The following is a 72,089-nucleotide window of genomic DNA, read 5'->3' on the forward strand; positions in this document are numbered from 1 at the left end:
GCGGATTTACCGAAAATCCGCAAAATCCGCGAGCGGAATGGATTTTGTGCTCACACCTACAACTCACAACACAGGAAATGCACATGTCACAAGCTCACAAACAACATGCACACCCACCAAACACAACAGAAAAACTTACTGTGGGAACCTGGGCTAGCCATGTACACAAGCCACCAAGGGCATTGCACCTCAGCCACACAATAGCAGGATGTGGGAAGATATGGGGACCTGGAATGTACGAAGGAGGCAAGTGACCCATGAATGAGAATGTACACTATGACAAGTGTGGCGTGGATGTGCTGGCCAGACTCCAATATGCAGACCACACACATATCCATGTCGACACACACCGCTGGTGTCTGGAGTGTAGCGGCCAGTGGACACAACCATGCCACCCCAGCCAGTCGGGAGGAATGTGGAAATGTAGCTTGTTATGTCCCCCCCTTCAGCATGAACGGAGTGGGGGTGTGAATAAAAGGCACGTAACTCTGGGCGTGGTTCTCTTCCAGGATGTCCAACGTCTCTGCCAGGGCGGCGCCTCTCACCCCGCTATGAGGCAGACGCCGTTGCCGTGAGCGAGGTAGCCAGCAACCTGCTGCACCCCCGGGACACTGGTCCCCGGACCAGTCTTACCCACCCCGTACACCCAGGCCTCAATGCCCACCTGCTGACACCAGCGTGTGTCAAAGAGGTCCCACCAAGTGCCAGTGCAAGCACCAGGCCCGAGGCCCACGGCCTTGGCAACCTGCTACGACCGTCATGTCCTACACTAGCAAGGCCAGCCGTACTCCTTTCTCGTTTACGTCCTCTACCAGCATACATAGTGTACTAGTAGGTCACAGATTTGGAACTGAGTCTTGATAATGCAATGGCCAGGTACACATGGCAATGCAGACTTTAAATCACTATACTCCCTTCAATGTGGTGACTCCAAGTCTATGTATAGCATCACAACCACATGTTTCTGTGGCCCTTTGCTGGAAACGCCTATCACCTACAATGCGGTCGAGTTGGTCGCACAATGGAACTGAGTCTTGATTTTTCAATGGCAGAGTACATATTGCACGCAAGGAGAGGTGTAAGAGGATGATGTATTGCAGTCAGGAGCAAAAAAGGATCCTCGTTACGGAGGTGATCGAACACAACCGACAACTGCCTTGGTGTCACTAACTCTGTGCATTGCGAGCCAATGACACATGGATGTGGGCCACTGCTGACCACTGCCTCCGGCCTACACTGCGGTCCAGTAGGTCACAGAGTCTTGATTTAGCAATGGTGGAGCTCATATCAGTGTACCAGCATCATCGCAGACTGCATCCCCTCTCAACCCCGGTGCCACTAAGTCTGTTCCCCGACATTCATGGACACTCACTGTTCGTATATTGGTGGTGTCTGAGTCTATGAACTAGGGGGTGATTTTCATCTTCATGTTTCTGATACCGAATTGGTTCTGGCAACTAGGGAAGACAAGGCTTGGCAGTTCGGGCTGGACTGTTCCCATGTGGCACAGGGTCACACTGATTTGCATATGGCCATGTCTGAACTGGGGTGGCTGAGTGAGCTAAAGAATGGTGATGGATTAAACCCAGATCGGTTGACTGGGGGTGAGTGTTTGATTTGCTCAAGCGCTCCGTCTATCATCCCCTTTTGTATCGCTTTGTTTGCCCTAAGTTGGCAGGGTATGCTCAGACGTGAGTCCCTTGCTCACTTGGACTCTGGATTCAAGATAGCCTGGCTGATGAGGATTATGAATCCGAAACCGGTCCTAGGATGCTTGTTTCCGGTCCAGGGAAGACATGGCTTGGCAGTTCGGGCTGGACTGTTCCCATGTGGCACAGGGTCAGACTGATTTGCATATGGCCATGTCTGAACTGGGGTCGCTGAGTGAGCTAAAGAATGGTGATGGATTAAACCCAGATAAGTTGACTGGGGGTGAGTGTTTGATTTGCTCAAGCGCTCCGTCCATCATCCCCTTTTGTATCACTAACTCTGTGCTGGTCAGGTCCGGGACCCCTTCTTCTGAGATATTGGATGGCCTCTGAGGCAATGGCTTTGGGGTCATCAACACCATGTGTCTGTGGCCCTGCGCTGTCAGCTGCCTCCGGTTTTAACTGCTGCCACCAGGGCTCACACATCAAATTGAGTCCTGAGCGGCCCGGATGTGGAATCACCGCAGGAGGCACACACCACCACGGCCCGGACCAACTCCATCCGCCAACTGCCAGTGTCCAAACGGTTGTACTGGCAGACTGACAGAGTTGCTCACTCCTTTTGTGGATGCCTTCTTCGTCCTGAACCCCTGCTCAGCCCTTCAGGTGCCACTGACTCAGTGCACTGCAAGCCATGGACCTTTACTGATTGAGTTTTGTGCTGTGGAGAGGTTGCACAGCAATGTCACCTCAAGCAGTGTAGGAGAACTGAGACATTGATGAGGAAGATGATGCAGATCTAACACACCCCACTGCATCTGCATCAGGAATATCTCAAAGGGACACAATCCTAGATTTTTTCTTCACATGAGCGCACTCGTCTCTAGTGCCCCAACCTCAGTGCACTACAACTCACGGACACTTCTGTTTGCAAGTTGGGTGACCTCTGGACTTGCTCCAGCTCCCTCCATGTTGCTCAGCAGTTGACTTTGTTATACAGGTGTTTTCAGTTTCCGTTGCACTGGTGCCCACTGTTCAAGTTAATGCCCGCACCAAGCACTCTGTGCGGGCTGGCTTTCACTCACCCCACACACATCCAGCACAGGCGTCACTGTACATGTGGCCCTGCAAATAAAGGGGGGGCGCATGTGCCCTTTGCCAGTTCAACATAATATCTGCATGTGTCCTCTGTGGGTCTTGTTGTATGCCTGAGGGCCCTACAACATTACATTGTGCTGTGTACAGCGGGCGCAGACATGTCACAGCAGGCAGCGGGTTGGAGCTTGGACATGTAGCTTTGTCGTCACCCACTCAATTCGTAAGGGGAGTGGCCTGGGCTGTCATACGCAGAGCCAACGTGGGTGGGTGACTGTTATTTCTGTGCCCCTGGTCGTGGTTCTGTCCCGTGAATGTGCATCTACATGTGTCTCTATGGCAGTGTGGGTCTCCTTTTTGGGGTGTAGGTGGTCCCTGAATGTTACTAGATACCAACATATGTGATCTAGTTTGCCTTCCATGGGTCAGGACCCCACCCACACCTGTTCCGCCACCTCCTTTTGGCATGCTGACACCTGGCATTGGGGTGCCATGCGTGGGTGGGTGAAGTGTTGTGAGCCAGCTGTGCTTGCGGGGGCTTCCTGCTGTTTGGTCTGTTGCATGGTCTGTGATCTCCTCTAAGTAGCTTGACTGTCCAGGTCCTGGTGGTGGGTTGCGTGGGATGTCCCTGGGCTGTTGTATGGCATCGGTGTCGAAGGTGTGGTGGCCCTCTCCGGCATCACTGATGTGTTGTCTTCTGTACTCTGCTGGAGGTGTTGTGTGCCCCTGTGCAATATGAAGGGGAGCTGCATGTTGACATTGTGTTGACACGTATGTTGGCGCATTGTCATACAGTCTGCATGTAAACAAGAACAATGTACATTGTTACTGTTTAGGAGGTGCTGAATATTGCTGCGGGACAGTGTACATTTGGACTACATGACAGATGTGAGGTTGTACGCATGCATTTCCATTTCACAGTTTCCAGCTCTGTCAGATGTAGTAGGCATGTTTCTGCGAGTGTGTGGAGCCAGTTATGTCCTCTGTTCTGCAGCTTCGGCTTTGCACATTGTACCACGTTGTTGTCAATGTGGGTGCGCTGTTCTTGCTATGTGAGTGTTCTGCAGTGTGCCACAGGGATCAGGGACATGATCCAGGGTAATTGTGGGTGTGCAGTGTGCTACACCTCGTTGTGCATGTGTGCCATTGTGCCCATCTACCCCCGTCCCCACAGTCCCTGGTAGTTACTCACCCTGTTGATGTTGTGTCAGGTCCTCTCGAGCTGTATCCGTACTCCCTACTCCTTGCACCGTCTCCACACTGATGACTGTGGCCTCAGTTTCCTCCAGCTCCTCCTGTGGCACAGGACGCCCACCTCCTGTTGCCGTTGCAGCCTTCCTGTTGGCAGCAGTTTTGTGCCTGGTTTAGATTGAAACATCATGCCAGCGCCTCTTGGCTTCCTATATTGTCCTCCTCGATACTCCAGATGCATTCCAGGTGGTCTACCTGTGGGTCAGTTGATGGTAGTGTTCTGTCACCTCCGTGACGCTGATCTGGTTTTGCTGCGGATTGCACCCCGTCTTCCTCTCCCTCTTCTCCTTGGCTGTCCCCATCCCCGTTGTTCCTTGCTGGTGGTCTGTGGGGGTTGTGGGGTTTGCGTTGCCCTCTTCGCTCGGTCAGAGTGCATCCATGTTGCTACGCGCTTTGGATTGTTTGTGGTGTGAGGTTTCTGTAGTTTTTATGGTGCATTTTCCCGCCAGACGCATGGGATTTGCAGGCCTGTCGCTGGTTGTCGCTGCTTTTTGTACAGTGATTGGCCTCATCGCAAGATTTTTTGCGGTCGTGTTTTGCATTTTTGCAGCATGGCATTGATTTTAACACTGACATTTGGCGCGTTATCTGGAGATTATCACAAGGTACCGCCGATGCACAGTCAAAATATCCATTCCCTAATATCGACCTACAGTAATATCGAGTTGTAAATATCGAAGGTGAAGAATATCGAGGTAAGAATATCGTTGGACAGAATATCGGCCCTTAGGTAAGTAATATCGATTTTTTTTATATCGATGTAAGTAATATCGAAGTTAGTAATATCGATATCAATTATATCGATGTCACTAATTTCGATGTTACTAATATCGATATTTGTTTGTTGTTATGTATTTTATTATGTATTGTATATGTATGTGTTATATGTGTACTATTTATTATATATTAAAAATGTTATTTGTAATTTAATTTTATGTTTTAGTACTGGAATGGGTTGTGGGTTTATAGGGGAATAGGGTGGGAAGTAATTTAATTATATTAAATTAATTATACATTTTTAGTAATTGTAAATTAATTTCAATTACTTTTTGCGTTTAAGTTCTGTAGCGGGTTGTGGGTTTATAGGGGAATTGGGTGGGAAGTAATTTAATTGTAATTACGTAATTCTTTATGGTTGATTGGTATTGATAATTATTTTTATTTGTAATTAATTATTAATTGGTAATTAATTATTTTAATTGGTAATTCATTTTATGAATTGGTAATTAAGGTTTGTAACTGGCAGTTACATTTTTTAATTGGCAATTCATTTTTTAATTGGTAATTAAGGTTTGTAATTGGTAATTACAATTTTTAATTGGCAATTAATGTTTTTAATTGGTAATTAATTTTTAGAAATTGGTAAATAATATTCTAATTGTTAATTAATGTTTATTATTGGAAATGTATTTTATTAATTGGTAAATAATTTTATATAAAAAATACTTTTTATTCAAAAATACATTTACTGTTTACCATTTTTTAATTGTTAATAATTTTTAATTATTTATATGTTTTGTGTTTAGAAAAATATTTTAGTGTTCAATATTATTTGGTTATTTATATTTATTAATTATTATTTATTGGTATTTATTGTTAATTTATTGTTAATTAATTATTTAATTGTAATTATGTGTTTAGTAATTATCAATGGGGATTTGCAAATTATGTAGTTTAAAAATAAAACGTTTAATTATTTTATTTAGAATAATTATTTATAAGTATGTTATATTTACTTCTACACTATCCAATGCTTTCCCTACGGTTTCACTCTCAGGAGTGGGAATATTGATTTTTACCCCTACGCTATCCAATGCTTTCCCTACTGTTGCACTCTCTGGAGTGGGAATAGTAATTTTTACCCCTTCGCTATCCAACACTTTCCCTACTGTTGCACTCTCTGGAGTGGGAATAGTAATTTTTACCCCTACACTATCCAACGCTTTCCTTACTGTTGCACTCTCTGGAGTGGGAATAGTAATTTTTACCCCTACGCTATCCAATGATTTCCCTACTGTTGCACTCTCTGGAGTGGGAATAGTAATTTTTACCCCTACACTATCCAACGCTTTCCCTACTGTTGCACTCTCTGGAGTGGGAATAGTAATTTTTACCCCTACGCTATCCAACGCTTTCCCTACTGTTGCACTCCCTGGAGTGGGAATAGTAATTTTTACCCCTACGCTATCCAACGTTTTCCCTACTGTTGCACTCTCTGGAGTGGGAATAATAATTTTTACCCCTACGCTATCCAACGCTTTCCCTACTGTTGTACTCCCTGGAGTGGGAATAGTAATTTTTACCCCTACGCTATCCAACGTTTTCCCTACTGTTGCACTCTCTGGAGTGGGAATAGTAATTTTTACCCCTGCGCTATCCAACACTTTCCCTACTGTTGCACTCTCTGGAGTGAGAATAGTAATTTTTACCCCTACACTATCCAAGGCTTTCCTTTCTGTTTCACTCTCTGGAGTGGGAATAGTAATTTTTACCCCTACGCTATCCAGCACTTTCCTTACTGTTGCATTCTCTGGAGTGGGAAAAGTAATTTTTACCCCTATGCTATCCAACGCTTTCCCTACTGTTGCACTCTCTGGAGTTGGAATAGTCATTTTTACCCCTACGCTATCCAACGCTTTCCCTACTGTTGCACTGTTTGGAGTTGGAATAGTAATTTTTACTCCTACGCTATCCAACGTTTTCCCTACTGTTGCACTCTCTGGAGTTGGAATAGTAATTTTGTACCCCTACGCTATCCAACGTTTTATATAATTAATGTTAAAAATATTAAAAGTATATTTCATATTTTAAATTTATTAAACATAATTCTTTACTTTTTATTTATGTTTTTGTTTTATGTTTGTAAATGTATTTGTAATTTATAATATTTTTTATTAATTTATAAATTATTTAAATAATTATTACAACTTAGGGGTCGATTCCGATTCGGGAAAAAATGCTCCGAATAGCAGTTCGGAGCGTTTTTCCCATACGAATCGTACCCTGCAACGTCCCCCGTACGTACGACGAAGTACGATTCGTACCAGGAGCTGTACTCCGTACGAGTCGTACAAGACACCGTACGACTCTAATCTCCGTACGATTCTCCCTCGGAACCTGCTGTACGCGACATCTGTACGGTTCGCGGCTGGTTTTTACGACCCAGCAAGTACGATACGTGTCGGGTATGCACCGTACGACCCTTTTTCTACGGGAGCTGAAAACAGCCGTAAAAGCAGAGTTTGTGCCGAAACAGGTACGGAACGGCCCCCCCCGGGTACGGTGCGTACCCCCAATGATCGCAGGGGTACGCACCATACCCCTGCGATCATGGGGTATACGAGCCGTACCCTCATTGTACGATCGGTGTACAAGCCGTACCCCATGTACGATCGTACACCGATCGTACCCCATGTACGTTCGGTGTACGAGCCGTACCCCCATTGTACGATCGGTGTACGAGCCGTACCCCCATTGTACGATCGGTGTACGAGCCGTACCCCATGTACGATGGGGGTACGGCTTGTACACCGATCGTACAATGGGGGTACGGCTCGTACACCGATCGTACAATGGGGGTATGGCTCGTACACCCCATGATCGCAGGGGTACGTGCCGTACCCCTGCAATCATGGGGGGGTACGCGCTGTACGGGGTGTATGTAATCGTGCGTTTTTCCGTACGAATCGCCCTTACCTGACGTGGACCGTACGAATCGCGTCCTGATTCCCCGGTCCGGATCGTACTCGTCGGGTCATACGGCGTGTGTACGAGTCGTACGGTTCACAGTCTCAGCCTTGCAATACGTACGGATCGCGACGATTTGGACGGATTCACGGAATGCGGATCGTACTACACGACTCGGATGGACGGGTACGATTCGTACGGAAAGGGCTACGAATACGAATCGTACGGTGGATTTTTTTACCGGATCGGAATCGAGCCCTTGTTGTTAAGTACATATATATTATGTATTTTCTGTATATGTTTAATTAATGTATTATTATTATATGTATTATTTAATAATTGTAAACATTATTAGCTATTTTTAACTATGTTGATTTTATTTATTAGTGTTATTTACTTTATTTATCATTTATATTTTTTACAGAAAAAAACGATATTTTTAACATCGATATTTTTAACATCTATATTTTTTTCCCGATATTTTTGCACTTACCATGTTGTAGATAGGATGTCGATATTCTTGCCTTCGATATTTTTGCATTGATATTCCTGTAGGTCGATATTTTGTAGGTCGATATTTTGTCAGTGATCCGGTACCGCCGTGTTGAGAATGCTTGTTTAACACTGTGTCATTTTCCCGCGATAGACTGAGATGTTGGAAGTGGCGTTAAGTTACTTTTGCGATGGTTATCACACAATTACACTGCGGGGGGAGAACAGATCCCTTCAGGCCACTTCAGAATGCTTTAAGAACCTCTCCAGACCCATACTGCCTTCCAATGGACTTTGAGCGGTTCAGACCTCTATGCTTCCCTTTGATTATTTCCTAAGAGTGGCTCAGGCTAACACTTACTTCCCTGACCCAAGAAGCCTCTTTACCGAGCTTATACAATGCTGACACCTCCCCTTACTTCCTTTACTTCCTATACTCCATTTTCACACTTCCCATATTTCCCTAGAGCTTTCCAATTTTTCTGCAGTCCCCTGATTCTGAGATCCTCAAGGTTACAGAACCATCCTCTTAGCTTGGACTCTAATTTAGGTGATTCTAGATTTACCTATGTATAGATGAGAAAATCTGAGACTTTGTCCTGAGCATCAAATACTATTGTTAATCTTTGGTATTGCTGTGACTGAACTTCTTGTTTGTTTCATACTGGCATGCCTTTAAACTTCTTTAAAAGGTTGGGTTCCCCAACTGTTATTCTGCATCTTTATAGCCTGGTGCTCAGAGTCATGTACCTTAACTTGATTGCTAACTTGTAATACACCTTTTTATCGCTAGGTACTGATTCTTGGTCTTTTTTTGTGTAGCCAAATGGGTTACACTGTTAAATTAAATTTGATTGGTGTAATTTTACCTCCCATCGACTCTCAGTCGAGAAGAGAGTTGGCCAAAACGCTGCATCAACTGTCATTTGAGCTGTTCTGCATGAAGTATTTTCTGAACAATGACACATTTCCAACTATTGCACTCATTTACCATTAAGTACATTTGATAATACCTTTTCCAATCCCTTGACATATGCCACAGCACAAACTGACCATTTTTTTATTTTAAATTTTAGCGACATGTTAATATCCAGTTGTCTCAACCAAATGCAACAGTAACCCGCCTTAAAATACATTTTAATCTTTTGCGTAGGATTTCACTGTGAATCAACTTTTACTGTGCATGGTCATCCATCTAAAAATCTTCCTATCCACCCTAAATCTAATTGCCAAAGACAGTTGCCTTTGGGCACTGTTGAAAACAGTAAGCATGGGCGTAAAATCCGTTCCGCTCGCGGAATTTGTGGATTTTCGGCAAATCCGCAATCAGCGAATACATTTTTTGCTTGGTGATACAATATTGCGGCGCGCGGCGTTCAATTACCGTCATTCAGCGTTTGCAGAGTTGTTTTTCTCCATGTTTTGCGTGTGCTGCGCCATTTTGGATCTTGCTGCGTGATCCCGCGGGAGTTTGTCGATCGCGATTACGTCATACCGGCTTGCCACCTTGCACAGCAAGAGTTTGTCAACGCGAGTACGTCATAAAGGCCCGTGATCACGCCTCGCGGGAGTACACAATTGCGAACACGTAGATGCGGCGGGCTGCAACAATCTTGCACTCGCGAAATTGCAAAATTTGCAATTCTGCACAAGAAATCCACCAGCAAGCAGCATAAACCTTCTGAAAATGATGATTTTTATCAGAATAACTCCTCAGGTTGACATTTGCCTGAACTTTTTTTTGCAAGGAGTCCATTTGGGGGGGTGGGAGGAAGGAAGTGCCCCACAGTCTCCAACTTCCTCTTCCAGTCCAGCAGGCTCCTCCCAGTGCTTTGTTCATGTCCTGGTCACTTTGATTTGGATCTTGACCTGGAAGGATTACTTTTTGTGGATGCTGCTGGATATTTGGATTTGAGGAGTTTTGTCTTTCTTTGGATCACTTTTGGATTAGAAATTTCACAAGTAAGTTTGTTTGGGGCATTACAGTTGCTGCAACTACAATTTTGGAACTTTTTCAGAACATTAAATAAAATATATTGTGGGTAGCCACAGTATCCAGTAGGACCAGGGTTAGTTATGGGTGCATGATACAACTGTTCTGTTGAATTTCAACATGATTGAGGGCATGGATGGCATTGGATTGTGGTGATTTTTGTGTGTTTTTCGATTTTTGGGGGTGGAATTGGGGCCTTTTGCCCAGGGGTACTCAGTGGTGCATGGACTGAGTCTTTCTGTGGGGTCTCTTTAATGTAAACATCATGGAGGGCATGGATGGCATTGGATTGTAGTGATTTTTGTGTGTTTTTCAATTTTTGGGCTGTTGCTGGGGCCTTTTGCCCAGGGGTACTCAGTGGTGCATGGACTGAGTCTTTCTGTGGGGTCTCTTTAATGTAAACATCATGGAGGGCATGGATGGCATTGGATTGTGGTGATTTTTGTGTGTTTTTCGATTTTTTGTGGTGGTGATGGGGCCTGTCCATGTGGGTGGGGGCCATTTTGAGCACTGGTACAGGCAGGGCCTGGCCATGTGGTAGGGGTCTAGGGGCAATTTTGAAGCCAGACAGTGTGCTTTGTTGTGCCATAGGTCTGCACCCAGTTTGCCATGCTTTCATCCATTATGCCCAGGGGTACTCAGTGGTGCATGGGCCTAGTCTTTCTGTGGGGTGTCTTGAATTTGAACATGATTGACGGTATGAAGGCATTGGGCTGTGGTGATTTTTGTGTGTTTTTCGATTTTTTGGGGTGGTGATGGGGCCTGTCCATGTGGGTGGGGGCCATTTTGAGGACTGGTACAGGCAGGGCCAGGCCATGTGGTGGGGATCTAGGGGCCATTTTGAAGCCAGGCAGTGTGCTTTGTTGTGCCATAGGCCTGCACCCGGTCTGCCATGCTTTCATCCATTATGCCCAGGGGTACTCTGTCAGTGGTGCATTTTATTGGTCTTTCCATTTTGGGGGGTGGGTATAATAAAAATGCTTACTTGCAAACTATTAATTGAAGCGCTACATATGCAACATTTATTTAACTGATGTTCCTCTGGCTTAGTTTGCTTTTAGGTGTAGAAAGACGAATCATCAGCCTCATCGTTCCTCATCATCAGTGCCAGGAACAAGTCCTGCTGCGGTGTGTGCAGCACAACGTCACATGTGGCCACAGACAACTCTGCAACTTGTGCAACTGCGGCCTGCTGTTCTGACATCTGAAGAAGATGGCCCCAAAAAAAGTTGCCCGTAGCTCCTCTAGCAAGAAAGTTGCCAGTAAGGAGCAGAAGAAGCAAGTGGCGCCACGTACCAAGGAGACTGGTGTGCCGACCGCCACATTTTTTGGGGAAAAAAAAGTACGCCTGCAGCAGCAGCGGGGTCTGCTGGGGACCAAGCTGGGAGCAGCACCCGGCTCCATTGCGCTCAGTGCCACCACCACCACACCAACTTAAGTCCAAGCCCTTGAGTGCTGCAGAGGCAGCCAGTATAGTTGTTCAATCACCATCGACCAGTGATGTTGGCTCATCGCAAGAAAGTAGTAGCATCCCTCAATCAACACAGGTTGTTGTAACTCATCTGACAAGTGTTCAACAACCACAGCCGCAACAACAACCACATGTGCAAGTACAAGCCCAAGTACATGTGGAAGGAGAGGCAGCGCAAGGAGATGTGCAAACAGAGGTGCATGGAGCGGCATAAGTGCCCACAATAGTTGTTCCTCCCGAAGTAGGGGCACATCAGGAAATCAACATTCAAGCCGAGGTATCATTTGAGGATGCCACTCCTCCTGATAATTCATTGTCTTCCAGATCCCTAGCAAGGAACAAAAGATCAAGGATGGTGTCTACATCTTCTTCAAGCCCCCTTCCTTCTGATGATATGGATGAAAATTGGGAACCAGCACGGCCGTCTGAGAGTGAGGCACACCATGATTTGACAGAGGTAGCTAAGCGTAAAAGGAAGGTCCCCGAAAGTCTCGTACTTATGGAGTGTGATGATGACGCTGAACAAGAAGTGGCGTATACTCCTGCTGATGAAGACTCTCACAACGACGACGCAGTCATCATAGGCGTCACTGCAGCCCCAGCAGGCATGCAGCAAACAGACATTTTTACCCTAGCCCGAAATGCTGCTGAGTGTGATGTTGGCGACGTGGCAATGGGATCACCACCAATGCAATTAACTAGTACACCACCACCTACCGCTTCCATATTTTCTCGCCAGAAGGGACCTCCATCCACCTCGACCTCCATTTCCTCAATTAGTGGTGCTGCAAGTGCACAACGTAGTAAAGTTCGGCAACACACATCCTCCACTTCATCTGGCATTAGCATTCCCAGTATCGCCTCCTCCAACCCCCACAGACATTTGAAGTCCGCAGTTTGGGACTTCTTTAGTGTTAGCCCAACAAGGGAAAACATAGCCATTTGTACCATTTGTAAGCTTCGAGTTAGTCGTGGTAAGCTTGGTACCAACTATGGTACCGGAGGCCAGAGAGGTCATCTTGAGAGACAGCACACAGTCAAATGGCATGCACACCTAAAGGAGATCAAGGAAGCCCGAATTGCAAGTCAACAAACTGTATCCGTTGATGTTTCATCTGATGATGACCTGGAGGAAGAAGCGTCAAACATTTCTTCACTTACACCCAGTACCCCTATCAGCAGCACACCCCCTGCAAGATATATGAGCCACACTAAGAGTGTCGAAGAAGTCATCATCATCCCGTAATATGGTCCAGCCCACCATTAGAAGCATGCTGTTTTCAGATGCGCCATTTGAACGCAACCACCCAATGATGCGTCTGTATAACACTAAGCTGGCTAAAATGCTAGCGTTGGACTTTCTCCCTTTTTCTTTTGTGGAAGGGGTTGGTTTTCTTGAATTAGTGGCAACGCTCTGCCCTAAATGGAAGGTTTCTAGCCGGTTCTATTTTACCAGAGTTGTGGTTCCAGCACTACATGAAGATGTGCTGGAGGTGATTTGGGCAGCTTTGCAGAAGAGTGCTGTTCACACTATACATCTGACAACAGACATGTGGACCAGTTGCCAAGCCGTTGATTACATGTGCATCACTGCACACTGGGTCTCTTTTTCAGGGGTTAAAGCAAAGCTAACCGCAGGTATGGACCCCGGCCATCGTTTTCAAAGCTGCTCGGAAACATGCAACACTAGCCATGTTTGGCATGGAGAAAAATCATACAGGCGAAAACATTTTGCATGAGTTTAACACAAATGTGTTACAATGGCTGTCCCCAAGAAAACGCATGATTGGTTATGTTTCCACGGATAATGGCGCCAATGTAGTTAAGGCCATGGTTAAGGGTAACTATTTCAGAGTGCCGTGTTTGGCGCACTTTATAAACCTGGTTGTTAAAAAATTCTTGAGTGAAGGAAGTCCAGTGTGCCAGTTACTGACCACCTGCCGAAGAATGTGCACACATTTCAACCATTCTTTTAAGGCCCGGAAGCAGCTGAGGTGCCTGCAACATGAACGTAAACTGCCAGTGAAAGCACTCATCCAGGAGGTGGTAACACGTTGGAACTCAACCTTCTACATGCTTGAGCGTCTGTTTGAGAGGTGTGCGGTAGTCGATCAGTATTTCTTTACACAGGGTGCAGCTATGAAGGACATGAGGATACAGGTGGAGCAATGGCCAGACAGACATGCTTCGTCCTTTTATGGTCTTCACGCGTGCAGTCAGCAGGGAGGACTGTAATTTGGGAAAAGCTAGCCCATTGTTGTGCATGCTAGAGCACCAACTGAAGGCGGCGTCTTCTACGTTTCAAAATGATGAAGAAAAGGAACAAGCATTTGAGTTGGCGGAGAAGTTATTACAGCGCCTACTTTGAGATGAACGTCTTCAAAAGATCCACACAGAACAGCATTACATTTGTGCTACTATTCTGGATCCACGGTACAAAAAGGCACTGGCAGGCAGAGTATTCTATCCTTTTGATGACGCAGATGTTACAAAGTACAAACATTGGCTAGCTGTGGTAGCCAGTCGGTTTGGAAGAGAACAGCAGGAAATTGAAGGAAAAGGCAGTACATCAGCATCAGCAGGCCATCCGGATTCAAAAAAATCCACTTCTGCATCTGTGGCTGTGGCAGAAGTGAGTGATTTTCCCTCTCAGCCGTTAAAGACACCAGCAACCGTATCATCTGCACCAGACACAACAGTAACATTGTGTGAAGAAGAGTATTGGCTAACTCAGCTTGGGTTTGCTTCTCAAAAGGTCCCAGCAAAAAGTAAGCAAAGTGGAGGAACCCTGGAGAACCTTGAGTCGATGGTACAGGACTATCTGAATGACTCAACAGACGTCTATGTTCATGATGACCCATTGGTGTATTGGCATGGGAAAAGAGAATTGTAGCCAGAGATCACCAACCTGGCTATAAATTACTTGTCATGCCCACTCGCAAGCGTGTCTTCTGAACGTGTTTTCAGTGCTGCTGGTGGCATTGTAACTTGCAAAAGGACCCGCCTCTCGCCCAAAAATGTGGAGAGGTTAACAATGATCAAGATGAATCAGCACCTCATACCACCAGATTACAAAATATGAGAATACACGCAGGAAGAAGACGAGGAGGACACCAACTTAGATGAGGGAAGTTCTTCTCTGTTAGGTGACCTACTCTCGCCTGAATTCGCAGAGTATGAGGACGAGCTTTTCTTCCCTGACACCGAGCCCTGAAAATGAGACAATGAATCACTAACTTTCTTTTCCGTCCTTATTCACTTTTATTCCTGTGTGTCTGTCTTTCTTTGTTTTGCAAAATCTATATAAAAAAACTTTAATCACCTAATCACAAAAACAAGCCCATCAGCAGAACTGTCTTCACTTATTTGCTTATTGATTTGAAGGTGCCGCAGTCTGCATTCCTCAGGTTCACAAGTTCACAAGAACATGCTCCTCTATCCTCCTCCTCTAGACTCCTATTTCCGTCAAAGTAGATGGCTGGATTACGCCCAATGAAGAAAGACTCTGCACTTGTGGGGGTGTTCTACTTCTTTGCGGGTGAGTTGACGGGTCTGGGGCATTGCTGTGAAGGTCTAATACTGGATAAAAGTTGTTTGGAGAAAATCGGAGCTGTGGAACTGAAAATTCTGGACCCTGCTATTGTAAGGTACCGAAGCTCAACACTCGTGTCAGAAAATATCATCATACCATGACAAATTTGGTATCGGCAGACCAGCAATGATTGGGACATTATACCTGTGCATTTGCGTCACGATTGAGTGACGCAATCACCCTTAAATCATAGTCTCTGTCTTGAACCCTCGGGTTCCATTTTGTGAGCGGCATCCATCTTGTGGTTGCCCTTACATAGTCAATTGACCAAGGCCGAATTTAAGCTGAAAGGACACGTACACCTTTCATGACTCCTCTGTGACCTGGGCGAGCTGACTCCACTGCCTCCAGCCAAACCTGTTCGGGCAGTTCTCATCCCAATGGCCGAACGAGATTAGCATCAAGGCACAACATGTCACAAACCATTCACCGCATACAAACCACGCTTTATCATACACACACCTGTCCCTGTTTCTTCTTTATGGCTAGTTTTACAAGGAGGAGGTGCCCGATTTTATTGGGGTTTCATCAATATCTGATGGAAGTTCTGGGCCTTGCTGGGTAATCCATCACAAACTGGACAAACGAAAATATGGGCTTGCCATCATGACTTTGCTTTTCCTTTGTTGTGAAAATATGTATATGACCAAACTGTAAACCTAGGAATTCTTGCCTGAAGTGTAATATTGTGTATAAAAAGAGAAGGCTGGCTCTGTAAAAACGAAGTCTCCTGAGAATATACACACCGTGCTGTTGTACTTCTAGGACGCTTGTTACTTGGTTGCAGCCAATAAAACTCGATCTTTGACATCACCTAGAAGACTCTGTGTTTCTGTGGTCCGGAACAGGAAGAACCCAAGAGGTCTCTGGGTGTTCCCCCTGGCACCGCCGGGTTCCTAAAAACCCAGTACCTCAGAGCAGAAAAAGATTTTGCATTTTTGCTGACTTCCTTGTCTTTGAGGTGCTGTTTGGGGGGGTTCCAGGTGTTTGTGGGTGGGTTTTGGGGTCTGGGAGCACTGCTGGCACAGTATAATGTTGATTGCATTTGTTTTTCAGGAAATCCATGGTGGAAAAGGGGAGTTAGGGTCTAGCTGCACAGCTTATTTGGACTGAATTCCAGGTAGGCCCAAAGTTTTTTAAGTGTGGCTTTTCGCCTCTTGGCTTGTTGGGGGGGGTTAAACTTGTTTTCTCCCGGGTTGACAGTTCTGGGGCCATTGCTGGGAAGGTCTAATACCCGAAAGAAAGTGTTTTGGAGACAATCCCTGGAGATTTTGCTCACTCTACCGTTTTCGGGGGGCTGTTTGTGGGGGTTCCTGGTGTTTGTGGGGGGGGTTTGCGAGTCTTGGAGCAATGCTGGGTATGGATACTTTTGCTTGCTTGCAAGTGGTTTGAATACAATCCATGGTGGGTAAGGGGGGATTTGGGCTTACTTTACTTTCAAAGTACGTTTTGTCACCATTTTCTACTAGGCCTCGTTTTTGGAGATCTGATTGGAGGTCTTCTAAATTTTTGCGACTGGGTTTAGTAAGGGTCTGGGAGCAGTGCTGGGAAGGTCTAATTTTGTTCTAAAACACAGTTTACAGTACACCTAGCTTGAGGGTAAAGATTTGCTAAATTAATTCGCCCATACTTATTTATCCTTCAAAAGGAGACTTAGACAGAGTACGCACTTTCAAAAATATTGTACTGTCTATTAGGAAACTCAAAGTGTGACTTTTTGCACTACACAGCGTACATACCTTATATTTATTTGTCAGTTGTGTTCTAATATCACTTCCTGTTTTTCCATCAATAATTACAGGCCGGGTTTCAGCCTGTGCAATGGGAAAAAAAGGATGAAGTCAGGCTTCACATCAGTGAGCGGCAATTCAGCATCCGCCAGGCAGGCAGTGGACAGGGTGTCTTCTGGTCACCAACATTGATGGACGGAGCATCAGATGGAATGGAGGAGTCCCGCTAATAAGAGGAATGGTTGGATACATGCAACTTACCAAATTCAACAGGACAACTACAACAACATACATATACAGTATCCATTCTTTTCTAATTATCTTTTAAGTAATGTTATTGCTGTGAACTTCTATGAGTGTGACTGCATTTCTTTGATCTCTGCTTTTCAATTCATCCCTACCGCCATTGTATAGGTTTTACTTCTGCTACTTTTCAAACCTAATTTAATGTACAAAGTGTTTCTCTGAGTGCAGAGATAGGCAAGTGAAAATGCATAATTATTACTGCAGCCCTGTACTGTCGCATTCTTTCATTCACGGTTGTCGAAAGTACTACTTACTTTTCAGTAACCATGCATGCAGTAATGCATGCACTTCCTTTATGTCACTTAAAAGAGTTATGGATAGCTTTGTACCCAAAGACTTTATTATCTTCAATTATTGTTTGTCCATGCTGTGCTTTTTTTTTCTTCTCTCAACAAAACTTTCCCAAAAAACCCCATTCCCATCCATTTTCCAAACCCTAACCCTCTTCCCTCGGGCTGTGTGGTTTTGATTGATGTGTGACTAAATGACAGCAATAATTCCACACACTTGCTGGGGAGGATAAGGTCATAGCAACAGGCTGGTGAAGGAATCCAAGGATAAATTCTTACTCAGCTTGACACAGACCCATGACTATTGGCAAATGAAAGCCGATTTTCATGTGCGCCATCAACTTGATTGATCATCAAGAACATCCTCCTCCTAGACGTGGCAAATGATTACGCTGCTGTGTCATTCACCTTCAGTACTATTTCTTGTAGTAGTAGCCAATGTCAAAGAAATTCAACGCAAGTAGTACTTATACTTTCAATACTTTACCATTTGTTAGGCTACATTGTGGCACTGCTCTAGTGTACTGTCACCTGCTATATTCTCTATCGTACCGTTCTAATGCTACAGTAAGGACAAACAAGGTTTCCTTTTCGTTTTTTACAGATGCTGCAACTGCAACTGCCACTGGTAACAGCACTAGTACCACCGCAATGATGACATTTCATCCGCCCAGGATTGCCAACCTTGCCAACCTTAATTGCCATTTGCCGTGCAGCCAGCCCTGTGCCTAGCCCTATTTCCAAACACAAATTACAGGTAAGATAAGCGTTTGGGGGAGGTAGTATAATGGAGTATTAGGAGAGACGAGAGACTGACGCTAGTACTAGTAAAGTCCTAGGACTATTGAATTCACTTACTCTGTGAGAGGCACTTAGGTTTGAAAACATTTGGGCAATTATTTACACAACTTGAATCAAGATGCCACTTAAGTTTCAGGAAAACAAACTTACTGTTAAACCCCCACCCACCAGCCTCAAAAGCAGTAAAAAAAACACGTATGCTAAGATAAAGTTTAAAATATATTTATATCCCTAACAAAAATAATCTCCCGCAAGACCCAACTCACCCCCACTCCCTAACCTCAACGAATGTCCGTGAAAAGTACAAAAAACCCAACTCCCAATTCTAACCCCTTAGAAGTCTTTAAAAAAGGGGCAAGGGACAGTCTCCTCCTACTTCTGGCTGCTGTGGAGTTTTTGGGCCAGGTCGGCATGCTCCTTGCGGAGGGTCTCGAGCAGGGTTTTCGTGTTGAGCAGCTCCTGCTCGAGGTAGGACACCCTGAGGGAAAGGCGGTGCATCCTTTTTTTGCAACTGCTGTGGGGGGCAGCTGATTTCTTTGCTGCTCGGCGGTGGCAGGTGGCTGCGGTACCCCGGCTCCGTACCGCTGGAGAGCTGCTGCGCTGACTGGCTGACCCAGGGAGCGCGGAGGAGGATGCACGTGTCGCTGTGGATGTTGTCGACGTACTCTGCGTGTCCTCCTCCTCCTGGGCCACCAGCCGCCGATATTCCGCGACAGTCGCCTCCAGCCTCCGTTTCCAGGCCCTTTTAGCCAGCTCCTTCCGTGTTGGTTTGGAAGGAGCATCTATATGAAGAAAGAAAAACATATAAAAATCAAATGAGGGAGGTAGAGCTGGTCGTTGGATTCATGCTCCACAGGAATAGTTACATAAACAAAGTGAATCCAACAGGGGAGAGGGACAAGAGTGATCAAAAGTGATTGAAGCACTCAGAGTTTTGAAAAATACCCCTCACACACCAAAAGGCCCCTTGGTGTCATGCTTCATCATCGGGGTCTTCGCACCCCTCTACCGGGATGCGGCGTGCCCCCGTCCTGAGGAAGGAGCTTGTCTCCGAAACATGTCGACTACAACGCACACCAGAGGTCTTGTTCATTATACAACTTAGACCTCAATCTGCACTTCTTTTAACAGTACCAGCCAGAGTCCAGAATAAATTTTTCTTTCACACTCTAGTGCCAGGTACTTTTTAATATTTTTTCTCACTACACACCCCCCACTCACTCTTTATATACCCCACACACTGGACACCACACATAGTCAAACACTGCAAGTGCTCCCGCGTAGTCGTAGGTCGCAGCACGCCGCATCCCGGTAGAGGGGTGCGAAGACCCCGATGATGAAGCATGACATTTGTTTATGAAAGAAAAACATAGTCTGTAACCAATGGTCTTTAAGATTAACACAAAATGCTTCAGCAGAAAGTTGTGTCACAGTAGAACTAGCAACTTGCAAGCGCAGTACAAAACTATTGTGGCCAGTATCTATCTAACCTCCCACTTCTTCATCCTTGCTCTAACATTAGTGGGAGTTTAAGGAATCAATTCTACGAGCACTATGGACTCACTCCATTAGAGTTGACTATGACAGTACACCAGTCTTATTCTTCTTCTTCTCTCTTTTTTAGCAAAATTGGTACATTAACTTCTGCAAGCCGGCATAATGCCAGCGCAGTCAACTTGCACCCGAGAAAAACATGATGAGTGACACAGACTTGCGTTACTGTACCAGTCCAGTACATGCAGGTGGTGATGCTCTTACTTTTCTATTACGGGTGGCACTGAGAATACTCTGTTACAAGGGCTACTGCTTAATTAATTTAACTTTCACCCTACAGTGCCAATGAATACTAGAAAAGCAAAATGAAGAAGATAAATAATCTGATTATCTATCATTGCACATGGTATGTAGTTGCTTACATATGGGATGACTTTAGGTGCTTTGCTTTTTATTGAGCGAACAGTGATACATCCACACATGAATGACCGAGTTCTACTAAACTTATTAACAGAGGTAGTGAGTGGCCATCGTAATAGCCAGATATATGCTGTGCTTGCAATACAAACTACTGCTACTATTCATGGTAGTATTCAGACAAAATTAATTTAAAACTTCTTTTCCTTGCCTTTCCTACACTGGGACAGACGTGCAGGTGCGGTGTTACATGCTCTTCAAAGTAACACTTAGTTCATCCAGTGACCGTCTACTCTCTCTAGATACACTTATGCTATCTAAGAGTCAGATAGTACCATGATCCAGGCATCCATCCATTCAAGCTATATGTCAATCATTCTTCTTCATGTCTCTCATCTGGACAAACCTTACGCTTTCTCACAGGAAAACAACCTTTTCATTTTATTTGGGAAACCGCAAGCCATACATCCGTGCTTGACTTGCATTTGAATTTCAACCAAAGGATATATTGCGCACACATACAGTTTCTGTTTCACCCACCCAGGCTGTTCTCCTTCCACCCATCCTTGCTTCATCCTACACCCAGCCATGCATCATATTCCTTCCCAGCCACCTCGGGCACCAATCAAATCATTCTTCTTTGTCAGTCATCATTACTTTTAACTTGCTCGCCCTTCCACACTTACTTACACCCTTCTTTCGCTTTTCGTTCATCCCATCCATCAAGTTCATCTCAGATCTGATTTGGATTCTCGGAAAAAAATTCACTGCTGAGTTGAAGTGAATTTAGAGGAGGCTACTACCTGGTTGATAAAAACTTTGTTCTAAATTTGAAAGTCTGCTCAACAGTATAGTAACTTAAGTGTTGAACATATATACTACACCCGTGCAGAGAGCACACTCTGCAGTCTGCAATCTCAATAAGTAAGGAATATAAGAGCTTACCACTGCCCGCCACTACCGTGGCAACCCGCACAGCAGTTTCCTCCGGAACTTGCACCGCCTCCTCCCCAGAAGTGTCCCGCTGGGCCCGGCACCAGATGTTCCACCTACAAAGTACATTTAAGAATGTTAGATGTCATAGACATACACCACTCACTAGTATTTTGTCTAGGAATGAAGAAATGCGAATAAAGAAACCAATCTAATAATTTCTGACTGTCTACTCTAAAGAAAAAATGTCCCTTTTTCCAGGGAAGGGTGTTGTCTTGCTGCACTTTTTGGAACAACTGATGAATGCTTGCTTTTTAACACGCACCATTTTTCTCATAACAGACAGAAGCTTCACTTCTAAGAACAAGAGCAAGATCAGATCATCATCACTAGGACGGAGTGACCAACGATTCAGCACCAAAAAGAAAAATTAAAGTTCAAACCAGGTGAGGGCTCGGCTCGCCCACAATAAATGTATGAAATAAATCACTAAGCACTTTTCCATTTCTAATCAACCGTTTATGTTTTATGACAAGCTTGATTTTAATAAATGTTTTAACTTTTAATAAAGCTTTAAAACTTAAATAGACTCTGTGGTTTTTGGTCAAGAGTGACTGAGCAAAAGGTTTTGCAATTTGCAAGCATGAGTCCGTGCCTCTGACACTTCTGGACTCTGACTCCGTACTCTTGTCCTGCGTTGGATAATCATCATTGGGGATCAATCATCGATGAATTCGAGAGTTAAATGACTCTGCCACACTATCTAGTCAGTAAGGAGATTGGGGGTTCTTCAAAGTCTGATATCACTGAGGTATGTGGAAAGTCTACCTGCGCCTATTATAATTGATAAACAATGCACTATTTAGTGTCCATCGTTCTGTTTGTGCAGATTTGTCCCTGCAACAGTAGTAGTATGGATTGTCCTCCCATCCAAACCAAAAGTAAAGTAGTATCTTATTCTTTCTAGGTGGTCATTCACATTTTATTATTGGGAATTATCAAAGCATAAACATTTAAAAGACTTGAAAAGACATTATGGACAATCCCAGAGGACTGCACTCAGTGCATAGAGCTATTGCTGACTAGAATGGGAGAGTCAGAAGTCTCCAGAACCTTTGCAGGAGCAGTATGGATGCTGGTCCCAATTGCCCACCTCCCAGTGCCTCCGCTTTTGAAGCAGATTCACTAGCAAGGGGGAAAAGGGGAAGTGGACAGAGAAGAGAAAGCCTTGAAAATCGCTGGTATCCTCTGGGTCGTCACAGGAAGGTATAGGTTCTATGCAACCAATATTTTGGGATACCTAATGCACAGAGCAAGGGAACATAAGAACACAATCTTCTCTACTACTTGATTTCTATGAAACAACTGAAGCTGATCCTACCAGAAATTCTCAGGGCAATGCTTCTCTTCTATTGATAGTACTTGCTACAGAGAGCGTAGAGCTGGAATAGAAAGGAATTGGGTATAGGCTTTATCTAATTTACATTTATGTATTCTACCTTTTACTAATACTATGTATTACTATCTATACCTGGATGCTCTCCTGTAGATACCTTGATACAGGGGTTCCTTGGATTTGGCAGTTCAAAGCAACAATATCTGGTCCAAACTCCAGAGGTCCATAAGAAGTGCGCAAAAAGGTTCAAGGGAGGGTAAGAGGAAGGAAAAGCCAGGGTAAGCGCAATAAGGAGTCAACAAGGGAAATATTGTACATCTCTTAAGCGCAGGTGCGCATGTCTTACTGTCTCTGCTGGCGGTTTGGTTTTTACTCACAGCTTCTAGCACTAAGTGCCCTAAATAAGCATGTGATTTTCACCATACGAAAGAAATGTGATAACACCAATTACCGGTTACAGTTAAGAGCACTAAAGAACAGTATAGCACAATCACCTCACGCTGGTAAGGCATGAGAATGGATGAGTTGACGCCTGAAATGAGAGTGATTCTGCGCTAAGTATTGCCATTTTACAGTTTCTTCATTCAAAATCAAGTGATTTTGAACGTGTACATATTTGTACTTCACCAAGTTCTTTTCTCCCCCTACCCCCTATCTCCCTTTCTGGTTTGTTTTTGTGTGTTTTTTATTTACAGGTACAATAAGACCTCTCATCACTCGAAGAATCAGGTTACAAATTTACCTATTCTTTCACTTATTTTCATCACTTTCACCCCCTGGTCCTGAAGAAAGCTGTCTGACAAATTGTCACCTATAGCTGAAACATGTCGACCATTTTAGCAGACCTTTAAGTGCTCTAGAATTCATAACAGATTCCACAGCAGCACGATCACCCCCTTTTTTAACAATAGTCCAATTCCAAATTTAATAAACTTCCAAGTACTGGATATCTGGACTATACTTTTAACATCACTCATCACTATCCTGATCACCCTATTTCCACGATCACTACTGCCTTAAAACTTAAGGTACAACCTCCTGGTGGAGGGTGCACACAAATGACTTGACCCAGTGATTACGCACACACGTGTGATACAAGCGGGGACACCTCATATACCGCTAACGAAAACAAGCAAGAGAGAAACACACGTGTATGAGGGTCATTTTATTGGGAGACACCCAGTTACCAACCTGCAGACCTGAGTTTTTCGCAGGACAAGTGATCCTTTCCCCATTTGATGAAATGCAATTTAACAGGAGTTTGAAAGGATCTCATCTCTTACTCCCCCCCAATTGATTACCTGGGGAATAAGGAAACCAAACCACTACATTATTGGATTTGACCAAGGGACGTCTCCGAGCATAGAATTTAGGAGTGCTAATGATGGCTATCCTGTGGTTCCTGACAGGGAGTTTCGTTTAACACCTTTTGCCAAATGTGCAATCTTAGTTAGCTACACAGACAGATTAATAGGAATAATCTAGTAATACCACAGGGAGTCATAGTAGAGGCAGGATAAGAATTTAGATACAGTCTACAAGAAGATCAAAGACGATTTAGAAAAAATCGAATGAGGAACGCTAGGAAAAAATAGGTACTCTATATCAAAATTAAAACTTACCGGGGCCAGCAAAGAGGCCCTCGCCTGACCGATCCTGGCCTTGTAGAGCAGCAGCAGCCGATACCCCCTCCTCCTCTGTCCTTTTGCCCCTGGGGGGAACTGATGTACAACATGAAAGAAAGAAAGACCCGAAAACATGGATGATTGTTGTCAACCAAATCAAACATGTCAAAAGAACAATAACAAAATATTTTGGCGAAATAGCAAATAGACAACTATTCCACGGGATATATTGACCTATCTCATGTGGTCTACTACGATATTAGTATTGCTTGATTTGCGGACCGTCGACTTGGAAAGTTATGTAACTCACTAAACAAACTACTAAAAAGGTTCGCCTAGGACTGGCAGGCAGCAGTCCGCAGCATGCGAAGTGACAGACAAAGTCCATCGTGATTGCAGATCAGTGACAACACTAAAAAGTTTCATACTACATTAACCAGTCATTAAAATACTCAAACTATCAATCCACCACCACTATTTCTTCCTATTGCCAGGTGAACAAAGGAAGGACTGGAGTTGAGTCTGTAGGGGCAGATTTATAAGCCCCTTGCGGCTCATTTGCTCCGTTGTTGCGTGACTTTTGTGACGCAGCGGCAGAACAAAAGAGGCGCCATGGTGCGGCTTATATTAACAACGTGACACATATGGGAGATGCATCACGTTGTAAAGCCCTGCGCCATCAGGGGGCGTTCCGGTGCAAGTGAGGGCGTTCCTGCGCAGGAACGCATCCTAAAAGTTACTGAGGGAAATCTACAAGATTTCAATCAGTCACTTTTAGGACAATGATGCGTCACTCAAACCCTGCGCCTGCGTGAAGCAGACGTACGGCTTGACGCAGCATTGGGGAGATAGGGCACCCCACAGCATTGCTGGAGCTGCGCCATCGTTGCGACGCAACTCCAGCAATGCGCCGCCTTTACGGCACAGATGCGTAACACTTCGGTGACGTTTTGGGCCCATGCTTCGCCGCATTGTAAATACGGCGCACCATGGGTGGTGGTGGCGTGGCACACAATTACTGGCACATCCCTGCTACTTTGCAGGGATGCACCGGTAATTGCAAATCTGCCGCTTAGTGTCTACCATTACGCAGTTCTGTAAACTACACTCATACATAATTTTTCAGGCCAATGAAATAAACACAAAATCGAAAACAAATAAGCATAGTAGCAACGCTACTGAGAAGGAGAGCAGTGCACCTGAAATGCACAGAAGACTTTGAAATATGATTTACCTACAATGTAATCGGCAGCATTATTGCTCTTGGTAAAAAACAAAAAATTACAATATAATAACACACAGAGCAGGAGAAAACAGAGTAGTACTAGTGATGAAATAGCTACTACTACTCACCAAGCCCGGGGATCTCGATGCCGAGCAGGTCGAGCAAGTCGTGTTCCCGGTCCAGGAGATCCGTCCAACGGTGGGTGGCCTGGTTGTAGGAGCGCCGGACCTGAGAGTGAGAATACATGGCCCGGCACACCTTCTCCCACCGCTTCCGGCGCTCCCGGAGCCCGTAGCCGCTTGCGATCTTGCCGCCTGCCTTGATGGTCCTGGGGAGGCGGCGCTGTACATAGAAGACTAGTGCGGCCACCTCCTCCGCGCTGAAGATCTCCTGTGGCATCACTAGCTCCCCCCTCAAACGCCCACACGGGAGCCGGGCACGGGGTGTGGGACCCTTCCCCTTCTCGAGCTGCTTCCCGGCTCCCTTTACCATGGTCTGGGCAGAAAGGAAGGTAAATAAGAAATAGAATAGGGCAGAATAAAAGAAAAGAGTTTAAAAAAGTATTTTAAAATTAACTAAAAGTAGCAGAAAACTCAAAAATATAGAGTTAGAATAATAGAGGGATAGATAGTAAGTAAAATAGATTAAAAAAAAACTTCAAACAAGCAAAGGAGGATGGCAGAGGTGCAGAGAGGATACAGAAAGCATGCACAGAACCATAGCAATGAATGAAAAACAAGATGGCCGCGCCCGTTCATGACCGCGTGGGTAAGTTTGCGTGAGATTTCCCCCGCGATCACACGCGAACTTGTACTAGCGAGCCGCACCCTTTGCGAGATTACACATGGTGCCCGGAAACGGAAATACTTCACGCAAACAAGATGGCCGCGCCCATGTACGACCGCTAGGGTAACTTCGCCTCATTGCGCTACCAGCGGCTTGCGAAAACACAAAAAACCACGCGAACTAACACGCCGCAAAAAAACAAATCGCATATTCGCACGAATTCGCGACTTCCGAATTCGATCTCGTGCAAATTCGCACCCCGCGAATCCCGCGAAATTGCAGAAAAACAATTTTTGCAAAACTGAAAGCACTCAGCAGGTGCAAAAGTTCAAGCTCATCATTAGTAACCATTCCCTGTAGTGCTTCCTGAGGGGCCCCTCCAGAGTTCAGTTGCCTACTTGCAACTATTCTATGACCCTTCTCTGACCCTCACAGCAGGCTCAGAGAATAGCTACAAGTATGCCACAACGGTCCTGTTAGAAAAAATTACACTGCAACAGAAAGCAATTACAGATAAGGAAGCAGGTGCCAGACTGGAAGTTCATATTCAGTGACACATTAATCAACCCCTAATTCATTCATGTCAGTTGAGGCAGGGCAGGAGTGCTTTTCCCCCCATATTCTACAGTGATTGAACCAGAGGGTGGCAGTGATGTACCAGAGGGTGGCATGGGTGAGACAGAGGGTGGCAGTGGTGAAACAGAGGGTGCTGTGATGAACCAGACGTAGAAACAACTTGGTCGCGACCGTTGCGACCCGATAAGTAAGTTCGCGTTTGCGAACTTGTAAAAAACCCTTGCGAACTGGCAGAAACCCTTGCGAACAAAAAAAAAGAAAAAATCCGCAAATTCGCAAAAGTTTGCAGATTTTGCGGATTGCGAATTCGTGAATACGCAAATTCGCGAAGCGCGAATTCGCAAAATTCGCCCATGCTTAGAAAACAGTTTCACAATCCTAGCTCTTTTGCAAGTCATCCCTGACACCATTTTGAACACTAATGAAACCTGCAAAGTAGTTCCCTTTCAAGGTGTTATGTTATTCTTCCTGTCAAACTCTTCTTCTTGATAACCATTTATACCGGAGTCAAATATAATCATTAGATAGTTCAGGGACTTTTTGAATAACATGAAGAAAGGGGGTTGTGATTTGGGAATACGCTGGTGGTGGTCATGTCAGGCATTACACTCTAATAAAACCACACACGCCTTGCTTACATAAGCTTGCATAACCAGTAAAGGTGCACACCACATGTCAATCGTAAGAAGTCAGAAAGAACAGAGCAGACATTTGCCAACTGTTGGAACAGTTTAGGCAAACGGCTGCAAGACCTGAACACTCATTTCGAATCACCATGCAGAGGCAATCCCTCACACACTGAACAGTTCACAACACCCAAACCCTTTCATATAAAACCTCTAAATAGGTAACCTACACCCTACAAACCACCCACTCACAACCACTATGATTTGCGTAGGAATACCACAGTGGCACTCATATGTAGGACTTATCACGGCATACGAAAGTCTGTGCAAATCACCAAGGGGCTAAGTAATTGGTGAACTCTGCACTATATACAACACTGTACCATATGATCAGATAAAGTAAACAGTCTTTGCTGGAATGCTATGAACCCACAAAGAAATTTATCAAGCCACGCAAGGCCATCCTGCTTGGCAAATCTAGTGTATCGCAAGGCAGCGCAAGTCGCCGCCTTGTGTTACAGTATGTGATGAGGAAGTTACATGGGTGGAGCGGGGGTGCTCCCACACATCCACCTATGTATTCTGATGAATTCCGAGATTTACAAAGAGTGGTGGACCTGGGAATGCATCAGAATTGTGCGCCTCCCGCCAGAGTTACAACAAGGAGAAATATCTTTATTTTTCCTTGTTGTTTTCTCTTTCTACGTATGTTGCATTAAGCAGCACACATAGAAAGAGGAAAATGCCTCTTAGGATTGCTTTTGTGCAGAAAGGTGTCCCTTCCCGCACAAAAACAATATTGCTTTACAACCCAGGGACCCTTGCACCATTTTGCAACAGTGTCTGCATTGGCACTAGACAGCACTTTGTGCACCAGCTCAGGGAAAAGACAGGAATGCGCTGTATAGTGTTTAAGTACAGTACATTCCCTGTCGCGGAGCGCCAGACAGCAGGGTGATTTGCTTTGCTGCATGATTTGTTAATAAATATGCCCCAGAGTATTTACTAATCAAAGTAGGAATATTCCAGTTTTGTGAACCAGAGGTAGAGCTGTTTAAAGAATTGTCAGACACATTGAAACGCGTTGTTAAAAGATTATTTTATTTATAGGACAATTGCATGCAGCGATCTGTGCACAGCAACATCCTCTTTCATTGGTAGATGTGCCGTTGTCCCCATTGAGCAGCTATGTAACGAATATCAGTTTATTACGAACAAAATGGCCGATGTTCTCTTACTCATGACCTGAATCCTAAATCCCATTCATTTTACTACTGGTTTTATGGACCTTGTTAAGAGATGCAAACTGTCTAGCTTTACTCTTTACCCATTCTAGAGGTGGGCAGAATTTGCGTAATCACGTTACGCAAATCTCTGCGAAACGGTAAAAAATCTCTGCGAACACGCAGAAATTCAGCGAACACGCGGACTTGCTCTTTTACTGTTCGCAATGGCTGTTTGCGTGCTCAGGGGGAAATATCTTGTGAACACGCATTTGAGAACGCAAAAAAGCAAAACATTTCGCAAAGTCGTGGAATGCAGAAATTTGGGCAATTTTGCGTTCTCCGCGGAACGCGAAATTACCCAAATTACGCAAATTACGCGAACGGAACGGAATTTACCACCCAGGCCTAACCCATTCCTGGCCAGATTGTTGAAAGACGTCTTGTCTGTAATTCCTCATGATGTTTGTAATACTCTGAATTATGTTTATGTTTTCCTTCAATCACTACATTTTCATAAATGACTAGAGGGTAGAGCAGAGTAAATGCATTTGACCTTTCCACAGAACAAAAATGTGTTCATCTCTGCTTAAACCCCTCAAAGTTTCCTTGAGTTTGCTGCACAGCACACAGGCCCTGCCATCAAACATGCGTTCTTTAACAGAGGGCTCCAGGATCTGTGTGCATCTGGTGGAACACATTTTATGTTCTGTTAGGAGCATTTATTTAGCGAATATTCTTCCATTATTCCTTGGGTGAGGGTGGTTTCACAAAAGGGGTTCTGATGTTTGCATTGCAGATTGGAGTCCAAGTCGCCTGTGATGGTTGGTTTCATTTATTGTGGGTCAGTTAGCAGTGGTGTTACGCAAAATGATGCCCCCCCCTGCAGAACGCCCCCTGAAAGGTTGCCCACCCTACACTGAAGGGCCAGCTCGGTACAGCAGAGTGACTTTCCAGAGCATTTAACTATTTCTCATTCCATGCCATTGCACACATTCTTAGAGGAATGCAATGGCATGACTTAGAGGGAGAGCTCCCCCTCCAAAACAAGAGACCCTAGGGACCCCCACACAGCCTTAGCTGTGGGGGGCCTCCGTTATGCTCCTGCAGGTAGGCATTTCTAAGTTGGGTGGCACCGTCTTATTCCTTGTGAGATTTTACTACCAGCTGATTACAAGTCTGCTTGGTCAGTACCAGGACTGGACTAGCCGTATCGGGCATTGGGTGTTTTCCCGGTGGGCTGGAAGGGTGGGACCGGTTTTGGAGCGGTGGGTGTTGTTTTTGTTACGGGGGGTGGTTTTTCAGCAGGGCAGCAATATCGGCCTCCAGTAAAAAAAAAAAAGCAACAACAATGCTTCACACTAGAACCCTCCACCCATCCCCACCCATCTCCTCCCCGCGGGCCGGTCCAACTGAATTGCCAGGGCTGGTTTGTGTTCCCAGTCCGGCCCTGGTCAGTATACAAGTCCTTGATAAAATTGTACAGTTGCCAACTGTTCCGTTTTTGCAGGGACAGTCCCGGCAAATTGGAGACGGTCCTGGAATATATTGTTTCAGAAAATGTTCCTCTTTCTCACACACAGGTACGCAAACAAGAACTTTCTATCTGCAGCAGCCCTGTGCTACAAAGTGTCCTGGCAATTGTTTTTCAAATGTTGGCAACTAATAAATTGTTATTATGCTTATGAAGATATCCTTTTTGCTCGACCAGTGTCCCACTGGTTTTGAGCCCGAAGACCTCTGATATATCATAGAATGTTGGTGGCTACTTGGAAAAGCAACCATTTTCTGTCAAAGTCTTTCAGAATGGTGGCATTGATTGCCTTTAGGTGCTATCTGTGTGTCACAAGCATAATGCTCACATCAGTGTTCCAAACGGGCAGCGTCCTACCCAGGGCAAAAGTCCTAAAAAAAGAGTTGGGGGGACTAACCTAGTTGATCAGTATGCAAGTGGCATCGCAGCGCGTGACATCGCAGCGTGTGACTTCATGGCGCGTGACATCACGGTGTGTGACATCACAGGAACTGGCATCACAAGATTGATATCAATCAATCAATGAATCAACCAATCATATCAGATATATGTTTAGCAGGTGTATCATGAGTACATTTGAGCACATTTCGACTATACTTGCAAACCCTCCTGATTTAGGCAGAAGACTCACACTTTTGTATGCTACATATAAAGCAATGTTACCTTTTGTCAGTGTTAAGCTTTCTATAGCCATAGTGCTTTAAAAGAAATAGTGATATATAAATTATTACAACGCCTTCTCAAGGTTAATAATTGTATATAAATGCAATTTATTTTGTGCAACAACTGGGAAAGATAAACAAACCTGAAGTACTAACAGTGCATGCAAATCTCCTAAACAGAGCCTGAGCAAAGTGAAAAGCTGCCTCTCCTAAGTACGTGTGAAGCGCTAAGAAAGTGCGAGCCTTTGTTTCCCCTCTGCTGTGCATTTGCATCAGGTGTGAGGTTCCTGACTGCTGCCAACCAGGAAACTCCAACAAAAGGAGGCGTGATGACCCCTGAGACTTGGCCTTTGTTATGGCCGAGTATCCCAGCAGGAGTCAGAAATAAGAGTGCCCCGTCCCCACCTGCACGTTGTTGTGATCGAAAGCAGACAACAACGTGCAGGCGCTGCTGAATGTGTTCCTGTGTTTATGAAGTGCACAGGGACAAATTCAGCATCTTTTTTTTTGGCGCCCAACTTCCTGGCAGGGTGGGCGGCATCCACCCTGTGAAAGAAGTGGGGGAACGCCGTCCACCTGTGTGGACCCCCGACTTGTGCCGTGGTCGTACCCGTGCCATGAAGGTCAATATAGAACTTGGTAGGGAACTCAGGTCCCTACTATGTTCTGTAGTCATGTTCTTTCTGCCTTACTGTTGGACTTGGTATCTTTTAGCATGTTTACTCTCTCTTTTTGCTTTCTGACCACCGGTTTTGAATCTGTTTTTGCTGGTTTAGTGTCTCTGTGCACTTTATCACTGCTGTTCAGTGTTAAAGTGCAAGTGCTCCATGGATTTGTGTTTCCATGATTGGCATATTTGATTTACTGGTGAGGCCCTAGTAAAGGCCACTGAGAGTGCCAGGGCTGGTAAATCAAGTGCTACTAGCGGGCTTGCAGCACTGGTTGTGCCACCCACAGAAGTAACCCTGAAACGGTAACTCAGACCTGCCGTCGCAGAGTCTGGGCGTAGTTTGTGACTGCCATATCAACCTGGCAAGTGCACCCACTTGCCAGGCCCCAACCTACCCCTTTTCTACATGTCAGTCACCCCTAAGGTAGGCCGAGGGTACCCCTGTCGGCAGGGTGCTGTGTATATTAAATATAGGACATGTACTGGTGTGTGTGACATGTCCTGGTGGTGAATTAAAGTGTATTTTGTTTTTCACCATTGCAAGGCTGCCTGTTCCCATAGGACAGAATGGGGAGTTTGTTTATATCATCTTATAAACATAACTAGCCCTGGGAACAAGGTAGAAAAATAAAGTTTAGTATGTCTGGACTCAGAATGTTGAAATGCATCTTTTAGTAAAGGTGATTTTTACATTCTGTGTTTGAAAATACCACTTTTAGAAAGTAGGTATTTTCTTGCTTAGCCATCCTGTGCGCCTCTGCTAGGATGAATATTGACTGTATGGCTTTGGAGTGTCAGGGGTTGGGGAGGTGCCTTCTCTCAGAAGGCCACTGGTGGGCGGGTCGATGTGTGTCCTGCCTTTACTGAATTAGTCAGGGCTGAGCTGGATAGGCCTGGGAGTTGTACTAGAAGTTTTTTACTAGCATCTGAATAGTCCCGGTCTGCATTTTGAGTGGTGGGAGGCGATTTCCCTGAATTTTCCTGAATAGGCCCTCTTCCTTGCACAATGCTGTCTCCATCTCCTGCCAGGAAGCTGGGCCAGAGAGGGCAGAACTGGCTTGGACTAAGCACAGACACTTTCTGTCTGAGAGAACAAAAGATTTTGGGATATAAATATTGGGACCAAGACCCCAGAACTTTACAACTCTTTTGGATCAAGAAGACTGCCAAGAAGAAGAGCTGGAGAAGCTGTGAGGAGGAATTACCACTTTGCTGTGTGCTTTGCTATGTTGGCATGCAGTGGCTGCTTCTGTCTTGGACAGTGAAATAGCTTGACTTTCTGCAATCTCTTTTTGTGAGTTTCTCCAAGGACTTAAGATAGAGTTGCCACCTGTTCAAAAAATCTCAGGAACAGCAAAGACTTCAAGTTCTTCTACCCTCAGCACTGGGGACTGTGAGTTTTGTGCTGCAACAGAAGAAAAAACCACCCTGACGCCGTTTATGATGCCACTGCCGACTCAGTGTCATGAAGGCACAGCAGAGGGCACCACTGCAATGTTGCATCACAACCCTGGTCTCACCTGCAATGCCTACTGACGACAACGCCAAGCCGCTGCTTGCACCGTGACCTGTGGGTACCGCACTTCACACTGCCTTGCTTCGCGACGCTGCCTTGGTACCCCAACGCCGTCGTTTCACGTCATCATTGACGCAGCTGCTTGCACCGTGGTTCGAGGGCACCGCTCGTAAGTTACACAATGCATCTTCATCATCCCGCACCGCAGCTTTGGCCTACTGACGCCAAACCCATCGACTCCAGTTCGTAAGGAGACAACAGCGCTTCAGCAATGAGAACGCTGCTTGCACCATGACCTGCCAGAACCACAACGTGCACCGTATCACTTCGCACCGCAGCCCTGGTCTCACTGATGCCACTGGACGACCGACACCGAGCCGCTCCCTGCACTGCGACCTGAGGGCACTGCACACTGCTGCACTTCGCACTGCTGCACCCAACTCCTGCTGACCCTGGTGCTCCTGACCTCAACCATGAGGAGTTCGATCTGCAACGTGTGTGACTTCAATGGCCCGACGACTCCTGCACAGTCCTCCGGATCCAATGCCTGCTGGCGCCATGCTTTCCGAGCCCAACGAGAGGTTGCAGACACCCTGCATTTCTAAAGGTACTGTTTTACAGGTCTCCCCGAACTGTAGCTGGCCCACAACACCACGGTCAGCCAGAACTATTTTAGAATTTGTTGTTCACGACTCAGTGATAGCCCCAGACGGAGCTATCGACTTCAAGGAACTTTAATTCAAGTTTATTTTGATAACTGAAGTTTTCTAAGTACTGTATTGTGGATTTTTATCATTTTCTGTCTTGACTTAAGTACATAAAAATATTGTATATTTTTCTAAACTGGTGTGGTGTCCTTTTGTAGTGCTTACACTGTGCCACTGTTGTTTATGTGAAAATGCTTTACACACTGCCTCTATGATAAGCCTGACTGCTCGTGCCAAGCTACCAAGGGGGTGAGCAGGGGTTATTTTATGAGTGTAACTCCCTTATCCTGACTAGAAGGAAGGGTTCTTACTTGGACGAAAGTACCTACCTCTGCCAATTAGAGACCCACATTTCTAACATTGGTTGTCAGCGGTGAGGACAGGACTTGCGTTTGCACTTCACTTACAGTGATTGGTGTGCACTACTACCATATCGCAAACCATTATGCACCACTTACTGTTTATTTTGGTCTATTTTTACCTTTCTATCGGTCTTGACCATGAACTTTCCAGTACAACATGCCTGAATCAATTGCATCATCTGTTGTGTCCTTGGAAGTGGCCTTTGAGAGGAGAGGTTAGAAACCTACAATTTGAAGGAATTGAAGGCGATCTGCAAAAACCTCAAAGTCCGAATCAGGGTCATCACCAGAAATGAGGAGTTACAAAAGGCGCTGAGGGCCTGGGTCGCAGCCAGACATGCTGGTGATCTATCTGGGGATCTTGGCATGGAGGCACCCCCCCCCCCTCCCCCCCAGCGCCTTGAGACCCTACGGGTATGTAGCGCGCTTTATAAGTGCCACTGATTGATTGATTGATTCCAAGGGTGGATGTGCTTTTGGGAGGGGGCACCCTCTAAACCAGGCAGCAGTGGCTTGTCCCCAGAGGAGCTGGAGGACAGGCGTAAAGCAAGGAAGGTTGGTATGGAACTGGAGAAGCTTAAGTTAGCCATTAAGCCATGGAGGAGAAAATGATGGTGCTAGACCATGAGATCAGGATAAAGGAGCTGGATTAGAGGAGAAGAACCAGCTCAGATGGTGGCAGCAATTCGTCAGGGAAGTCAGACAGAGTTGTGCACATCCCCAAGAATATAAGCAAGCAATTCAAGAAGGGGGACAATATACAAAGGTGGTTCCAGGGGTATTAGGTATCTATTCATATGAATAGGGTCCCTGAAAAGAATTTGGGGGCAGGGTTGTGGGCTCTCTTTCCAGAAGAAGCTAGGGATACTCTGATAGCTTTGGGTAAGGAGCAGAACCTCAGCTGTGCTGACATGAAGGATGCTCTCCTCACCAGGTATGGTCTCACTCCTGAGAAGTATAGGGATCAGTTTAGGTCCAGCAAGAAAACTGATGCCAACACTTGGTTGGAATGTGTAGACTCTTTCTGCAGGTCTCTGAATGGCAGGGTGAAGGGCAGTAATGTAACAGATTTTTAGGGGCTCTACAATTTGATTCCATGAGAGCACTTGTCTAGTCTATGTTTTGCAGAGCTGTGCCATCAATTGGTTGATAGTAAGCTGACTGACCTCAGGAAGCTTGCTATGGAGGCGGACCACTGGGTGAGTACAAGGGTCCACAAGAAAGCGTTTGGGGGGAGCCAAAGGTGGGCAGGGTCCCCAGCAGAAAAGTAGAGGGGAAAAGGGTAAAGCACAGGAGATCTCTAAAGGGCCCCAAACTAAGGGCCTGATTCACAGAACTAACTTAAGACAAAATCTTAAACTTACTACCATTTTGGTATTCACAGAAGGCACTTACTCATTTTGGTAATCACAGAAGGCACTTACTCATTTTGGTATTCACAGAAGGCACTTACTCATTTCGGTATTCACAGAAGTTAGGAGTCCTAACTTTAGGACCCCTAAATGCTTTCTGTGAATACCGAAAGTCTTAAAGTTAGGATTTCTTTCAGTGTAGTAGTAGTAAAGTTAGGAGTCCTAACTTTACTACTACTAAACAGAGAAAAATCCTAGTTTTAAGACTTTCGGTATTCACAAAGGCATTTAGGAGTCTTAAAGTTAGGAGTCCTAACTTTACTACTACTAAACTGAGAAAAATCCTAATTATAAGACTTTAGGTATTCACAGAAGGCATTTAGGAGTCTTAGGGAAGGCATGGCTATGCAGTTCGGGCTGGACTGTTCCCATGAGGCACAGGGTCAGACTGATTTGCATATAGCCATGTCTGAACTGGGGTGGCAGAGTGGGCTAAACAACGGTGATGGATTAAACCCAGATCTTTTCTCTGGGTGTGAGTGTTTGATTGGTTCAGATGCTCCGTACATTACCACCCACTTTTGTACCACTTTTGGCCACCATAAGTGTGGCAGGGTATGCTCAGATGTGAGTCCCTTGCTCACTTTGCCACTGTATTCAAGCAAGCCGGGCTGAAGACGGCTGGAATGCCAGAAACCGGTCCTCTGAAGCTTGTTTCCGGTCCAGGGAAGGCATGGCTTGGCAGTTCGGGCTGGACTGTTCCCATGAGGCACAGGGTCAGACTGATTTATATATAGCCATGTCTGAACTGGGGTGGCAGAGTGGGCTAAAGAACGGTGATGGATTAAACCCAGATCTTTTGACTGGGTGTGAGTGTTTGATTGGTTCATATGCTCCGTCCATTACCACCCACTTTTGTACCGCTTTTGGTCGCCATAAGTGTGGCAGGGTATGCTCAGACGTGAGTCCCTTGCTCACTTTTCCACTGGATTCAAGCAAGCCGGGCTGAAGATGGCTGGAATGCCAGAAACCGGTCCTCGGAAGCTTGTTTCCGGTCCAGGGAAGGCATGGCTTGGCAGTTCGGGCTGGACTGTTCCCATGAGGCACAGGGTCAGACTGATTTGCATATAGCCATGTCTGAACTGGGGTGGCAGAGTGGGCTAAAGAACGGTGATGGATTAAACCCAGATCTTTTGACTGGGTGTGAGTGTTTGATTGGTTCAGATGCTCCGTCCATTACCACCCCCTTTTGTACCACCTTTCAGAGGTTGGTCAACCAGGTGTTGGCTGGACTGGAGGATTTCAGTGCTGCCTATCTGTATGACATTTCAGTGTTCAGTTCCAGCTGGGAAGAATACTTGCAGGACCTTGGGGAAGTGTTAAGGGCTCTTCAGAGGACAGGCCTCACGATCAAGCCCAGTTTAAGTGCCAGATCGGGCAGGGCAATGTGGTGTACTTGGGACACCAGGCAGGAACCGGTCAGGTGGTGCCCCTACAACCCAAGATTGACAACATTCTGGCTTGGGAGCCCCCCATGACCCAGACAGAGGTGAGAGCCTTTTTAGGTCCTACTGGTTACTACAGGAGATTTGTTAAAGGCTATGACACTCTTAACAGAGCTGACTTCCAGGAAGCAGCCCAAGAAGGTGATCTGGACGAAGTCCTGCCAGAAAGCTTTTGATGTACTGAAGGTAGCCATGTGCACGGTGCCCGTGCTCAACGCACCCGACTTCTCCAAGGAATTCATCGTGCAGTGACGCTTCAGAGCATGGTGTGGGAGCAGTGCTCTCACAACTAAACGAAGAGGGCCTAGACCTGCCTGTAGTTTTCCTTAGCAGGAGACTACTCCCCAGGGAACAGAGGTGGAGTGCCAAAGAAAGGGAAGCTTGTGTTGTGGTCTGGGCACTGAATAAGCTGATACCCTACCTGTTTGGGACTCACTTCCGGGTTCAGACAGACCACAGGCCCCTCAGATGGTTCATGCAAATGAAGGGTGAGAATCCAAAACTGTTGAGGTGGTCCATCTCCCTACAGTGGAACACCACCCTGGCACAGAACATGCCAACGCAAATGGTCTGTCCAGGTTCTTCCACCTTAGTGAAGAGAACTCCCTGGAGGTTGGGTAGTTCTCCCTACTTTCAGCTGGAGGGGACATGTGTTAGACTTGGCTTCTTTTGGGGTGTTTCCCCTGTGTTTTTGCGTTCTGACCTCCCAGTTTTGACTCTGTTTTTGCTGGTTTAGTGTCTTGCCCTGTGCAGCACACATGGAAAAAGCAAAATGCCATAGTTTGTTTATGTACTGGAAGGTGTCCCTTCCTGTACATGAACAAACCTTTTTAAAAAATGCCATTTTGTAACTTTCATGTGTGCTGCATGAAGCAGCACACATGAAAATTACAAATGCCATTTTAGGACTGTTTTCGTGCAGCCAAGACTAAGAACACTACTCTCTTCTGGAAAACTATAGATCAACCCTTGTTTAAGGATGCTCCCTTGGCTGGGGTTGACACTGTAGTAACACCAGAGGATTGGCTATTCGTTTTGAGGACATTTTTAATCCAGCTAAATGCTGTAATAATAAGGACAAGGATGGCAATATCATCTTATTAAAAATTAGCAAAATCGATACTATTACTGCAGGTGAGATTGGAATTGCCTTACAAGATACTGCAAGGGTCTCATATTAATTTCAACTAAATTATCTAACTCGGTCGTGATCTTCACCCCTAGATACGTGACTTCCGGTGCTATTCTTGTATCCTGATAATTTACCCAACTATTTTTAATTATTTGTGTTTTTCCTTTGTTTAGTGAATACCCTGAAAATGTGCCAAACAGTGAAGCCTCCTGTTCAATTTCAATAATGGCTAACCCTGGGTCCGGTGTAACCACTGCCACATCATCTGCATATGCAAGTGTCTTATATGCATAGCCATGTAAACCAATCGGAGGAATATTCAGGTTACCTTCTAGCCTCCGTAAAAAGGGGTCTAGATATAGGGCGAATAACAATGGTGAAGCCGGACAACCCTGTCTTGTACCGCGCTTTATATGTATGTCCTCTGTGTACCCCTTATTGATCCGCACTTTAGCTGATGGAGCTACATATAACGCCTTTATAGCCTGTATATAACCTGTGCCAATCCCGAACCACTCCAAGGCTTTCCACAAATAACACCAGGAGACCCTGTCGAAGGCTTTCTCTGCATCTAAAAAGATGGCAGAGGCAGGGTCTCCTGTAGCTCCCGCGGCATCCAATATGGTGATCATTCTCCTTGTATGTTCCGTGGTCCCTTTACCTGGTATGAAACCATGCTGTGTTGTATATACCAACCCCTCTATTACTCTACTGAGTCTTTGTGATAAAGCCTTGGAGTAGATTTTTGCATCCGCGTTCATTAACGTGATCGGCCTATAAGAGCCAGGATCCAAATGCGGTTTATTCTTCTTCAAGATAACTACAATACTTGCCCCACCCATGACTGTGGTATGTTCTCCCCTTTCTGTGCGTACCTAAGAGTTTCCAACATGTATATTCCTAATACATCCCAGAATGTCCTATAAAATTCTGCTGGTATCTGGTCGGGTCCTGCAGCCTTCCCCGAAGGGAGTTTTGAGACTGCGTTACCTAACTCACTCAACATCAGTGGAGCCTCTAGAGTCTCTTTATCTTCCATGGACAATTTCTTGTGTGGGATACCAGCCAGATAGTCCTCTGTCTCATTTCCCATGCTGCCCACGTTTTGTTCATACAAATCAGAGTAGAACTCTCTAAACACCTCCCTCACCTCTTCCACCTTGGTTACCACCTTCCCGCATTTATTCTTAATTTCTTTAATCTCCCCGGCTGCCAGGTCTTGCCTAGTGCGTACTGCGAGCATATGTCCAACTCTCTCATTGAACTCATAACATTTTTCTTTTTTTGCCAAATAATTAGCCGCGGCTTTATTAGCTAATCTTTCCCCAGTTTCTGCCTTCTTCAATTCTATTTCTAATAAAACCTGCTCGAGAGATTCTTGGTTTATAACGCGCTGAATGAGCTGTTGTTCTAGATTCCTTAACTCTTGTAGCCTACTGTCTAGCTCCATTTTCTCCTTTTTACTCCGGTAAAGGGTATAAGCCAACGTCTCCCCCCTTATCCCTGCTTTAAATGCATCCCAGACCATGCCTGCGGTTGCCGTACCTCTGTTTACCTCCCAGAACTGCGTAATCCATACCTTCAATCTGCTAACATATTCATCCTCTCTGAGGAGCCCTCTTTCAAATGTCCAGCAGTACTCTTTGTGTCCAGTATTATAGTTCCGGGGGATAGACAACACCAACGGATTATGATCTGATGCGACTCGAGGTAACATTTCTATTTTCAGTTCTGATACTAGTGAACTGGTGGCTAAAAAGTAGTCTAACCTCGCAATACATTTATGAGGGGCTGAATAAAAAGTACTCCCTGTCCCTGTAGGATTGAATGTCATCCAGACATCTACCAACGCGTTATTGTTCATTAGATTGACAATGGCTTTTCTTACTCTCTTCTTTCGCTCACCCTTCATCCCCCCTCCCCTCATAGCCAGCCCTGATAACCCGTTAACATTAAAATCTCCACACACAATTATAGGTTCAGACCATAGCGGCAGTTCGGTATCTAGAAAGTCAAATATGTCAGGTTCATCTTCATTGGAGCCGTATACAGAAACAATTGTGTAGCGGCTACCAGCTATTTCTCCTTCTATCATCACCCATCTACCACCCACATCCTCCTTCTTTCTTAGTACTTTAAACAGGCCTTTCTTCGCCAATATGGCCACTCCTTTTGTTTTAGTATCTTGGTGCGTGTGCGCTAGTACATCGAACCCTAGCTGGTCCATAAGGTACCTATCCTTCCCCCTCACATGTGTTTCCTGCAGACATATGATATCCAGTTTTAACAATCTGCACGTAGCTGCTACTTTTTGTCTTTTGCCCCCATCATTCAACCCGCATATATTCACTGTAGCGATTCTTACTGCCATCTGCTTTTATAAAAAAGACCATATAACAAATCCTCAAAGTGTTTTCCTACCACCTTTGCGTTACTACATACCATTTTATTTTGTGCTGTAAATAACCTTCTCTCTTTACCACCCTCTTCCCACTCCCCCTCCCCCCTCCCCCCCTTTGCCCCCCTCCGCTTGGTGCCCCCCCCCCTGTCACAGGCAAATAGGTCAATCTTGACCTATGTGTGGCTGCGTGCTGCTGTAGTGTCGCTTTCCTTCTCCCACCCTAGCTAACCATACCTCCATATACAACAAGGCTGATACTTTCCTAGTTTAACCTATGCTGGTTCGGATTCCTTACTCTTCTTGCTTTTCTGAAGCTCTGTAATCTCTGCTAAAAATTCTCCTGCCTTTATTTCCGAAAAAAAGATTCTAGTGCGACCCCTTGTGACCACTTTCAATTTAGATGGATACATCAAATATGCTTCTGAGCCCTGTCGTTGAAAAGGAGTGATAAGCTGTCTCAGCTTCCACCTCCTTTCCACAGTGGTGTGGCAAAAGTCGGGCCTTGTAAAAAAAGTGACCCCTTCGACTGATTTTTTCTTCTCAGGTCTTGCAGTTTCAAAGATTTCCTGCCTAGCTAGGAAGTTTCCAAAGAAGACCAGCATTGCCCTAGGCAATCCAGCCTGATTACTGTTGTTTTGTTTACCACCTCTGCCCCCCTTCTGCACTAACGGAAATCTATGTGCTCTCTGCACTTCCACTTCCCACTGCCACTGAGCCTCTGGGTATGCCTCTTTTAACAACTTCACCATAAACCCCCTTGGGTCCTTCCCTTCCAGTCCTTCTTCTATGCCTAGGAAGCGTAGATTGTTTCTTCTTTGCCGATTCTCGAAATCTTCGAGCTTCCACTGCAGATCTTCGATCACCTTCCCTTGTTCTGTTCTTGCGTTCTGCCAGTCTATGACCTCATCCTCCAACTTCCCAGTTCTTTCTTCTACTTGTTCCACTCTAGTTTCCACTTCCTGGTATTTTCTGTTCATTTTCCTGATGCTTGCTTGTATTTTCTTTGTATCCTGTCTTGCTCGTCTGCTTTCCAAGCGAGCCTCTAGATGCATTTGCTTCAGCATAGAGAACATCCCATCTAAAGTTGCTTGTGGAGGATTATCATTCAGCTCAATAGGGGTATCCACAGTGCAGCTCTCTGGTGCCACTCTCAGGTCTTGATCCTGATAAACTTTTGAAGCACTACCGTAATCCCATAATAGCTTCCTGTTTGTACTTATTGCTGCTCTGTCCATTTCCCTGTGCCGTCTTATCATTGTTCTTCTTCTTCTTTTTTGAGTTTCCCTATTTCTGTGCTCGCTAGAGAGGGATCTTTCCGACTCTGTCCCAGATGATAGGTCTGTGTTAGAATCCTCTTCCTCTGATCCCAACAATGAAGAGTCTGACCCCTCAGTCACAGAGTAAAACTTTTCCCTCTCCGGGGAGCGTACTCTCCTTCCTTTCAACCCCCTTGTTGTGTGGCTTTGGATACTTTTCAAGCTGCCCCAAGTAGATTGTGCCATTATACTGTTATCCATGGGTGTTGGCGCTAAATCAACTTCATTTAAGGCTTCCAGCATTTGGGCAGTGTTAATGTTAATTATTTCCAGTTTATCTCTTGTTTGTTGTATATCACTGGACTTACTTGTGATATCCGCCGTCATCAGTCCTGCTTCGCTGCCTGCATTGCATTCACTGTTTGTGCTGTTTGTGCTGACGTGCTCGACAGCCTCCACGGCTCTCTCCTCTGTGCCCTCCAGCCTCTGTGTGTTTCCCGCTAGAGGCGTGAGCGTTTCCGAGTCTGGTTGCTTAGCAACCGCCGTGCATGCGTCCTCGCGGTCAGCGAGGAGATCTTCCGCGTTCTGCTTCATGTTTGAGGCTGGATCCGGACCGCCTCCAGCGACCGGGATTACCTGTTGATTCCTCCCAAAAGCCTCTGCCACCGTGGGTTGCCGTCGATCCTTACCAGCGGCAGGTATAGTAATTGCTTGCTTCACTCCGCTTTCCGAGTGTGAGCGCCTCTGTTGTGCCTGCGCTTTGCCTCCAGGCGTCTCTGATTGTACTGCTTGCGAGGCTGCTTTACTCTCCGTTTTAGGGTCAGCCTTTTCCTTATCTTTGTCCTTAGCAGATCTCTCGTTCTTCTTAGGCTGTGTCTTCTGGGGGATGCCGCTTGTGATCGTAGTTGTGTTGCGTTTACTCAGAGTAGCCTTTGGTATTGCACCCAAGCGTTGCGACATCCTCAAGGCAGTGGAGATGCTATCCACGATTACCTTTTCAACTTGTTTTTTAAGGCGCTCACAATAATAGCACCCCCAGATTATAAGCGGCTTTTGTAATATCTTGATGTTATCTCCGCTTTCCGTCCAGAATATGTCCTGTGAAATCAGCATACTTTAGACCATCTCCAGCCAGCCATTTATTCCCTGGGTCCAGGAGAAGGAATGAGTGCGACTGCACTCTACAGCAGCCTGGCGGCCATCTTGCCTCCTGGTGGATCTTGCCTCCTGGTGGGGGTCTTGCCTCCTGGTGGGGTTAGATAATTTAGTTGAAATTAATATGAGACCACTGTTGGAGAAAATTAAAACAAACACAGAAAGAATGAATAATTTGCATTTGACCTTAATGGGGCGAATAAATACCATCAAAATGATAACATTCCCGAAAGTGCTGTTTCTACTTAGATCTATACCTCTATACTTCGAAAATGTATGGTTTAGCAAATTAGAAAACATTTTGAATAAATTCATTTGGGTAAGAGGGAAAACAAGAAGAGCATATAGACATTTGACGGTAGACAGGGAGAAAGGGGGCTGGGGAGCTCCAGATTTCAGGCTCTATTATTGGGCTGCAGTGTTACAATACAGTAGGGTGTTAATCGGAGGAGGTGGAGGAGCCGGGGAGCAACTAACGGATGGAGAGGCGGGCTTACCCAATGTGTATGCTGCATTGATGGGGGAGGAAGCTGAGAATGGGCTGTTTAACACTACTGATTTTACGTATTTTAAACATACGAGATTTAAGACGTTAAATGCAGTGTATAGGGTGTGAAAAGGAGTGGTTAAAAAATTGGGGCTAGGTAGATTTAATATCTATACAAGATTGTATACAAACAACTCACTTCCGAGGGAGATCTTTAAAGATGACACTATGCTTGGTTGGTATAACAAAGGCATTATGGAGATAGGGGATCTACTGGATGAGCAGGGTAACATCACACAGTTTGGAGCACTCAAAGAGAAATTTGGGCTAGAGCACAACAGTTTCTACAAATATTTACAAGTGAGGAGCTTTTTGGTACAAAAACAAGGTGGTCCGCTGGGAATGCGGCAGTGCAAAATAATGGATTATATAAAAGTAAACACTAAATGTACAATAAGATACCTCTATGCAGAACTGAAAGGAACTAAGTCAGATGAAAGGGAAAAATTCGCACAAAAATGGAGGGAAAAACTGGGGTCAGGCTTAGAAACCTTCCAGGAGTCATTAGACTTGGGTAGAACGGTGCTTTGCTCAGCAACCCTCCAATCGCAACACTACAAAACAGTATTTTCTCTCTATCATACACCGGCTAGAATCGCCCAGTGGGGCGGAATAACAGGGATAACTTGCCCAAGATGTAGTGCGAGTGGAGCAGACATTGTACATATGTTTTCGCAGTGCCCACAATTATTTACTCTAAAAAAGGCGATTGAAGAATTCTTGGATAAAACACTTAGGATCAAGATTAAGCTACTGGATGAATTAATCATTTTAGGGGTGGTCGATACTGTGGAAGATATCCCAGTAGAGTTTATTTTTGTTTCAATAGCAGTATTCCGCATTTGTATAGCAAGGAACTGGTTGAATAAGACTCCTCCGATATTTGCAGACTGGATTGCCAGCCTCCTCACTATATATAACTTAGAAAAGGCAATATACGACAGGAAAGGCAAAAGGGCCAAGGCCTTAGGCAAAAAAATTTGGCAACCAATCACGACATGGAAGAACAGCAGGATAAATCCAGAATAGTGAAACAAGTGTTTGATTTGATTTGTATTAGAGGATGGCTTTCTTTGATTTGTGATATTGCTTATGATATGAAAATTTGTATAAAACAGTGAAATGTATATGAACTATATTACCACCTGAGAAGGTTGTATGTGCTGTAATACATATGATGGAATATGTCGGAAAAAATTTGGGAAAAAACTAATAAATATGGTAAAAAAAAAAAAAAAAACAAGATACTGCAAGGGGGAAGGCTGCTGGCCCGAACCGGGTCCCGATAGACATTTTTAAACACAATACTGATTTTTGGTCCCCCATTTTAGATATTTCTTTAAATGCTGTTACTGATGGGGTGTTGCCCGCAACCTGTGTCGAAAGTGTGATTGTCCCGATTTTAAAAAAAGGTAATAGAGCTAGTGCCAAATGTTACCATCTGATTTCCCTCCTTGACTCCACATTTAAACTCATGGGCAGAATTCTGCTAGCCAGATTGGAATCCTGGGTCAAGGATGGGAATATACTAACTGAAGCACAATACGGCTTCAGAAAGGGAATCGGCACGGTGAGGCACGTTTACTCCGAATCTTTTTTCCGCGGACTTTCAGTCCGCATACCATTACTCAGCGAGGTCTTTGACCTCGGATACCATCACTCGGCATTTTTTCACAACGCGTGTGCGTTTACCTCGCATGCCTTTACAACGAATTACGTTGTAAAGGCATGTTTGACAACCACAACGAGAGAGGTAAGGGGATTTGGGTTAATTTTTTAGGGGTGAGGGTCGTGCTGGGGTAATTTTATGACCCCCCACCTTCCACTTTTTCCCCTCTCATAAGGCCCTAACTCCCATTATTTAATAAGATCTATGGATTTTAATTATCCAAATGTTTTAATGCCCTTCCCGATACCTAATCCATTCCAAATAGTAATGCCTTAAATCTTTCTCTCTCTCTTTCTCCCACTATTGTTGACATTACCACTGGCATGGCAGAAGGACATGAGCTGGTCTGAACTCTAATTGCATTCAAGAATATATGAAAACAGTCTGAATTCTACTTAACTGCCTTTTCACTTACCTGAAATCTTCACGCCCTTCCCTACAATATAGTCTTCTGTCATAAATTTTGCAATCACATTGGTACTTTTATTATCTTCTGTTGCCAGCTCCTGCTTTACTAAAATAACTCACCGTCACAACAATTCCATCATCTTTTACTAGGCTGATAATGTCAACAGCAATTCTTTTTCCCCAAGGCAACCTGCGACAGTCAGTGGATATTGAATTAGCTGTCATAGTGTTTTGTGTCTTATTCTCTGATTCAGCACAGGCCATAATTTCTCATGAACCTTTCAGCTTGTTTATCTGTGCCATGCCCCAACACATATTGCATGCTCTCATTTTCATAGCACAAATCTCTAAATGATCCTCATGACACCATGTTCTCTCAGTCCTTTAAGCAGAACTACCGAAATTCCTTTCAGCAAATATCTATCATCTACTGGTAATTTGCTTACATAAATTCCAAAACATTCCCACATATTCTCCAAGCTCACCCATCCTCTTAGGCAGCCAATTGTGAACATACTTAATAAAACTTACACAACTTTTCAGACAAACAAATATCCTCCAACACACCTACATCACAATTTTGAAACACCCCTCTTCTTCTTCAGGATTATTAATAGGACTTCTGGAAAATAAAATCTTAAATACATTCTTCACTTCTGGCTTCTACTCAGTAAAATATCTGAGGAAGTATACCCCGGCACTCCAATCATTAAATGATATTTAGTAACATGTATTTATGAGGTTTACTGGAAGAACTTTGTTTCCTTTTCACAGGTTAGAAAATACAGAAGAAAGTCATTTTCTCAGTGGTTTAATAGTCTCACTGAAAGCATATAAATTTAAGTTCAGTATTCACAGAAAGGGAAAAAAATACAAGGATTATGAAATTTGATGATGGCATCTTCGAGTCCAATTAACACAGCAATGTCCAGTGATAGACAACAGCTGACAAGTTTTGTCACTGAGGTGACTTTTTCAAGGCTTCAACGTACAAACGTAAGGTTCTACCAAGTGATATACGAGGAGTATAGTGTGGAGAAAGATTAGTGGTCCTGAGAGCCTCTGGGTGTCAATCTTGGCTGATTTTCGCAAAAGAAAAATAGTTGTCTCTAGTTTCGAATGGTAGTAGGAGTATCAGTCACATGTAGTGGAGATACTATTCAACAATGTTCGAGGCTCCCAAGCGGCAGTCGTTTTATTTATAAGGCCATCAGAAGTAGTGATTAAAAATTATTGGCATATGAAGAATTCCTCAGTTTTGGACCATGATAAATCCCTGTTGCTACGGTAGTTGCCACAGCGTTAGTCCGAGCGTACTCACATCAAAAATAGTAGGTTGTGGTATTACCCTGAGAGGCACCATTACTCAAACAGTTAATATTTACTTGACCTATTAGCCTTACATGCTTTTCAAGGTGCCACATCTTTTCCCACTACTACCCCTTTTTTGTCGTTCGATGAAATATCTATACACTTGTAACCACAAAGATAATTTAGCCAATCTCGGGGATGCCCTCAACATACCTTCAAGTATTTAACAATGATTAAAATGGCTAATGATCAATCCTTATCATAGACCTCACACCACAAACAGCTACCAGATTTAAGTGGCTCCTCCCACACATGTCAATTTCTCCTTTTCTACCACAGAAAAATATTCACCAAAAGCAGTTAACACGGTTTCGCCTCCTTCCTTTTAATCTTGAGCCAATACAAGGCCAGACCTTTTTTCTCACATCAGTTGTCATCATTGCCTTTCAACTTAATTGAAGCCCTTTCAGGGAAAAAGCTTCCTTTATTGTCTATGCGCATTTAAGCAGACGGTGAACCCTGGAGTGCTTTTTTTTTTAAAGAACCAGGTAAAAGATAGTTGTGGTTAAGACTGACACACCCACTGTCTTTCCTATTACAGAAGCCCACCTCCCTGGGTTAGAGTCCCCCCAGAAATAAAAAAATAACAGACATATTTACATCAATGGTAGTAGAGGCACTCCAACGTTTCAAACACAAATAATTAATCTTATAGTTCATATTTCCAAGGGCAATCATGTTTCCTTCTTAATCAAATTTTTATCAAAGGTTGTGGCTCTTTTTGTGTTCAAAGAAAGTCTATGCACACTATGAGAAGATTTTCATACAAAACGTTTTCTCTTTCATGTGTATTCCAAAAGACAGAAACAATATATAGCAATCACCATTCCTCCCAGCAATTCGGAATTTCTTCAAGGCTGTTAGATAAACAAATCATACAAAAGACTCGCTGCATTTCATGATGTTTTGCGATTTTTATACAGAAATATGAAGGAGGTTTCTATAGTCCCTCTTTTGAGGGGCAAGGGTTTCCTACAGGTCAAGGCAGCTCTTCTTTATTTGCAAATGAGTAGCAACACCTGGGACATTTTTAACATTGCTAGCATTCTGGTTGCAGGTGTACGACTTGAAAAAAAAAAGATTTTCTTTGATAAATCCTGTTTGGAATCATCTATTTTTTCATAGATTGAATTTGATATGCACCTGACTGTTTTTAACACTTGATGAATTATTTATTTACGACCATAATGTTTTATATTTGATATGATTGTGCTAATTTTTAAATGTGTATTGTACTTTTTTGTGATTTTAAATAATCGAATAAAAGGGGTTTGACTGACTGACTCATTAAAAACCTAATAAGTTAAAACTCGGCAACACTGTTTCCTTGTCTCAAAATTATCCTACTTGAAGAGGAATTATTGAAAACTTTACACAATGCAAAATTATATTTGCATTCATGTAGCTCATATACCAGAAAGTTAAACTGGAGGATTATCACTATATTAAATACATGAAACATGGTTGACATAAAGTGTAGGAAGACAGGTTTGTAGAGGAACATCAACTGCAGAGTACCATCCTTGTTTTCACATTCCATGATAACCTATATAAAATATGATGACATTCCATGCTAAACTCTGTCTACATACAACTGTATCACTTATGAAATCATGGGTATTTGGTTCTAAATGTCCACTTGACAGTAGCGAAGATCATCAGCGCCCATAATCAGGGAGGGAGTGCTTCATGTTCTTCATTTACACATAAACTTTTTAAAGTGTTTGTAGGAAATCCATTTACTAGTTGAAGGGTAGGTGAAACCCTACTCAGGTAGCAAAGGTAATTCTTGTAAGTGTGAAACACAAGCAATCCACAAATTAGCCCATGCTCCACTGTTTGGTAGGTTGGCACAAAACAGCCAGGCTTAACTTAGAGGAAATGTGTAAAGTATTGAGCAAGCACTTCAAACAGTGATGAAGTGAAAACACAACACAAGAAAAATCCCTCGCTAATCAAGAAAAATAGAGTAGGTTTTAATAAATTATTTGACACCAAAATTAGCATAACTGGAGATATGCAATTTTAATGATTTAGGTACAAATAGTAGATAGGAGCACAACGCTCCAACAGTGGTTATGTAGTCGCGCTGAACCAGGACAAAGTCACAAGTGTCGGCTGACGGCGATGGAATATGGGGAAGATACAAAGACCAAGTTAGCCTCACTGAACAAAGTAACTTAAATACTGGTGGCACAGCATTGCGAGATACCGTGTCATGGCTCACTCATGCAGTGGCGGCTCTGAGGAGCTTCGGGGTGCAATGTGGAGTCCTGTGTCTAGGCTGTGTCATGCAGGGTTGGTTCAGAGGAGGTGCAGGGCTGCAATGTGATGTCCTGTGTCAGGCACCAGCAGTCCCAAAGAACAGCAGGGCTGCAATGCGATATCCTGAGTCACACAGCTGCTGCTCTGAGGAGCTGCCATGGTGCAGTGCATCACACTTCATCTGTTCTGCCCTAAAGACAACAACTAGGCTGGTGGAACTCCTTCAGGCTCACTTCCAAGGGTTCAGGACTGGGGTGGTACCACTGGGAGAGGCAGGACTCACAGCAGACAGAGTCCAGGTTCAAGATTCAAAGTGGTTGGAACCTTTTCTGTACCCAAAAACTCTTATCGGGAGGCAAGCCAACTAGCCCTTCGAGTCATTCTGGTGTTCCTGTGGTCAAGAAGCAGATCCAGCCCTTCTCACTCAGGTAGCAGAGTTTCAGTTGTTCTTGCAGCAGAGCAGCACAGCTGTCCTTCGTAGTCTTCCGCAAGTCCAGAGGAGCAGTCAAGAGTTGGGTCTGAGGGTGCACTATTTATCCTTGGTGCCAGTTTTGAAGAACGAGAAGTTTCTAGAGGATTCCACCCCCAGAGGTGTTTTGAATTTCCTTCCTCTTTGCCAAGACCCTGTCTTGTCTGGGAGTAAAAAAGACAAATGTGAAACCCTTTGTGAGTGTGCTTAGGCAGAGGCTTTGTGATGTGCAAGTGTAGTAGTTGACAGCTCCTCCACCTCATCCTGCCAGGGATGGTCCATCCTGACAACAACTATTCCACATTTGCCTCACTGACTGACAGTAATACACAAAGACCAACTTCTAGCTACACCTAGTCACGTGACCAGGATACAGGCTGCAAGCACCAAATCATTAGGACAAGAACATGCCAACTTTCTATAAGATGCATTTTCAGAAGTGTGACTAAAAATCATCCGTGTTTACCATTATAAAAGTTTTTAAATTACAATTCTTTATAGACCAAACTCAACATTCCCCCTGCTCCCAATTGAAAGTTATCACTTATTAAATGTAATAAGCTATGATTAATTTGTAAAAAAAATTCCAGTGCCCTGCTAATGAGACAACTGTAGCTTCCACCACCCTTGTCTCTAGTAGCACTGCCAATTGCAGTACCAACAAAACTACTAACCATCCCATATCTACAAGTTTAACCATTCATACTATTCCAGGCCCTCAAAGCTATAAGAATGGCTTGGGGGCAGATATTAGTGATTTTTAATTTAAACTGAATTAATATCCAACTGTTGTGGTCAACACTAAATTATAAACACAGTGCCACAATGCCACAGACTGTCGTCAGAGCTGGTGTTGATAATTAACCCTTTCCATGCTCATGACGAGCTCAGCTCATCATGATGCACGGTTGAGCTGTGCTGATGACGAGCTGAGCTCGTCATGAATAGTAGGAATGACGAAAAGTCAGCATAGGAGATGAAAACACCTAGCAGCCAAGGTGTTAAACACAGGGGCCTAGCACCGGAAACCAACATCTCAAATTAAGTTGTGGTAATAAGGTAACCCAATCTTATTCTATGGGAGAGACAGGGCTAGAAGTAGTGAAAAACGTATTTAAGAGTTGTTTACCACCAGGACATGCAAAAGTTCAAAGTACATGTCTCACTTTTTAAATACATTGCACCCTGCCCTTTGGGCTCTTTTGAGCCTACCTAGGGGTGTTTTATATGCATTAAAAAGGAAGGTTTAGGCCTGAAATAAGGTTTGTTTTGCCAGGTCGAAATGGCAGTTTGAAACTGCAGACACAGGTTGCAATGGCAGGCCTGAGGCATGTTTAAAGGGCTAGTTACATCGGTGGCATAATGTGTGTTGCAGGCATACTATTAGCATTTAACTGACATTCTCTGGGTACATGTAGTACCAATTTACTAGGGTCTTACAAGTAAATTAAATGAGTCAATTGGGTGTCACAACGTTCACTATGTTACTGGAGAGAGCACAAGCACTTTAGCACTGGTTAGCAGTGGTGAAGTGTGCAGAGTCCTAAAGCCAACACAAACAAATTTAATGAAAAAACAGGAGGCGTAAGGTAAAACAATTGAGGGAAGATAACCCTAAAGCTGACATGTAAAACCATGTTGTTATAATGATTATTCCTGGACCACTACACAGATTCAGGCTCATTTCATTTTCTGAGGTGCTTGAAGCTGTGCCTCACATTATTCTAATATGACACAACCTACAAGAAATTGTGTTGGTTCACCTTAGTTTCAGATCGTGTCTCAGAAGACTTCTTCGGGCCAACAGCAGGGTGGAACAGTGAGTCGGAGTGGTGTTGGCAGCCCTCACACATTTTCATTGCCCCCCTTGCCTTCTTGTGGACTGCTTTAAACTACGCCTTTCCCAGTGACTATTATTTGTTCAGTGTTAGTTTTGCATCTTGCTCATGTGGGGAGGGCTCATACTAATAGTATGTCTATCACTATATAATAACAATTTCTCTTATTTTTTCAGACCGAAGGATAGGACTTGTGACCACCACTTCATGGCCCCTTCTAGTATTTTTGAGGGTACCAATACTGCCAGAGGAGACTTGCCTTGAAAGAGATACTGTGCGATTCCACATAACTCACAGGGCTACTGCTGCTTCCTTTACCTGGGATTAGTTATTTTTGCAGATAGACAGATTTTAAATGAGGACTGTGCTGCCAACAGTTCACTGTTTCTCCTGCTGGTGCACCTGGGTTGAGGGCTTAAAGATAGTAGGTGCTGATATACCCGGAAAGCCTGCCTAGGCCCAGTGCCTGACAGGCCTTTTTTCACATCAGGCATTTTCCTGGTGGGCCATTTGGAGGCCAGTTTTGAAAGCCCCGGGCAACTCATGGCACCTTGTGATTAATTGCAGCAGGTGCAGTGTGACTTCTAAAGAGACAATGAAAGATAGAGAGGAAGTAAGGGATGGGCGGAGCTAGAGAAAAAGCAATTATAGTGGGAGGAGAACAAGAGGGGAAAGGGAGAACGAGATAAAGGATGCATGAATGTAAAGAGAGACAGAGAGAAGAGGAATGGACCAGGGCTGGTTTTAGTATTTTTGCCAGGGCTGCTTTTGGTTACCCAGTCTAACACTGACTAGGCCTCATCATGCGTAATACTGTCCTGATTGCCTAATGTCCTGCTGCCTACTGTCCGTCAGTAAACTTTATTTAAACTTTGTTCCCTAGCATAAAAGTACAAATACAATCACATTGTTCGCGGAGACTGCATTCGGACCTATGTCACATTTTAACAACCCCTGTCATAAAATAATCCACATCATAAAATACAATTAAAAACATAACAAATGTAAGGGCATGGACAGCTAAAAGAGGCATTATATAATGCATTTTAAAAGTTCTTTAGATTGACCACAATAAAAGAAAAGACATTATATAAAAAGTGCAAGTGCTTATTTGAGGTGCCCAACGTTAAGAGTACAGTTTCACGGCCCGACTCACTATTGTCCCTTCATGAAGATAGACGTCCACTTAACCTTAGACACTACCAAATGGACAATGCCATGGTCTGACAAACCAGAGGGCCATCAAGATGTTGAAAAAAACAAAGAGCAGGTCAGCTCTGTCTAAAATTCTATGGGCCTCATTTATGAGGCCTTGCGTCAGTTTTGCGCTTCCGATGTGTCACTTTTTGTGACACACCCGCGGCGTAAAACATGCTTCCTGTTGCGCACTATTTAAAAAGTGACGTATCTAAGATACGTCACTTTGTAAACCCCTGCGCTACATTATACCTGTGTCAGGTATAATGAATGCAGGGGGGGCGTTCCCCCGCAAAAAGCTTTGTAGAAGTGACGCAGTGAAACCTATGAGATTTCACTGCGTCACTTCTAGGAAGGCGTTTCGTCAAAATCTTGTGCCTGTCTCACAGCAGGCTTGCCCCATTTGAAAGGACGCATTGCTAGAGTTGCGTCACTTTTGTGACACACTCCAGCAATGCGTCACTTTTACTCTTACAGATACGTCAGAAATACTGACATATCTGTAACTCCTTGCGACATGATGTGTCTTACATTAAATATGACGCATCAGGTATGTTGCAAGGAGTGCGCACTGAGAAGTGACGCATCTCTGTTTTCATGCAGCGATGCGCCATTTCTCATAAATGAGGCCCAATATTTTAAGGCGGGGAATGATAAATCAGTTCAGTTCAGTTCAGTTAATTTTTATTTCGATAATTAAAAATCATCATAAAAATACATAGTAACAATACATTTACCCATAAAATATCATTAAATTACATTTCTGAACTTTACAGCAAATTAAAAAGATTAAAAACAAAACACCAAGAGCAGGGCATATAAGTCAAGAGTAGAGGTAGAAATGGGTTCCAGTTCACAGTTCAATTCGTTTTTTGTATTTCTCAATCTAACTGCTACTTTCAAGAAACTTGAGATGGCGCACAAAGTATACATGTCATTTGCTTTCTGTAAAAATAACAGGGCTGCTTTCGCGTGACATAGTTTCTGGTTTCTAAGAATGTGAACCAGGAATCGACGCCTAGGCAGTTGATAAAATGAACATAAAAGTACAAAATGAAGGGTGTCCTGCGGAGACCTATTGTCGCAGCCGCAGGCACCCTTCTGCTCAATCGTTGCAGTAAAACCCGAAGGATAAGCTAAAATATTAGGTAAAAGATTGAGCCTAAAACGGCACATTAAAAATCTGGCTTGTTGATTATACATCAGGAACAAGTAAGGTTCCATGCCCACCCCATTGTCCACTAAACCATGTGCAGTTACTGATGTCTTAACCTTTCCCACATTTAGTCTGGCTGCTGCAAAGTTTTCTAGGAGCAATTTCTTTACAGTAGCTTTACATTTGTTTGTAATTAGGGACTGGTCAGAAAACAAATGAGACTGCTCAATATTTAGCAAAGTATTTTTAACGTTTTTTTTAACCAGGGGATTTGCAATGCATTGTTCCTTTGCGAACAATCTTTGGCGATTTCCCTGCTCAATTCAGCCTCTTGGTTAGTCCATATTCTGATCCTTGCAGTGATTGGCCTAATCTTCACTTGGTCCGAGATGTATTGTGTCCCCAGTTCTGAATGAGCAATATCAGTGGGGATAGAATGTGGGATTTTGAGGATTCTACGGAGAAACTTGTCTTCTTCGATTTGCAGCTTTTTCGGGTCCCTAAATTCCCATACCTCTGCGCCATATAGTGCCTTTGGCATAGTGATTGATCCATACAAAGTCATTATTTGTTCAGGGCACCAACGCCCCAGTCTATGCGCAAAGCTTAGAATTGCCCCATTAGAAGACACCAATTTAGAACAATGTTCCTCCACCAGCGGTTTAAAGTGCATATCTCCATCCAACAAGAGACCCAAATAGGGAAAAGTATTAACTGTTTCAAGAGTATGTGTCCCTATTTTGAACACAGGCTTCTTAACTGTTTTTTTGCAGGCCACCATGACAAATGATTTTTTTAAGTTTACCGACAGGTCCAGGTCGGCCATAAACTTCACAAAGCCGTTCACCAGTTGTTGTAGGCTCCTCGATGTGTGGGCCAGCAGGACCGCGTCGTCCGCGTACAATAGCACTGGGATTTGACGCAATCCTACTCTCGGGCAATCCTGGGCAAGGGAAATGAGGGTGCTTTCCAGACCATTAATATATAGTGAAAAGAGAAAAGGAGCAAGGATACATCCTTGTCTTACACCTCCTGAGCAGGGGAAAGCCTCAGTACGCCCCCCCTCTGGGCTGAAGCGCACCCTAGCCGTGGTGTTCCAATGAAGCTCTTTTAGGATGTTAATGATCTCCACCTCCATGCCCATGTTGTACATCATGGCCCATAGTTTGCTTCTAGTAACATTGTCAAAAGCTGCTGCCAGATCCATGAACCCCATAAAAACGGTGCCATTACTAGCTTTGGTGTATTTGGCCGTTAGCAGGTACAAGTTCAGACACTGGTCACTAGTAGATCTGCCCACTCTAAAACCATACTGGGTATCCACTATGGTATGGTGTTCCTCTGTCCAATCTATTAGCCGATTCAAGATCACCCGCCCTAAAATTTTCGCAGAGACATCGATTAAAGAAATCGGCCTATAAAATTTAGGATCTTCTCTACTCCCTTTCTTAAAGATGGGTACGATCAGTGCGATGGACCAGGAACGTGGTAGGCCATACCTAATGGCTGCGTTTAAGACCCTTGTTAAAATTGGTGCCCAGAGATCTATGTTGCTTCTGTATAGGTCTGGGGGTGTTCCATCAGGTCCTGGTGCTTTGTTGGGGGTAAGACCTTGAATCGCTGTTTTTAGCTCTTCCAAGGAAAAAGCTAATTCCACACTCCTGTCACCCTCCCACGCTCCCTCTTGCGTGACCGCCTTGGTGTTATTATGCAAGCCCTCGAAGTGCATAACCCATTGGTCTGGGAGGATACTAGAGGTATTAACTGGGGCGGTATTATCCTGGAAACATGGCCTATTCACAATTCTCCAGAATTCAGAGTAGTCCCTGTTTTCACCTGCCTCTCTTAAATCTGCCCAGACTTCTGCCTGCAGTGCTGCTTTCCTCTCCCTGACACTAGACTTGTAGATTTGTCTATAATTGGCCACTAGTGCGATATTCCTTGGTTTGCATTTGAGGGCTTTTTTTAGGTTCCTTAATGCTTTAGAGCAGCTTGTGTCGAACCAACGTGGGTCATTTGTTGTCTTAGTAGGGCCTTTCACTTCCAGCAATTTGTCTGCTAGTTTTGTTAGGGATGCAAACGATGCTACTACATCTGAGCCTTCTATTTGGGGGTTCAGGCATTCTTCTACATATTTCCCTCCTTTTTGAATTAAAGCTTTGTAGAATTCCTGTGGGTTTATTTTTGTCCACTTAAGGCGCCTCCCCTGGTCTACAGGCTGCAGCCTGCCCTCACTTTTATTATTCTTTCTCCTACAACTCATGTGACTTAGTTCTACAGCTAGTGGGTTATGGTCACTAAAGTTGCTCCATTTTGTTATGACCTTTATAATTTGTGGTATCGCAAAAGCTGATATGAGTATGTAGTCGATTGTTGAGGAACAACCTCTACCTTTGAATCTAGGGACATGTGTACCCTCCCTCTCCTGTGCTACCATATCCAAAGTGTGCACTAATGAGTAGGTATCTATTAGTGTGGATAGTAATGTGCCCTCCTGCGTGTGCTCAAAATGCGGCCCCTTTCTTAGTGGACAAGCATCCCAATCTGTTAGTGTGGTGGAAAGGTTTGGGAAAAGGTGGGAGTTAAAGTCACCCATCAATAGTATAATTGGGCTCCCCCCTCCTTTCTCTGTTCAGCCTCTTCACTTAATCTGTCATTTAACTCCAATAAAGCAGCGTTTTCCCCTTGTATGGGCCCTGGGTTATAAATGTTAAAAAGTTGTAATTTCTGCCCTCTGCCTTGGAACGTTACTGCCTGAAGGGTATGCGACGTCCAGGCTGACACTGACCATTTCCCTTCTATGGTTAGGTCAACATAGAGAGACAGTCCTCCTCTCGCTCTCCCTGCTCTGCTTTCCTGTGCTGGGACCGCAAAGCACTTGTTGCCCTCTATTTGGTACACTGCCGGGTTAACTGCCCATGTCTCTTGAAAGGCTAGTATATGATAGCCATGAAGTTCATTCCTCCAATCAGGGCTTTCAAATTTACCAGCTAACCCTGCTATGTTCCAGGACATAATATATATCTTTCCCTGCTGGGCCTCTCCTTCATTGAGACCCTGTTGCGATGGCCTAGCATCCGTCACTATCATTTCCCCCTCCCTTTTTTTTGCTCTATCATTGGGTGGGGGGCAATCTATAACTTGCTTTCTTTGTACATTACTTTGCTCCTTCGCTGCCAGCTCATTAATCAGCCCCCTACTCCTCTTGACCACTTCGGTCCTAATTGGTAGCGCTAGTCATTCATTATCGTCTAGAGTCTTCAAAGGGCTAAATCTATTGGTCCACTGTGGGCCTAGCTGGTGTGGGAAGTACTGAGTAGTAAAATCATTATGCCTTACCCGGTGGTCATCCACAATTCTTCCTCTGGTGCCCTGTTTAGGGTTTGGGGGGTACGCAACAAGTTTTCTGGGGTAAAAATAACCTAGCGGCATTGTCCTGATTGTACTCGTGGAGTTTCTAATTTGATAGTCCAATATGTACTGCACTAGATTTGGGTTTTTAAAGTTTGCAAAAATGCAGTTACCTTCTCTATCTTTTCTTCTCCTACCCACCCAGTTTACCCTTCTTACATGTAGGATTTCCCCCTCTTCTTCGCCCTGCAATGGTCTGTGAATATTTAACCAATTGACAATATTGCCTTTAAGTTCCATCTCTGATTCTCTCTGCCCTATTCTGAGTTCGGGGACTCCCGTGAATATGACTGCAAAGGGACTGGCTTCCGGCGGGAGGTTTACATTTGGCAAATGAGCTTGGTGTCTGTCATAGTGCTCAAAACCTGGTTGGGTATCCCCCTGCTTAGGCATAGCAAATGATCCTGAGTGCATGTGCGCGGCATATCCCTGTCCTGGTCCTATATCATTGCCCCCATTTCCCTGTGGTTTCCTTCTTCCTTCCTGGCCCCTATTCACTGATGGTATTGGATCGGCGTGCACCTGTGCAATACTACATTGCTCATTGCTCACACAATTGTTGGTTTGACGGGTTTGTTGGGGTGGAGCGGTGATTTCTGGGCTAACACTCCCTAGTTGATTTGCCGTTTGTGTGTCTTTGGCCTTGCCCTGCTTCTGTATTTCATGTGCTATTTTATCCAGTCTACTGACCAGTGGTTTGATTTGGCTAATTATAAAGGTTTCTAGATGCTTTTGCAGGTCTAGGATTACATCATTCAACCAGCCCGGCGGGATAAAACGGCCACTATTTCTGTTGTAGAGACCTCATCCCCCCTGGCTCTTAGTTTACCACTCCTTGCGGGTTTATTCAGATTTCCTGTTTGTGGGTTTTTCAACCCCCCTTTTCTGCTTCTCTTATTAGCTATAATGATTTCCCCTGCCTTTATCAATGGTTCATCCTCAATTACTGTCTGGGCGCATGGGACATCATTAATAGAATCATTCTGGGTATCATTAATAGATAATTGGCTACAATTCCCATCCCCAGTCTGTGTGGGTGAAAGTGGCACAGTAGTTAATGTCATGGATATACGTCTTTCTGTGCGTTCTATCTCACCCGCCACCTTTTTTAGCATTAGATCTATTGCAGTAGGGGTACTTTTGTGGAGTGCAGGGATACTATTCTCTACCCCTAACTTTTTTGGTCTCAGGGGTGTATCTAGTTTACCTTTGGTGGAACGGGTTTTAGGTTTTGTAGTGATCCAGCGCTCCAACTAAAATACTTTATAAATGATTTCACAATCCACTATCATCACTTACCAATCAATACCAGGCCCATAAGAAACAATAGAGCAGATGAATCATGAGGCAAATGGATCTAATATGTATGTTTTTTTTATCTATAAACTATCTACAATAAACAAGACCAGCTTGTCATTTTAAAAGTTTATTTTAAAATTCATAGTTGAATAATCTTTATTAACTCTCTTTATTAAAATCAAACATTTAGTTTTATTAATTCAGTTATATGCATTAAACATTGGCACAAAGATAACTGTCAATTCAGCATTGCTAAAAATAATAAATCAAGGAAAACATAAATCTTATTCTCTAAGTTAGCTTTCTGACCTGAAAGGGATACAAATAATAAACAGTTGAATGCTTACAATCCAAAGGAAATCGGACAGCACTTCGCCCTCAGGGAACAGCCAGCCCCAAACCCTTCAAGAGAGCCAATTTTATATCATTTTTGCTCTCAAATTTAACTAAATGTAATATTTTTCTAAAAGTTCAGCACTGTGATTGGTTGAAGGCTGTCAGACCACCACAACTACCACGTCCAGGGAATGAGAGTCACCATGCCATTGTTCATTGACATAGAGTGACATCAGCTTCCGAGCGTCTTTTGAAAAAATTTAAAAAGTTACATCTCTAACTTCCACCCAAGCTCGGCAGAAATCATCCCTTCCATTTCCTCTGCCTTGAGAAAAGAACATCCAGAGCAGTTGTGAACAAGTTCCATTGTCAGAGTCACAGTTTTTTTCAAATGTCAGAGCCACAGTCCTTTCAAGAAGAAGGTAAAACAAAACTCTCCATGGAAGATTTCCAAGATGAGTACACTTGGCTCCAACTCTGCTCAGTACAGGCCGATCAACTTTTCTTCAGAAACAGAGGCTAGGCCTCAAACCACTCTCGGGCTATTATTCAAACAAACACAAAAAGAGTGATTAATTCAGGTAAAGCAAACCCTTCTGTACCACCCAACCCTTGCTAATTATTAATTAACCCACTAATAAAAAACATTTAGCAAAAGCAAACAAATAAAGCAGCACATAAAATATCTACCATTCTTCATGTAATCCAGCTTTATGTTTCTGAAAGAGTAAAAAGATGATTAAATGATACACAGAAAGACAAACACAACATAGGACAAACATGTAAGCACATATAATAAAGCACATGCCATGAATGATCAGCCGCATATTAATAATGACAAAGACAATAGGACAGACATGACAAACAAAACAATATTAATCACATGTTACAAAACAGACTTGCAAATGCAACAAGAGCACATATTATTAGTTTCCCGCGTGTTTATGTGTGGTGCAAACTTAATCTAGGTTGAGTTAATTGAACAAATCATGCAACATCTCATTAGTAAATTAGTTCATGTTATGGGGAATTAAATCCACGAGTCAGAATAAAATATTTTCTGAAGCCTGCTTCATCAACTCCCTCATCTGGTGATTTTAAAATCACCAAACAGCACCCAAAATTTTGAGAAATTTTTACCCATTTTGGAGACAACACACATTGAATTCTCTCGATATTAGTTTCCCTAAACCCCCGTTTCAGCTGTCTGATCATCTCTTTCAAACTGAACCCTTCGCATTTCTTCTAACTCATATTCCTTTTCTTATTCCTTTCTGAGTTTATAAATCCTTCTCTTTTCTTTCTGATGCTTCCTCCTCTTGTGGATCAAACAACAAATTTTTAGCAGCATTATCACTATAATAATGACAATTACTGGATAGAGCACTTTGCCTATAATTGAACTGCCAAGTTCAGAAAACCAATCTTTAATAGCCTCCATTCTCTTTCCAATTTTTTCTGTAAATGTCTCCTCCTCCATAGGTTCTATTTCTTCATGGAAACGTGTTATATTTTTAACAAGTAACTCTATATCCCGACTTTTGTCAGGTATATAAGTACAACAATGTTGGACATGCAAGACCCCACAGACTCCACCCTCTTTTGCAAGCAGAATGTCTAAATCAAGACGATTCTGCATAACCATACTTCTGGTAGCAACAAGTTCTGTGCTAACCAATTGAAAACCACTTGCAGTATCAGTTGACAACCTATCTACAATTGTAGAAACTTTTCTGATTTTGATCGAATTCATAGTAATCCCCACCATAGGAATAACAGCACCAAAGATGTCTCCCAGGATTTCTGAAAAACTTTCTCTTTTGTACCTATTCAGATTCAAGTGTTCACCAAATTCAAAGGTACCCTTTTCATTTCTGTCAACATGAAATATTGTTGGAAAGACCAGGCCAAGATAACATATCCCGTACCAGTGGTCTGGAAGGCTAAAATATGCTTTATTACCACAGATAAAATAAATTCCAGGAAAAATTGGATCCTTCCCACCTTTAAATCCCCATCCCCCTACAATACGATAAGTATCTTCACATTGACTAGCACCCACAAAAAGATTATCATAAAGAGTATTATCTCTTCTGATGCAAAATTTACCACTAACTGGTTCGTCTATATGAATAGCTGCATTAGTATTAACACCATTTAATTTAATGTCCTCCATTTGCCAGTACTTGGACTTGGCATGCTTTAGCATTTCATTTCTTTTATAAACAGCTCTTCTCTCCTCAACCATGTTTAGGAAAGTCTTTTCTTCAGCTCTCATTTTGCATGTTAAATTATTTCTATAGGCATATTCATAGTTGAGTTCATTAGTAACCAAAAAGAATTCCCTCATCTGCTTCGCAGGCCTAACTTTGTTTAAGCTATTTACAACTTTGAGATTTGCAAAAACCTCATCAAAGTCTGAATAATAATATTCCAGACGACCAGTTTGATAAAACAGGCTAGCAATCACACTACAGGTAATGCCATAAGTGAGAGGTAACATATTATAAGTCACCCCCTCTGAAACAGAAGCAGGTAATTTTACGCACACATAACAATCCTTAACATTCATTACTTTGACATATTCAGACAGAAGCCTTGAAAATGAATTGCTTGAAAAATCTCCAATAGATCTATCTTGATGAGACTCTGGATCATGATTAATAACTCTGCTGGACTTGCCAGCATGTTTCTCATGTTTAGACTCTACTTTACTAGTTATATTAGTCTTGGATTTTTGCTTATTAACATCAAAAGGATAGACCACAGCTAAAATTAACCAAAGTAAAATTATTAATATCACACAAATTGAAGTCATTTTACAGCATCTCTTAAAAATTGAACACCTAGAAGTATCTGATCTAGGCATTTCTAAATTCAAAAACAAAAATGTTAAATTCAAGTGTAAGTAACTAACTAACAAAAATTATATTCCACCTTTTAAATTTTTTTTTTTTTTTTAGAATACAACCCTAAACAGCTTTTCTTCGACCTTGTGTCACATAAATATGTGCTCTCCAACTAAACACAATCTCTTCGACCTAAAGTCACCTAACAAGTTTTCTTCAGCCTTATGCCAGGAAACAAAAAGTTACCTAACAGATTTTCTTCAGCCTTATGCCAGGAAATAAATCCTCAACTAATTTCTAACAATTTCAATCCTTGTCACTTTCTAAAAATTCTTGATTGCTACTTTCCACCTCAACAATTGGTGGAATGATAATATAGGTCCACTCTGGGGACTTATATTTCTGATTTGGCCTAATTACTCTTTTTGTCTTTCGAGAGATAACCTCTATTTTCTTGTTTTCGTTCTCTTTTTTCTTTTCAAGTTCACTTCCCTGACTAAAAATCTCGTTGATTTGTTCTTTTGATTTCTTCACTAGTTTGAATTTCAAATTGTCTTCAGGCCAAATGTCTCCTTTTCTCAAGACTTTTTTCTTTGGCACACATTCGTTACATTCAGATTTCCAAGCTCTTTTCCTGTATTTTCTTATTTCAGATTCTTCATCACTTTCGTCAGTGTCTGTATCGGAGACTTCAAATCTGTACCTAGGAACTTCTCTACTCGGCAGCTTCACTCCATTCGAAACAATACCTTTACTGGTACTTGGTAATTCTTCTTCTTCTTCAGGAATCACCTTCAGCTTTCCAGCTTCAAGCTTTTTGTTCACAGAGTTACTTTTTTGCCTTTCAATACTCTGGCTCAGATTTTCGTCTCGCTCAGAATTTTCTGCTTCTTCTGAATCTCTCTTTTCTTTTAGAGACTCTTCTTCAAGCAGATCATCATCTTCAACACCTCGATTTCCAGTTTTGATATTCAGATCTTCTTTATTCAAGTTCTGACTCTCATCTAGATTCTCTCGATGTTGATTTTCTTGTTGATCATCAGAATCAGGATCTTCTGGGTCTCCTTCTGAATCTTAATCAGCTGTTGTATCACTCTCTTCATCCGAATTTTCAGGACATGGCACACGAATTGTGTGGCTTGGATGAATCCACCTTTTTAGTCCTCTGCATTTAATTGCATTTGTTGTAACTAAGATAACCTTTCGTGGTTTCTGCCACCTTGGGGTTAAACAGTTCCTTCTTCGATGAACCTTTGTCCTCACCCAGTCACCAGGTAGTAAATCATGAGCTTGTATCTTTTCTTTTGATATTATATCAGTTCCCACCTGATGAAACACAGAATGTACTACATCAGACCGGTTTTGGCAATATTCAATGATTGCACTATCATTAATACTCATTAGTTTGCCAACTGGAACAAATGCTTGTCTCATTACTCTACCCATCACTATGTCGTGTGGGCTAAGACCTGTCTTTTTATCTGGAATGCTTCTCATTGACATTAGAACAAGTGGAAGTGCATCTGTCCACTTCACTCCTGTAGCATCACACATTTTTGAAATCCTGTTCTTAATGGTTCCATTAATCTGTTCAATAACACCTGATTCCTCTGGTCTGTAAGCACAATGCAATTTCTGTTCAATATTCAAGGCTTCACAAACCATTTTCATCAATCTGTTTTCAAAATGAGTTCCACGATCACTTTCAATAGTGACTGGAAATCCATACCTAGGTATGATCTCCCTAAGAAGTAATTTTGCCACAGTAACTGAGTCAGAGTGACGAGTTGGGAAAGCTTCCACCCATCTCGAAAACAGACAAACAAATACCAAAACATAACTTAGACCGTTATGCCTCGGCATCTCAATGAAATCCATTTGTAATCTAGTAAAAGGACCACCCTCCCGTCCTATGATTCCCATGCTTACAACAATTTTTCTGTTGGGATTCATCTGTTGGCAGGTCAAGCATCTCTGACAAAGTGACTCTGCAATTGTTCTAAACTTTGTATTGAACCATGTTTCTCTAAATAATCTGACCATAGAATCTCTTCCTACATGTCCTGGACCATGACACATCCGTGCCATATCAGCAATCATGCTGTCCGGCATTACAGGCCTTCCATCTTTGTGTACCCAAATTCCATCTTCCTCTCTTGGTCTGCAATCACTTGTTAACCATGTGTTTTTCTCTTCCTCACTTGCCTCATCTTGTAAGTCTTTTACTTCCTGCCATGTTTCAACTACAGAAATTAGCATGAGAGAATTCATTGTGTGACTTTCGTCTTTTTCCCGATTGATTGCATAATTGTTTCTAGCACAGTATTTTGCCATCTTATCCGCAAAAGCGCTTCCTTTGGTGATGTAATCATCACCTTTTTTATGAGCAGCACATTTTACCACATCAATTTGTTCTGGTAACTGAATGCCATCAATCAATCTCTTAATCAATTTCGCATTTCTTATCGGTGTTCCTGCAGAAGTTAAATAACCTCTATTGGACCACAGTTGTCCATAATCATGAACAACACCATAACCATATTGACTATCAGTCACTATGGTTACTCTTTTGCCAACTGCATTTTCACAAGCTCGAATTAAACCAATTAATTCTGCAATTTGAGCCGAACGAATTCCATCCAAAGGTGAACCTTCAACAACATCTGAGACTGTGCACACTGAGTATGCTGCTCTCAGAATCCCTTCATCATTTCTCAAACAAGATCCATCTACAAAATAGATTATGTCTGGTTCAGGTAATGGAACATCTTTTATGTCCTGTCTTGGTTTTGTGCAGTAATCTACAACATCCAGGCATTCATGATCAATATCATCTTCGTTACTTACCTCAGTAATAACTCCATCAGGTAATAATGTGGAAGGGTTTAGGTTCACACACTTTACAATTGACACGTTGTCTGAACCCAAAATTGTTTTTTCATATTTTGTCAGTCTGCTACTTGTCAGATGTTGAGTCCTACTTCTGGTAAGGAGAATCTCAACTGAATGAGGTACATATACCTTTACAGGAAATCCCATAATGATACCCTCACTTTGCTCAAGACTTACACTTGTTGCGGCCACTGCTTTTAAGCAACCTGGCAAAGCTTTTGCAACAGGATCCAGAAAAGCTGAGAAATATGCAATTGGTTTTCTCAACTTCCCATGCCTCTGAATTAGCACTGACAATGCACAACCTTCTCTTTCACTGCAGTAGAGTTCAAATTCTTTCTCATAATCTGGCATTCCCAGGCCAGGAGCTTCACATAAGCTCTTTTTTAACTACTCAAAAGCTTCCAGCTCAATTTTTGACAGATTAATTGGATCTTTTATATCTGCCTTTGTTAGTCTCTGAAGTGGTTTTGCAATTACTGAAAACCCACCAATCCATTGTCGACAGTAACCAACCATTCCCAGAAACATTCTCACCTGTCTTTGTGTTGTCGGTGGTTGTATTGCTCGAATCATTTTGATTCTCTCAACTGTCACTTTTCTGGTTCCCTTTGCAATTCTGTGACCAAGATATTTCACTTCTTCTTTACAAAACTGCAATTTTGCTGGTGACACTTTATGTCCCTCATCTGCCAAACGATTTAACAGGGTAATGGTATCAGTAACACAATTTCCTCGTGTTTTGGCTGCCACAAGCAAATCGTCAATGTACTGCACCAATGTGGAATTACCAGGCAACACTTAATCTTCCAGGGATTTCTTTAACAATTGATTAAAGATAGATGGACTCTCAGTATACCCTTGAGGGATACGACACCATGCTAAAATCCTATTTTGGAACCTAAAAGCAAAAATTTGCTGGCTTTCTGGATGTAATGGAACTGTAAAGAAGGCATTACACAGGTCAATGACCGTGTACCATTCTGCATCATGTGGAATCTGGTAAAGAATTACTGCAGGGTTTGGAACAATGGGACAACATGGAACAACAATCTGATGAATTTTTCTTAAATCTTGAACAATTCTGTTTGTTCCTTTCAGCTTTTTAATACCCATAATTGGTGAATTACATGGGCTGCTTTCAATTTCTTTTAACACACCTAGACTTATGAATTTTTCAATCACAGGAATGACACCCTCAATTGTCCCTGCTTTCATTTTGTATTGAGGAACATTTGGAAAATCAATTCCCTGCTTAACAGTGATTTTTACTGGATCAAAATTTTTCATAAGACCCATATCATTTCCTGTTAGGTCCCAAATTGCTTGATTAACTGGCTTTTTGAGCTCTTCTGGCAAATCATTTTTATCAAATACAGGAAATAGTGGTGTTTTCTCCTCTTCAACCATTAGCATAGTCCATTTAAAAAGCTCATCTTCTTCTGCTGTTTGCATTTCAATACCATCTGGTGAGCAATATATTCTGCAATTCATTTTGCATAATATATCACGACCCAACAGATTCACAGGACTGCTGTCACAAACTAGAAATCTGTGTTTATCTTTGTAGTTGCCAATTTTTACCTTTACTGGATCTGTCAAACTTGTTTTAATTTGCTGATTAGCTACACCTACAACTTGAATGGACTCACCTGCGAGAGGAAGGTTTTCTATTTCTGCTGATCTAACAGTAGAACGGGTAGCACCTGTGTCCACAAGAAAAGTGATATCTTTGTCATTCACTTTACCATTAACAAATGGACCAGACTGATCTACCTCAAGAGTGGGTCCAAGCACACACTCTTCTTCCTCTCCCAGGCACCGTCATGAGTAATCCTCTGATGAATCACTCCCCTCTTTGTCTTTTAACCAAAATTGAGAAGCACTTGACATGTTAACTTTTGACACATTTTTAACCGAATTACTTCCATAGAAACCTGTTTCAGGAGAAAATCTCTGTGTGTTAGCACTACCAGGGAATGGTGCTTGTGGTAACTGACTGCTGAATTTGATTCTGCTGTACCTGGTTCTGCTGCTGAAACTGGCTTTGCTGAGTCTGGCTCTGCTGATTCGCTATCTGTCGCTGTAGCTGTCGCTGCTGACTTAACTCATTCAGCTGCTGTTGTAGCTGTTGCTGTTGCTGCAGATTTAACTCACACTGCACCTGTGGATTCAATGAATTATTTTTTAAATTTCTGGACGGTTTTTTACACTCTCGTTTCCAGTGTCCAATTTTGCCATAATTAAAACATGGGAGCTTTTGTTTCAGCTCTTCAACATTTACATTACATTCTGGCTTATTATTGTTAAAATTACCCTTGAATTTTCCCTGTTGCATAGAGCCTAACTGTTGTTGTTGTTGCTGCTCAGCTACCTTCACTTGTGCCCACATCGCCTTCTCCTTGAGATTCTTTTGCCTAGCATCCATCTCATCACTGCAATATTTTGCTTTTCTCAGGATGTCATCAACTGAAAGTGCTTGCCAACAAACAATTCCAGTTCTAATCATGTCACCAATTTCAGGTCTCAGGCCATATACAAATCTGTAGATAAAATGGCTCATGTCTTTTTCACTTAATTTTTCATAGCCGGGGGCGCTAGAGGGCGCATACGCGGAATGGCTGCCTAACGTTGCAGCTCCCGCACCTTGGCCATTCATCCTTCACCTATCCTCTGCCACGGACGACCGACATCGCCTTTGAACCTGCCATCTGAGGCCTGCTGCTATCCCCTGCACTCGACCGAGAGCCTGGCTCGCTACCGCCATCAGAGACGGAGTTCTAGCCTGATGAAGTCGGGCCGGCCACAACCCTGGTGATTGCCGATCGGCGGGACCGGCTGTGGGGCGCCACGCAAGGTCAGTGCTTGCCATGCGGCGGTAGGCCCGGCCTGCTCCGGAGCTCGCGTTTTCAGTGCGGAGCCCGTCCGGACTTCTGGTGGCTGGGCGGACTTGGAGCCCTGATCTCGACCGTTTTGCCCCCTACCGCGGGCGGGAGCCAGGAGTACCTGCATTGGACAGCCCTGCCGCTATACAAACTGGTGAGCGGTGTGACTGAGCGGGGAGGTGACGCACTGCTGGCGGCTGCTGGAGGCGGCCCTTTAGGATTACCCTCCGCTGGCTGGCAACTGCAGCTGGGGTGCTACGTGGGGTCCCGCGCCATTATTGCGCCGACCCGCGCCATCCCTTGTACCTGCCACCTGCCTGCCTGCCTGCCTGATTGCCTCCTGTCACCCGAGGTGATCCCTGGACTCCCACGGCCGCTCCGATGCCCAGCACCTGCCATTGCCGTATCTTGAGCTTTAGCCCGTCCTACCTGGGAACCACGCTACGGCGGCCCGCACTCCAGCGGTGGTCCCGTGGGCTACGCACTTTGCCTTGAACGTGGTGCCATCACTAGACCCTCACGCCTGAGGCACTCCTCACGCCATAGCTGCTTTGTCTGTGCCTACTGGCGCCTTTGCACCGCTGGAGCTGTGTGGTGGCTTGCTGAGACTGTCGGCCTAATCCCTCCTGCTTGGACCCTTTGTGGAGCACGTGTGCCACGCTGCCTTCCTGGACTGAGGCTGGACACCCTATACAAAAGTGCTAGAGTTGAGTACCTCTAATTACATGTTTTGATCTACTTGTCGTCCGGACCCGGAAGCTACCCCGCTAGTGAGGCCTGGACGGACGGGGGCGCCGGACTTGCCACGCTGCCTTCCTGGACTGAGGCTGGACACCCCTATACAAAAGTGCTAGAGTTGAGTACCTCTAATTACATGCTTTGATCTACTTGTCGTCCGGACCCGGAAGCTACCCCGCTAGTGAGGCCTGGACGGACGGGGGCGCCGGACTTGCCACGCTGCCTTCCTGGACTGAGGCTGGACACCCCTATACAAAAGTGCTAGAGTTGAGTACCTCTAATTACATGCTTTGATCTACTTGTCGTCCGGACCCGGAATCTACCCCGCTAGTGAGGCCTGGATGGACGGAGGCGCCGGACTTGCCACGCTGCCTTCCTGGACTGAGGCTGGACACCCCTATACAAAAGTGCTAGAATTGAGTACCTCTAATTACCTACTTTGATCTACTTGTCGTCCGGACCCGGAAGCTACCCCGCTAGTAAGGCCTGGACGGACGGAGGCGCCGGACTTGCCACGCTGCCTTCCTGGACTGAGGCTGGACACCCCTATACAAAAGTGCTAGAATTGAGTACCTCTAATTACATGCTTTGATCTACTTGTCGTCCGGACCCGGAATCTACCCCGCTAGTGAGGCCTGGACGGACGGCGGCGCCGGACTGGGCTGCCAAGATGGTGCGTCCCGAGAACCGCCAAACCAAAATCAGCTTTGACGGCGCCAAGAAGTCTACGAAAGCGGTCCCTGTTGACCCTGGATCCGGTGCCGCTTCCACGTCCACTGTCTCCTCTCCTAATAAGGAACTTGACCTTCACCGCCTGTTTCAGGAAATGCGACAGGGGTTCGCCACCGTGGTGGAAAAGGTGGATGGTGTAACCGCCAGACTAGACGCTTTGGCCCACAGGGTGGACCGGCATGAGGAACGGCTCACGGCCACGGAGCAGCGTATCTCCGATGCAGATGATGTCGCTTCAACCCATACTACTCAACTAGCCCGTATGGACAATCTACTCAGAATCATAGCGGCTAAGAACGAGGATTTGGAAGCCCGTAGTCGACGCAACAACATCCGCGTCACGGGCATTCCGGAATCCACCAACACGGGCAGGATGGAACTATATGTCGAGAAGCTCCTCAAGGGGTCCATAGGCGAGGACACCTTTTCTCCGCAGTTCATCATTGAGCGAGCACACCGATCGCTGGCGCCTGTCCCTAAACCCGGCCTGCCGCCTCGACCAATCATCGCCAAACTGTTGAACTACCGCGATCGTGATGTTGCGCTGAGAGCTGCTCGCACTCAACAATCCCTTCAATATGATGGCATCACTTTTTCCATCTATCCGGACTTTACCCCGATGGTGCAGGAGGAACGGCGCAAGTTTATCCCAGTGAAGAAGAAATTACGTGAAGCTCAACTAGACTATGCCCTACTCTACCCAGCGAAATTACGGATTACGCATCAGGGGAAACAACGCTTCTTCACAAACCCCCAAAAAGCTGAAGACTATTTGAAATCACTTCGCAGGGCCAGAGGAGGTGACCGAGCTGCTGCGGCCGACCTGGGGGATGAGGATCCGACTGCTGCGGAGAACGAACACTGACTAGGTGCACTTACCTACACTGCACCTTGGCTACCTAGCGCTGGTGCACTCCCTGTTTGACCTGTGGGCTCTGCAGAAGCTACCTCTTCAACGCATCATGGCAGTGACTGGTCGTTCTTGTGGTAATGTATACCAAGGTCCGCTTGCCCAGCCCTGGCCTCCACCTAGGGCGGTACAGTTTCGGAGGCCATCGGCGGGTAAAGTGGCTGTGCGCCCTTGATGTTGTTACCCTATCGGGTGTACCCCACACTAACTGTTACCTTGTTGGAATCGGATGTTGAGGGTGGGGGCTGGGGGGCGGGACTGGGGGTGGGACTGGATGGCTGCAGGCATGATTGGGATGCTGTAGTGGGTGGGTGGGGGGGGTTTGTTGGGGGGGCGAGGTCTACACCCCGAATGCTGCTTTGGTTTCTGTCATGCCGGGTTGCTCTAATGGATTCAAACGATATGAGTATCACTGACTCATTTTACTCAGAGGGAGATGTTTCATTGCTCTATTCTCAATGGCGGTCTTAGGGTCTGATGTACAGCTACACTGCATGTCTTGGAATGTCCGTGGGCTTAATAATGCCAGGAAATGTCGTGATGTTCTTGCATACCTTACCAGACACAATGTACATGTTGCCATGCTCCAGGAAACACACCTGTCACCACAGGTGCGGACCACATTTGCGTGTAAGTGGGCTGGCACCCGTATTTTCTCATCCTATTCTACATATGCCAGGGGGGTTGCCATCCTTCTTCGCGGTACCTTGCCGTTTCAGAAATGCGGGGAACTGACGGATGGAGGAGGTCGTTACGCCTTACTGTGGGGGAGAATGGGTCGTGACACTATCACCTTTGTGAGCTGCTATGCACCTAATATAGATACACCTACTTTCTTCACTACACTTTGGGGCAATATCCTGGACGTGGGCTCCCGACATATCATCTGGGGTGGGGACTTCAATTTAGCGTTGGTGCCTAGCATGGATAGAGCGGACGGGGCTCACCATTACAAGCCCAGGGCTAGGGAGGCCCTAGAGGGCATTGTCACTGAGGGAGCCCTGGTTGACATATGGCGGCGCCTACACCCGGCAAGACAGGAAGGCACTCACTTTACATCACAGACGGGCACATGGGCATGACTTGACTACTTCCTTGTCACTCCTGGACTCGCACCGGAGGTATTGAAAGTCACACACCTGCCGAGAACATATTCTGATCACGGTCCTGTCCTGTTGCATACTCGGATACCTGGGTGGGATTGCCCTAGGCCCCAGTGGCGGCTACAGCCCGCAGCTTTATTGGATGCCCTGTTTCGGTCCGAGCTGGGGGAGGAAATTGCTGACTTCTTTCCAAGAAACAAGGGGTCGGTCGACTCGGTGGAGCATATCTGGGAAGCATTCAAGGTCACTGTCAGAGGGTATTGTATAGCAAAAAGTTTTGGGGTCCTCCGGGACATACGGGCTACTATCCATAGACTGCATGGGGAGCTACGGGCGTTGGAGACTCGAATGGTCACAGAGGATGACCCAGCATTACATGCTGAGTTTAGGGTCACACTGACCAAATACACAGAGGAAGCTGACAGGGAAGCGAAGTTCAAGGGGAAGTACTGGCAGGCTCGGCGATATTGTGAGGGGGATCGCCCGGGAAGGGCCCTCGCAGTGTTGACGCGTTCACCGCGTGAGCGCAACACCATCCTTGAACTCACTGATGACCAGGGACACACTATCAGGGATGCAGAGGCACTGCTTGCCACCTTCACCTCACACTACCATGCTCTGTACACCACCAGCGCTTCTGCAGATGTACCCTATGCTGACTACCTGGGCAATGTGGCACTCTGTTGGCTCAGCGATGGGGACAGGGCCTTCCTGGCGGCTCCGTTTGAACTAGACGAAATTCGGGAAGCCATTATGTCCCTTAAGAATAGCAAAGTGCCCGGGCTAGACGGTCTGCCGGCCGAATTCTATAAAACATATATAGACATTATGGCCCCAGTCCTTCGCGAAGTCTATGAGGAATCGCTTGCTGATGGCATTCTTCCAGGCTCTATGCGCGAGGTAGTTATCACCTCCCTCCTTAAACCAGGTAAAGACCCTAGCTCCTGTGGTTCCTATCGTCCTCTTTCCCTCTTGAACTGCGACGTGAAAATATTAGCCAAGGTTCTGGCTACTAGGCTGTCCCTACTTATGACCAGGATTGTGCTACCCGATCAGTCGGGGTTCGTCCCCGGTCGCTCCACTTCTCATAACCTACGCACCTTA

This window comes from Lissotriton vulgaris, chromosome 9, assembly GCF_964263255.1.
Source record: "Lissotriton vulgaris chromosome 9, aLisVul1.2, whole genome shotgun sequence".
NCBI classification, from domain to species: domain Eukaryota; kingdom Metazoa; phylum Chordata; class Amphibia; order Caudata; family Salamandridae; genus Lissotriton; species Lissotriton vulgaris.